Source organism: Balaenoptera musculus, chromosome 16, assembly GCF_009873245.2.
Source record: "Balaenoptera musculus isolate JJ_BM4_2016_0621 chromosome 16, mBalMus1.pri.v3, whole genome shotgun sequence".
Lineage (NCBI taxonomy): Eukaryota > Metazoa > Chordata > Mammalia > Artiodactyla > Balaenopteridae > Balaenoptera > Balaenoptera musculus.
Window position 1 is genome coordinate 19,561,270 of NC_045800.1, and position 72,089 is coordinate 19,633,358.

The window sequence follows — 72,089 nt, forward strand, 5'->3', positions numbered from 1 at the left end:
AGGGCTTCGACAATGAGAGACCTCAGAGGAAATCATCAGGGGGTAGAAGCAAGGTTTCAGGTGTTGAGATTGAGGCTGAATGTTCCAGAAGGCTTCGCGATATAAGAGGTTTCGGAGGAGGTGGGGCAGGTATGGAGGATGGCTGGCTGCAAGGACCTCGCCTCAGGCCCAGGGATCAAGGCAGCAGGAGGGCGGGAAGCCGTCTGCAAGGAAGCGGAGTCATAGTGAGGCCGGTGACAGACTGGGCAGGCCTGGGGCTTCTACCAGAGCAGGGCCTGGTGCACATCAGAGGTCAGAACTGCTCCTAGTGGGGACTCTGGGCAAAAGGCACTGGAGGTTTTCCTGGTGGTCTAGTGGTTAGGATTTGGGGCTTTCACTGCCGTGACCCGGGTTCAGTCCTTGGCCGGGGAACTGAGATCCTGCAAGCTGTGCGGTGTGTCCGAAAAAAAAAATGGGATTAAGAAAAGGGGGTTTTCCTCCCTGACTGGGCGAGAGGACACCCTGAGTTGGTCACACTCATCTCGGGTCGTGGCTCTTGGCTTTCAACAAAAGCTCCCCAGAAACCTCAGGTGTGCAAGGAAGGTATCAGGGCAGCAGGGAGCAGCTGTCAGGCCCTCTAGCTGCGTCCACTGCAGCACCAGGGCGGTGATTATCCCCCGAGGGTCACCCTTAGAACTGCTGGCAGCAGGCACGGACCCTCAGCTGGGAGCCTCCAGGCCCCTTCTATTGAGGAAGCCCGTGAGTCAAGCTGGTAAGTTTAAAATTACTCTCCCCTCAAGACAGGAATTAGTTTAAAGCACCCAAGTCCATTGGGGGAGGTGGAATGGTCCTGAGGCAGGTCGGGACGGCGGCGGCTCTGGTCTGCCAGTCGTAGGGCCCTCCCTCCCACCCACCCCCCTGCAGCCAGCTGCCACCCACTCTTTACCTCGGTTCAGATGAAAGTTTCATTTTCCTCTTTGGATGAAGCATAACCAAAAAAGTCTGCTGCTTTCCTTTGCATAGACGTCTTCAAAAGGATTTCTCCCAGGTCACTGGCCATTTTTTGTTCCAGAGGTCAAGGATTTCAACAGGCCGGAGCCCACTCTGTGAGGCCCATAGATTTCCCCAGTTAACAGGCAGGACCTGAGGCCTTCCTGCGCCCTGCCCCAGACCTGCTGATTTAGAATCTCCAGGGGGAAAGGCTGGAGAAACGGCATCTTCCAAAACCGCTCCAGGTGGGGAGTTCCCTGGTGGTCTAGTGGTTAGGATTTGGGGCTTTCACTGCCATGACCCAGGTTCAGTCCTCGCTTGGGGAACTGAGATCCTGCAAGCCATGCAGCATGGTCAAAAAAAAAAAAAGAAAAAGAAAAAGAAAAAAGGGGGGGTGGGATTAAAAAAAAACCACTCCAAGTGAATTTGATGATGAGGCAAGGCCTGGGTAATATAGGTTTCTGTTAGAACTCCACCAGGATATGGGGTATTCATACACTTCTCGTCAAACTTCTACTAAATTATTCCAGCTTCTTCCCCAGCCACCAGGTTCACCCCTAGGGTGGGGCAGAGTGGACCCCACAGAGCATAGCCTTGCCAAGCATCCACGCCCCCTTCTCCATGGGGGAGAACCCTGTCAAAGGGAACCAGGGCGATGATAGAAGTAGTCTGAGGGAGAAGTCGGAGGGGAGAAGCAGCCTGGGGTGTCCCAGGACACGGCCCGCAGGCAGGAGGAAGTCTCACTGACGGGGAGGCACCACGTGCCTGTGGACCTCAGAGGAGGACAGACCTGGGCTGGGGTCCGGCTGCCCCCATGTAGAGCTGCGTGACTGGGGTTCGGGGTGGGGAAATAGCCTCTTTGAGGCTTGGTCACCTTTGGAAAACGAGGACAGCAGTTCCTCTCTCAGGGTTGTTGTGAGGTTTGTCTGCCATAAAGAATATAAGTCACTGAGCACAGAGCCTGGCACATAGTAAGTGTTCAGTAAGTGCCAGCTGCTATTATCAATCGTTCATTCTACAAACGCTCTCTGCATAAAAACGGCAAAAACAAACAGCAAAACAAAAACTTAGACATGGCCCCAGTCCTCATAGTGCTTACAGGGTAGAGGGTTTTAAAGGGATTTTACTCTAAAGTAAGGCAAATAAAAGGATTTGTTTTTAAAGTGACAGAGGAAAAGAACTTTGGGGAAAAGCACAGGTTTGATTCAGATGAGAGTTCTGCCCTTGCTCCTGCTTTCAGATTCAATCTGTTGGAGCAAGAATAGATTGTGGAGGTCCCAGAAAGGGGGCCTGACTTCCTGAGACTGGAGAACCTTTTCAGCCTTGAAGAACAAATAAAACTGTTACCCCCGTGCCCTGCCCCTGCACTAGTGTGTCTAAAAGCTTGGTCACCGGGAACTATTCTTAGTTCTATCAACTTCCAAGTCTGCCTCTACCTCAAATGTCTAAAGTTACTGCTTTAAAACCTTCCTGTACCTGCAAACTACCAAGTGAAGACTAATTAAATGGATTTGAGAACCAAAAGAGAAAAGGGATGGTGTGGGAAGGGGCACAGAATCACACACAGTCCTGCTCTTCAGAACTGGAAGATAAGATGAATGAAGACTGAACCCAGGCTCTCCTCAGGGAAAACTGAGCTCTAAGAGGCTAGGGAAGAGGGGTGGCAGTGGTGGCAGTGCTCAGTGTGCAACCTTTGCCTTTTTCAAATTGGGAGCAGAGAATAGGGTTGGGGGACTTAAGAGGAGTTGATGGTTAACTGCTAGAGAATTCCAGAGTCAAAAGCACTCAGCCAGCATCCTCCTCTGCAAAGATGCTTGTGTGATACAGAGTGGGGGGAAAAGGGGGGCTCCTGGTTTTGGATTTGCAGTTCCTTCCCGGGAACCACCTAAAGCTAAGAGCTTGCAGAACGCAGGATGGTGTTTCAACAAGACCTTCTGCTTTTGTGGCCTTGCATCCCTGGGAGACGGGTTGGGGTGGGGGAACAAAGCTGCAGGAAAAAGCAAAGCTCCACAAATACACGTCAGATTTGCAGACGGGGCTCTGAAACCAACCGGTCCAGAGGTGCTTTCACGCTGCTCTGTGGCTGCTCAATCTGCAAGTGTTGGCACCAACTTTATTTTGAGTTTTAAAAAGGGTGTCAGAGAGGTCTAGTGAAGTAGGAGAGACCAGGGCTCTACTCTCAGCCCCACTACTTTCTAACAGGAATTTTTCAGCAAGTTACTCAACCTCATGGAAGCTTCATTTCCCTTTTCGCAGACTGGTTCACACCACCCACCTCAAAGTTGTTGCCCTTAAGTGAGATGATAGAAGGGTCTGTCTGGTACTTAATAGGTAATTAATTACTATTAACTCACACAAAGTTAAACTGTGTAAATCAATACCTGGCAAAGATGCTGTCTCTGAAGACTGTAATCCCCATGCTTCTGCCCCAAGGCATCAAGTTGACCACCTGAAATTGAACTTTTTTTTTTTTTTTTTCCGCACTGCGTGTCTTGCAGGATCTTAGTTCCCTGACCAGAGATCGAACCCAGTGCCTGGGCAGTGGGAGAGCAGAGTCCTAACCACTGGACTGCCAGGGAAGTCCCCAAACGTTTCTTTTTAATACCCAGCCAAGGGCAGAGGTTAAACAGACACCCCAGGAGCGTGTCCACAAGAAAAAGAAAAGAAAGCAAAGAGTCACTGGAAAGACCTCTTTGGCATGCAGCTTCAGTAATTTCTCTTTCTTGAAGGTTTCAGAGCTTTAATCTCACAATTGAGATGAAAGACAGACACTCTCACCTCAACACCATGTTGCTTATTTCTCTACTTGTACCTTAAACTCCAGTGCATCATAAGGCCACGCTTGGTGCCAGTATTTGCATCAGGGTCATGGATGGAGTGTTAGGGAGGACAAGATTTAGGCCACTGTGTGACTCCAGCTGAGGAACAGAGGCAGGGCCATGCATGTGCACAGGCAGGCACACATGCTCCTTCACACCTGCTCACTGAGAGGATGAACACTTTATTCTTCAGCAGTACAGAAACTGGACTTCTGGGAAAATCCTAAAGAGGATAATAGTGCTTTCTCCAAGGCTACAGCGGTGCTAACTAGGTTTCTAACAAGAAAACAAATCATTAAGTATTGTCATCACTCTGTGAGAGAATGTAAGAGATCCTAATTCTGACTCAGAGTAGTGTTGGGGAGATGATGCTGAAATGGTAAACTGAAAAGCAACATAATAGGTGAAGGTGTTTCCTTCCATTAAGGGATGCAAGGTGTGAGTCAGAAATAGGAAACAGGGAAAACGAAGACAATCTCTTCTGGGTCTACAGAAGGATTCAGAAGGCACCGGCAGAAAAAAATGCTGCTCTGAGGAGAAACAAGTAGGGCTGTTGGAAGAAAGTGTTGCCATTTTGTTAACAAGATCCTATTAAACAGCTGCTGTATCTCTTTCTAAATAGCAATACAACCTGTTGCCAGCACTAGGTACCTTGGCTGAAAGCATCTGCTTTATGACTGTTGCAAGCGGTTATAACACTTAGCTCATAAACTCCAGCAACAGGGCAATCTCAAGAATATCACACCTTGACCTTCTCATTGCTCCTGGAACTCTACTAATGAGGAACTAAAGCGGAAACTAGTTTGAAAACTAGACTGGAAAAATGGAGGGGTTGGCATGCGTCAAGGGCCCCCTCTAGCGGTTCTGGAAATAAACAAAGTAACTTGAGATTTAGAATATCAGGAGAAAAAAATAGCTGCATAGACAAAGCTGAAGCAAGCCTTTGCAGTCATCATTTCTAATTCTGAGGGCGTATGATAGATTCCTGTTTGAAAAACCTCTCCTAGCAAAGGCTTCTGCCTTAGAAGTGGCATGACCCTTTTACTATGTCACACATTAACTGCCTCTGTGACCTTAGTTCCAAATGATTTGGTCTCACATCCATGTCCATCAAATTCAACTTTCTACTGTTTGTTTTTTTCTCTCTCTCTCACTTATATGTACTTCTGTGTTACCAGTCTTTATAACTATCAATTTTAATGAAGGAAAAATTTCAGACTTATGAGGCTAAAGCAGGACTTGGTATCACTGCACACTTGACTGCTTGTGTATTATATAATCAACATGCCACGCACTGGTCTGAAGCACACAGAATACATAAAAGATGACATTCAAATGTTAATGTCCTCTTTGCAACAGACTTATACCAACCAATGTGATGACTCGAGAGAGTAAATATATCCACGTTCTCCTTGAAAACCTAATCTCTATGCTGCCTCCTATCCCTGTGCAGTTACTGGCTGCCACAAGGGCTCTTACACCCAGGAGACTCTCTGTCTCTAGGAAGGGGAGACTCGGTGCCACATGGTGGCAGATTTATGGAGCAACACTGACATCTTACATGCAGAAGTCTGGCAACCGGGCGTAACCCAATCCCCCTAGGACATTCAGGGACACAAGTGATCAGAGTGTACCTAAATGGGTGAGGGCGAAAGAAAAGGGGAGAAGGGTGGGGAGGGAAAAGGTAAAGAAAACTAAAGATGGTGGTAACTCGCCCTTAAAATCTGTTACTGGGTGTAACGAGGAGGACCAATCAACACTGTACAATTATGGTACAAAATATCTCTTACTTTCATAGTTAACCAGGGGGAACAAAGAGCTAACCATTCCATATTTTACATTTTTTAAAAAGGTGCAAAAATTATACAAACAACTTTCTATCTTGGGAAAATAATCCTAAATTTCCACAGTTCTGTGTAAAAATGCTCAGTGTAAGGGCGTTTGTTTTTGGCATTGTAGCCAAAAGGAAACAATCTAAGCACCCAATAGGAGGTATTTTAAGTAAATTAGGCTTCTATTTGACAGAATTTTGTGGCTATTAAAATTTTGTTTCTGAAGAGGTTAAACAGAGGAATATTTTATATTGTATTACTAAGTGAAAAATTCAGGATATAAAATAATATATGCACTTCAAATCTACTAATACTTGGTAACAATATTAACAAAATTTCAAAGTGGAAAAATCAGGACAGGACTATCCAGCCACAGAGAAGCACTTTTTAGATTTATGAATCACTGGCTAATTCCTTTGGTGAATTTCTGTCCTTCCTCTAAGTTTCTCAGTTAGCCAAGTATGTCCAGGATTGTCACATTTTTCTATTCATTTTCATTAAGAATTAATAATTTATAGGGAATTTCCTGGCAGTTCAGTGCTTAGGACTCTGCACATCCACTGCCGGGGCCCAGGTTCAATCCCTGGTCAAGGAGCTAAGATCCCATAAGCTGTGCAGCGTGGCGCAAAAATAAAAATAAAACAATAAATTTATGACTGAGATATAACAAGGAATATGGGTTTTATATTTATATTCTGTGTTTCATTATTTAGGTGCTTATTGTTACAAATTCACTGGAGTCTCATTTATACTGATATTCTTGGGGAGATGCTTAAGATTATTAGGAAGTTCTAGAATGATGGCATGCAGGTAACATCCCTTGCCAAATTCTTTATTATAGAGGGTGGGTCATATCAGGGCAAAGTTATAGATCATAAACTATATACCATTTCAATCTCCACAGGTAGTGACTCATAATGAATATTCTTGGGGAGATGCTTAAGAAACATTTTCGGAATATCACAAAGATACTGTGCTTACATAACCCTTTGAATGGGATCTTAGAATATTTCTTATACCAAATTCTCTGTTAGGGAAGATCAGTTATATTATGGCAAAACTATAAACAATATACTGAACATTTAAACTCTACAGAGATTCAGCTGGTCAAAATGAAAACTCAAAGTGAATGTACATTTTAAATGTAAAGTCACAATACTTTTTCCTCATTTTAGAAGTGCCTCTTTAGGGATTTCTGGCTCCCACCAATGGAGACTCCTAACAAACCAACCCTCTTGTAGATAACAACTATAAACTCTGAGGGAAAAAAAAAGTCAGCAAGAAAAAGAAATAAATGGTATATATATTAAAAAGGAAGAAATAAAACTGTCTCTATTTGCATATGACATGATTATGTAGAAAATCTCAAAGAATCTACAAAAAAGACCTAGTAGAATAAGGGAGATTTCCAAGGATACAAGAGTATTCAACCCAGTATAGGCTGTACTGGTGACTTGCTTCCAAAGGAGTGTCAAAGAGGGAAAAAAGTAACTATAGTGAAGAAACCTGACAATCTTGGGCAGGTGATCGAGGTAAACATCACCAGTGATAAAGCATGTTAATCACAGGCACTGCTGATGTGAGGTGATGAGGACATTTCACCTCTATGGTATTATATATTTAACTCCAGTTTAACCATGAGAAAAATACCAGACAAGCCCAAATTGAGGGACATTCTACAAAACATCTGAAAAGCAGTCCTCAAAACTGTCAAGGATGAAAAACAGACTAAGAAACTGTCACAGACCAGAGGAGACATAACAAGTAAAAGTAATGTAGTATCCTCTGTGGGATCTGAGAAAAAAAGGCATTAGTGGAAAAACTGGCAAAATCTGAAGTTTAGTTGAAAAACTAAATGTACCCACGTTGGGGGAAAAATGTACCACGGTAACTGTTATGGGCTGAATTGTACCCGCCCTCCAAATGCACATGATTAAGTCCCAAACCCACTACCTCCAAATATCACTACTGTTTTGGAGATAGGACCTTTTAAAGAGGTGATCAAGTTACAATAAGGCTGGAGAGTGGGCCCTAATCCAATCTGACTGGTGTCCTTAGGAGGAAATTTGGACAAACAAGCTTATTTCTTTTAAATGTTATGCTTCAAAAGATACCATTAAGAAAGTAAAAAGACAATCCAAGGGCTGGGGTATTTACAAGTCACACACCTGACAAGGGTCTTTCGCATCCAGAATACATAAAGAACTCTCACTTCTGTTATTAGTATTCTATAATAATGCAAACTATGATTCTATAATAAAAACACGAGTAACAGAATTTAAATATGGGCAAAAGATATGAATAGACATCTCACCGAAGAAGATATATAAATGACCAGTAAGCACATAAAAAGATGCTTAACATCATTAGTCATCAGGAAAATGCAAATTTAAACCACAATGAGGTACTATTTCACACAAGAATGGCTATACTAAAAAGACAGAAAAATAAGTGTTCGTGAGGATGTGGAAAAATCATAACCCTCATACATTACTAGTGGAAATGTAAAATGGTGCAGCTCCTTTGGAAAAGTCTGGCAGTTCCTCAAAATGTTAAACATACCATATGACCCAACAATTCCAATCCAGGGTAAATACCCAAGAAAAATGAAAACATATTCACACAAAAACTTGTTCATAAATAGCAGCATTATTTATAATAGCCAAAAGGTAGAAACAACCCAAATGTCCAACTAATGAATGGATAAACAAACCATGGTATACAGTTGACCCTTGAACAACATATAGGTTAGGGGTGCTGACTCCCCTTTGGAGTTGAAAATTCATGTACTGTTATCTCTGCCTCAAAAACAAAGGAATTGATAAATTACTCACCCAAGGGCAGGAAGCTAAAACAGTTTGGATAGAATAAAGCCTCAAACCCTAGATCTTTTGATGCCACATATTATGAACACAATCTTTATCCTCATACTTAAAGATCAATAAAATGACAGTACAGGTGCTATATTGAAAAAACCCAAGTATAAGTGGACCTGAGCAGTTCAAACCCACGTTGTTCAAGGGTCAAATTGTATATTCATACAATGGGATATTATTCAGCAATAAAAAGGAATCAAGTCCCGGTATGTGCTACAACATAAATGAACCTTGAAAACATGCTAAATAAAGGAAGTCAGTCACAAAAGGTCCCATACTGTATGATTCCATTTATATGAAATGTCCAGAATAGGCAAATCCATAGTATGAGACACAAATTAGATTTGTGGTTGCCAGAGGAATGATAAGGGGAGAGGGAGATGTAGAGTGACCGCTAATGGGTACAGTGTTACTTTTGGGGTAACTGAAATGTTCTAAAATTAGATGGTAGAGATAGTTGCACAGTGCTGTGAATAAACTAAAAAGCACTGAATTGCACCATTTTGATGGGTGAATGTTACGGTATGAATTACCTCAATAAAGCAATTTTAAAACACAATAAGCAGCAAAGCTCTAATCTGGGAAAAGACCAATGTTTCAATAACAAGGTTTTCCAAACTACTTATCCAGAAAAACAAGGAAATTTTATAGCTCAATTTCTTGGATACTCTTCCCAACTTCTATTAAACACACTGCCATTTTAAATTTAAAATACTTTTTAAAGGACTGTTACATTGAGTTAAAGCAGGGGTTCTAACCCTCTCTGAGGGTCAGAATCACCTTGCAGAACTTTAGAATTAACAATGAACAAGACCCTATCCCTTAAAGATTTCGATTCAAGTGGTCTAGGGAAAGATTTCAGCAATGTTATATTTTTAAAAGCTCCCTTATGGATTTAAAAATGCAGCCAGGATTGGGAATCACTGCTGTAATTCAACAGAATATTAAACTGTGTTTTAAAAATCTTCTTTTAGGTGAAGGCAGACCTTTTTTAAGCAAAACAAAAGGCAGATATTTAAGAAAAATTTGTTCCTAATCATAGAACCATAAATAAAAAGCCACATAAAACACAGTTAGTCATAAAACCAATTATTTAATTGAAGCTATAAAAAAGAGGCAATATAATTGATAAAATAATTAGGAAAGACTATTTAGCTCATTTTAAAAGATTTAAAATAGGAGGACACTTTACAAAAAGTTGTGTGGGAAATAAAATTCTTAAACTATAAGTAGAAATGTAACATTACAGAGCATGATATAAAATACAATGACAGAAATATAAAAGGGCTATGTATGCTCTAAGTCTGAAAACTATTAATAATGACCAGATATATAGGTTTAAATTTACAGTTCCTGGGTATGAGGATCATATTACTATACACATCTTCCAAACCAATGGGAAGTATTTTCCAATTAACCATGAGTGGTATCATCTTCTACAAAGTCTTTGGCCATCTCTGCTGTGATCACATCAATATGACTAACCTGAAGAATAAATGTTAAAAACAAAATCTGTTAAATCTTAAAGAAATATATCAGTGTTCCCCTGTATAGGGTAATATTTTAAAAATACACCCGATCACCCATAAATTTTACATACCAAGTCAAATGACTCTAAAACACTGACTGATAAAACCTTTATTTACAATGCTGTTTGTTCAATGCATGAGTTTAAAAAATATTCTGCATTTTAATGCTCTGAAGATATAGGTAAGTACTAACATCTAAATATTTGAACCACATTTTTGTTCAGTTTTTATTACTTCGCTATTTTAAAGAATCTTAAGGCTGAAAGCACCAGAAAGAGTTGTGTGGTCTAACCAAATATAAATGAATTTATGTAACTGTTTAAGACTGTGCATTAAGTAAGCACTAAACAGATAGACAGGAAGATAGTGTCTCTTAATGCCAATAAAAATAAAACCAGTGCAATGAATGCCACAAAAAAAACTGATAACCTTCATAGGCATTTTAAGTTTTTTTCAATAACTTTCTAAATTTTCTTTCATGACTTAAGTAACATAAAACAAGAATTCAACAGATATAATGGATTATATACTACATGAACTTAAACTTCATATAAAAAAATTACCTTATTTCTGAACTTTACACCATAGAATTTGTCAGCTGACTCAAGCAGTTCAGGCCTAAAAGTAGTTGTAATAAATTGAGCATGTACAGCAAGTTCCATAATCATATCTGTAAAAAGAAATAGTAATCTAATAAAACCCTTTTTTCAGTTGAAGTGAAAATTTGAAAAGCAACTATCTTTACTCTTACCTAAAACTTAAAACTGCCTGCATGCATACATCTACAAAAAATATCAACTTGTTTCTTAAACTAGGGATAAATCTTTAACACAAATAACTTAGTTACAGAATATAAAGAAGCAACACCTTCTAACACAGCATTAGAAATAATGTCAGAGCAAAGTAAATTTTCTCACACAAAAAACCAAAAGCAACCTTTTCCTGCTACCCACACCCCCAACCTGTATACTGGATTTGTTTGCATAAACTTACTAAAGATCACATATAGATTATTTAAACACAGAATCAACATTGTTTATGACAGGGACTATTCAAGCATTGAGAAGAAGTGTTAAGAGACGTTTGTATAAAAGTTTAACTGGAGTAGGATTTTCAATTATTACATCTATTTCTCACAGAACTAAACTTTGTAGTCTAATATTAGATTTTTGAAAACCTGTTCAAAGAGAAATTATTTTATTTATTGACTAATACCCTGTCCAGTCTCCCTGGATATCTCAGGCAACAAGAAATATACTATAAAAGAGGTAAGCTATTGGGGCTTCCCTGGTGGCGCAGTGATTAAGAATACGCCTGCCAATGCAGGGAACATGGGTTCGAGCCCTGGTCTGGGAAGATCCCACATGCCACGGAGCAACTAAGCCCGTGAGCCACAACTACTGAGCCTGCGCTCTAGAGCCCGCGAGCCACAACTACTGCTGCCCGTGTGCCACAACTACTGAAGCCTGCGGGCCTAGAGCCCATGCTCTGCAACAAAGCCACCTCAATGAGAAGCCCACGTACCACAACAAAGAGTAGCCCCCGCTCGCCACAAGTAAAGAAAGTCTGGCGCAGCAACAAAGACCCAATGCAGCCAAAAATAAATAAATAAATTTAAAAAGAAAAAAGGAAAGTGAGGGAATTTAGTGGAGTGGAGATAAAAAAAAAAAAAAAAAAAGAGGTAAGCTATCATTTCTACCAAGTTACTATGAAACCAAAACTGTACCTGACACAGCCTTTCTGTGCTGAGCATCCAGAGCCTGGTCAATCTCATCAAACAAGTAAAAAGGAGCTGGGTCACATTTCTGAATGGCAAAAATCAGAGCAAGAGCTACCAAGGATTTCTGTCCACCTGAAAGCTGTTGCATTTCTCTCATTTCACCTTGTTTTCCTGTAAATGACACCTAAGAAAATATTTAATGAGTTAATATCTCAAAGGGGTAAAATACATACAATGCACCAATTCAGATTTGCAAAATAGTCTACAAATTCTACTATGATAATGCTCTGGGGAAAATTGAATGTAAAGGTATTTTACCCTAATTCCAACTCCAGTGAACTGGTCAACTGATGGAACACTGCTCTGTGACCCAGAGCCCCTCTCACTTTCACCACTCCCTTCTCCTTCATCCTGAGACTGACTGCCTTCCACATCTCCTTTCTTCATCACCAAAGTAGCTTTGCCACCAGGTACCAACTTCTGGAATACTTCACTGAAGTTTTTGGATACCTTAAAATAAACAGATAGATAGATAGGGTGTCAACTGGAATATGTATTTTTTTTAAAAAAGATAAAAATTATTTAAAAGCAATCAAAAATAGTTTTATTTTTTTAATCTTAAGAACAAGAATAACAGATTGGATCTCCTTTAAGAGCTGTATAAAACATTCCAGTTACTATATTTGCAACCTATATACTGGATTTGTTTGCATGTTTTAGATACAATTATCAGTGGAAAAAAAGTTTTAATATCTTTACAAATTGAATAATAGACTGAATAATACCCGAAGATTTTAGCGTGTGTATTTACTAAAAATAGAAACATACCTGTTTGAAAGTTAACTGAATAGCTTCATATTTTCGAAGTTCAAGTACATTCATCAGTTCCATGATTGATTTGTACCCCCTATCCAACTCTTCTTGTCGCTTTATTAACTTTTCTTTCTGCTCAGAGAAATTTACAAACTGATCTAAAGCTTTTTTGTTAACATGGCTGTACTTCTTCAATTCTGTGTTGCACTGTTCAAGTTTTCGAAACAACTATAAAGAGGAAAAAAATGTATAAATAAATCTACATACAGGGAAATTTGCAACGAGATTTCAAATTTAAAACCAATTCGATTTACCTGTTTGAGGCTCAGTGTTTGGTATTTTTCAAATGCTTCCTGGGGAAGTGATCCAAGTTCTCGAATTTTCTTCATACACTCTTCTTTCTTCTTCAGTAGCATGCCTTGTCGATTTGTCATCTTTTCTAGTTCTTTAGTGTCATGATTTATAGCATCCATGTGTTCTTTTTCCATATTTTTCCAGCGCTCCATACTTTTCTGCAACTCCTTAATTCCAGCTTCTGTTTTATCAATGGAATTGTCCAAATCTAAAATGGGGGGAAAACCAAATTAGGCCATAACACCTATTTTATTATTTTTTTGACCGAGCCGCGTGGCCTGTGGAATCTTAGTTCCACGACCAGGGATTGAACCCCGGCCCTCAGCAGTGAAAGCACAGAGTCCTAACCGCCAGGGATTTCCCCATAACACCTGTTTTAAAGCCAGAGTGTTAGCTGACCAAAGATTTTAAAGGTCAAATCTATCAAAATAAATAGGTTTAAATTTTACTGTGAAAACTTATGAAAAACTTCAGAACAAAATTGGGAGTGTACATGAGTCAATGTATACAGTTTATATTTAATGTTTATGTTTATAAAAGCCTAAAATAATTTTCTTCTCAGCAACTAGTGATAAGAAACTTGATTCAGCTATTTCATACTTTTGTCAATGAAACTAATAATGTATGGTCTCTCATAAAATTGTCACAAACATTTCAACAAAACAAAGGTTACTATTTATAATCAACACCCTAAACTCTGTTCACTATAAACTGTTTATGATGATGGAAAACACATAAAACTATTGGTACATGCTTTTGCCTATTTGGATATTTAATTTTGTAGTCAACAATCCTATAAAACCAATAAGCTAAATTTAACTAAATACCAAAAATATTTTTACTAAATAAAAATTCACCTTCTGATCGTGCCATAGTATCTTTTACTCTTTTATTGATGGCTTCAAGTTCTGAGGTTGTAGCAGTGAGAACAGTACCCCCTTCTGTCTCTCTCAGTTCATTGAGTTCCTATAACACAAAAGGAACTTAAGAGCATTGAACCACAGAAATATGAATTTTGTTAGTTTCAAAATGTTGTAACTGCCAACGTTTATATAGCTGTTGATATGTCTGAATAAACACTTAAGAAAACCAAAACACATACTTCAAATAATTGTAAATACTTAATGTATCCATTAAAGGGGAAAAACTTACTAGAAAATTTCTCAGCATCTGACTACTGATGAGAAAATATTCATAACTAATATTTACTACCTAGAATGTGCCAGATAATCATACAAAACGGGTACTACTGCTATGCTTATTTTACACAAGAGGAAACTGGAGCTGAGAAATATTAAATGACTTGCCCAGTACTGTACACTAGGTGGCAGTGCTAGAAGTCCAAGCCAGGGCAGGTGGTCAGACTGCTAGGCTTTCTATCCCCAGAGCCCATACTCTAAATCAGAGTCTCTCATATAAGCATTATCAAAAGGTTATGCTTGTCAAGGAACCCCCAAAAAAGAACATACCTGTTCTACTTGGTCCAAGCGCTTTCTTAAATTCTCATTGAGGTAAGTCTCTACTCGAGTAATAATACCTTCTAACTTAATTCTTTCATTTAGCAACTGTCTATTTTCCTAGAAGAAAAAACAAAATTCTTTGTCTACACAGCCATGCACATTTCACATACAGGAATGCTATCAATCTGTTGTTTTCTCCATTATTTCTGTTCAAATGAGCTGAAATAGAGTTTTACACCTTTCCAAAAAGCCCTGTATTTTCTTCATTTTCCCTCTTACCTATTCAGAATGCTGTTTCTGTGCCTGGTTCTTTTTATAAGGCATGCTACCAAAAATATTTTTCTTTTCCTGCTTTTCATGTTTTGAACTTAGTATTAATTGCTTACATCTCTGTATTTAAAAATCAAATGTTGTTAAAATGCTTAATCAAAACAATATTATTAAATATGTAAAGGTGGTCAGGTCAATAAATACAGCAAAGCTAACAAGCTCCATCTTACTAATGACAAATGGGCATTAAGTAAGATGAAAGAAAATAAAGATTTCTTACACAATCCTAACATATGGTTTGGAAAAACTTATTAAAACCTCATTTACTTTTATGGATATTAGAAGTCTAATAAATCTTATATTTTCTCAATAATCTCTTTCACATTCCTTTATTAGCCAGAAAGACACTTTCACAACAGCCAATTGTCAACAAAAAATTTTTTTCCTGTCAACTGTACTTGCCTGCTGAAGTTGACGAATTTCATCATTCAGTGCATCTACTCTCTTCTGATCTTCCAGACTAAGTTGAGAAAGCAAATCAGTTCCAAGTTCTGCTTTCAGTGATTCTCTGGTGGACTCCATAGCGTGCAAACTTGCCTCCAAACTTTGTAAGCTACGTTGCTACATGACAGATTATCCATTTGTTAATAAACATACTAGTCAGTGTATCACTTATAATAGTGAAAAATTGGAAACTATATTTGATATTAAAGTGAGCTAAATAATCATACTAACTCAATTAAATATTAGATAGCCATTATATTTGATAATTAGAACTATGTAGCAACAAGAAAAATATTTATGATGCAGTATTTGCAGGATGTGTGTAACACATCATATTCCATGGTCAAACTATAAAAAGAAGTTGCTAGAATGTTAGGGTGGTATAATTGTGGGTATATATATATATTTTAAACTTTGTTGTTTTAGTACTATTGATGTACAAAATTAATAGTTTTTTGTCAAAACTGCTTCATGTTTATGATACCAATGTGTATTATCATTTGTAATAGGAGTAATAGTTTACTTTCTACTCATTTTAGCACAATCTGGACAGAATGCAATCAAATAAATCCATAAATGGTACTTTATAGACAAAAATGGATATTGGCTGACTACTCTCAGACAGTACTATTATGCCGTAGCTCAAAATGCCTGTTTGTTTAATAAAGTTGGAAAGTCTGAATGAGGCCTACAAAAGGAGACTCTGGGTACTCATGGGTAAAAGTGTGATAAAGATACATGTAGATTCCCAGAAGTATGGGCCTAAATGAAAATGCAACAGAATGTATATGTTATATAACCTATATAATATATGGTCCACCCCAAATCTTTATAATTAAAGCAAATCTATAAAAAAAAGCATACTTAACGAACCTTGGGCATAAAGGTTTTCTCTGACTGCTGCCTCTTCTCTTTTAACATCTTCATTTCTGATAATATGCTATCTCGAGATGCTTTAAATTTCCTTTGCTGAGTCTCTATCTGCTGCATTTGGTTCATGAGCTGATCAATTTCGTTATTAATCCATATACAAGGCTAAGGAAAATTCTCTTTGGTGCCTGTTAACAAAACATTGTGTATCCCCCTTCCTTTTATCTGTAAATAAAGCTATTTCCACAAATTTACGGACCATAACAATGCTGAATTAAATACTACACTGTGTTCAGTCATAAAAGAAGCTTAAAACATTTCACCCCACTTCTCTCTCAAAATAACACACATACTGTTTTACTAATTGCTATACAAAAAAATAAATAATAAATACAATCCTGGGAAGTCCTAAAGGAAGCTAAATGAAATATATATTTTTTCATTCAACAAATATTTACTATATAATCTATTATGCTTAAAGCACTATATAAGGGAGTCAGATATGAAGAGGAGGCCTTGCCCAATGTAGAAGAATAACTCCATCTAGCTGGATTATCAAATACAGGAAAGTAGTTGGTGCCTGCTGTCAACCTCTTTTTTATTAGTATTTCCCCATGCTTCATGCTCACATCTTGCCAAATTTGGGCAGTTCTCAAAGCATGCTATGCAGACCCCTGCAAAGTTAAAACTAAGATGTTTATTTACCTTTTTCTCTGTGCTTTTGCTTGCAACTGATGACAGAAAATCTATAAACTCACATTTTAAAAAATGCCAGTTCCAATAAAGAATATCCTAATGAAGCAGTAAAAGTAATTATTTTCGCTGCTTGAGTACCTGTATTTAATATTGTGTGACATAATGCAAAGTACACATAAAGCACTTCTGCCTTATACCATGGCTGTTTTAAGAAGATGCATGTGGAGGCGGGCGGCTGGGCGGCTGGCTCGGTGCGGGCCAACGAGAGGTATTCTGGGCACGGGGCACCGGGCCAGCCTGGCCACGCCTGGCGGCAGTAGTGGGAGGCCGCCCAAGGCCTCGCGTGGTGCCGCCCGTCGAGGGGCGGGCGGCGGCATACAGACCAGGCCGTCGAAAGGCTCAGAAGGCCGATGGGCCGGGCTGGGCCGCGCGGCGCAGCCATGCCTGGCTTTACGTGCTGCGTGCCAGGCTGCTACAACAACTCGCACCGGGACAAGGCGTTGCATTTCTATACGTTTCCCAAGGACGCTGAGCTGCGGCGCCTTTGGCTCAAGAATGTGTCCCGTGCTGGCGTCAGTGGGTGCTTCTCCACCTTCCAGCCCACCACGGGCCACCGTCTCTGCAGCGTTCACTTCCAGGGCGGCCGCAAAACCTACACGGTGTGGGTCCCCACCATCTTCCCGCTGTGTGGCGTCAACAAGCGCAAAGTACCGCGCAGACCCGCGGGGGCCGCAGCCGCCTGCTGCAGGCAGCAGCATCAGCAGCAGCAACAACAGCAGCAGCCGTCGCCGTCCGCCTCCACTGCCCAGACCGCCCAGCTGCAGCTGAACCTGGTATCTGCTTCTGCGGCTGTGCTCCTCACCCTTCAGGCTGCTGTGGACAGCAGCCAGGCTCCGGGATCCGTGCCTCCAGCGCCCACCACTCCCACGGGAGAAGATGTGAAGCCCATTGACCTGACGGTGCAAGTGGAGTTCGCGGCCGCAGAGGGCGCAGCCGCCGCAGCCGCTGCGTCGGAGCTTGAGGCTGCTACAGCAGGGCTGGAGGCCGCCGAGTGCCCCATGGGCCCCCAGTTGGTGGTGGTCGGGGAAGAGGGCTTCCCTGATACTGGCTCCGACCACTCGTACTCGTTGTTGTCAGGCACCACAGAGGAGGAGCTCTTGCGCAAGCTGAACGAGCAGCGGGACATCCTGGTGCTGATGGAGGTGAAGATGAAGGAGATGAAGGGCAGCATCTGTCACCAGCGTCTCACCGAGGCCAAACTCCATGAAGAACTATGTGAGAAGGATCGGCTGCTGGCCATGGCTGTCATCCGCAAGAAGCACGGAATATGAACGAGTCCCCTTTCGGCCTTCGGGACTCCCAGACTCCTGCCAGCTTAGAGGGACCTGAGGCCGCTGCTGTTGAACTCCCTCATACTCCTGGGGCACTGGTTGGCAGTACTGAGCCTTAGGGCAGCTGGACTCTTTTGCTGGTGACCAAGCACCCTCTCTTGTTTCCTCCTGAAGCAAGGTCCTGAAGTCTGGGATCTCAGATTCTGCACTGGTGACACCAGCAATTATGACTTTGTCTACCCCTCCCCACCTTCACTCCCCAACCCCAAGTTTATGTTGCAGGTTCTGGTTAAGCAGAGGCTTCAGAACCACTGAACTTGAAACATCCCCTAGGGATGCAGGCGAGATGCCCAAGGACTATGGCTTTGGGAAAACAACTAAACCTTAAGCTTGGCCGGCAATCAGAGACAACTCTTCTGTGTGTAGTGTTAAGAGATCCAAGTAACATCAGTTCTACTTTTTGTGCTTTTCCTTCCCAGGTGCAGCCTCTGATTCTGTTGGGGACTGGCAGATCTGTGCCTCTGCCTCCTAGGACCTCCCTCCCAGGAGGCCATCGACAAGGGGATCTAGGTGACCTGTTGATGGAGATCCAGCTTGCCAGGGACTTAGGTCTATCCTGTTATGTTTGCTACTGGTTACAAATTCTGTTTTCTGTACAATTAGTCAGACTAAAGTTTTCACTGTATTTGTCTGGCAAAACAGATTAAACAGAAAGTAAGGTTAAAAAAAAAAAAAAAAAAAAAAAGAAGATGCATGTGCACAAGTGTCTCACACTTGTGAATCGAACTAGTCACTCTTCACAGAACACCATTTTTATTTGAAAGAACTAAGAGAACTATGGTTACTAAGACTTGCATTTTGATGGACATTTCCTCCACTAATACTAAATCAAGATAATAACCTCTAATGGACATTTTTCAACCCTTATATATTTAACTTCTATGTAGTATGTGGCAGTCCTGATACTGTCCACCCTTCTTCCATTGAAATACTATCCTGCTTTTCCTCCTATAAAACTGTCTGACAAATACTCCTCAGTTCCCTCTATAACCTTAAATTTTTGTGTTCCTCAGGTTCTTTTCTCTCAGAAGTAGATTTATTGCTATTAGCTATTTAACAGCTAAGCAAAGGATGTTAAAATAGTTTTTAGTTTTCTCCCTGTCTTCAGAAGTTAAAGACATACTACATAAGCTCCTGTGCTTAAATAAAAGTCAAAGTAAAACACATGGGATATTTTCCCCCACTGCATATGAGAAAATACATCTAACATGCAAAAGATTCTATATTCCCAACCAAAACAGTTATTTCTCTACAGCAACACAAGACAAAAAGATATTTTCAATATTTCTGCGCAGATTTTCATTGAGCTTTGCTTCAAGCTCACCTAGTTCTTCTTCTGCTTTTCTAACATCTTTTTGTAATTCAAGTCTAGACTTCCTTGTATCATAATATCCTCCAGTTAAAGCACCCCGATGACTAACTTGGTCACCTATAAACAAAACATAAGAAAATTAGTAATTCTGTATAACAACTTCTTTATTCAACAATAAACTGATTAATAATCAAATGACTAATCTAAAGCCTTTACCTATTTAATAAGAATGTAAAAGTTAAGAGTTTACGTCACTCTGGAAAAAATTTTGCTTTACAATATTAACATTTGCATTCAAAAAAATATACCTTCTAGGTGAGCCTGAACATCTGCCAGAAAGGAAAGAAGTGTTAAAGACTAATAGGAACATATCAACAGGACACAGAACCTAGCTTGAAATTCTCACTAGCCACAACTGGGAAAATCTGAAAATCAAAAATAATGATGGCAATGTGATAACACATTGAATTAAAAGAAGAAGTCCATGAATCACAGCAATACATAAAAAAGAAAAAAGGAGGGGGCTCTTTACAGAAGAGTGACAGCTAATAAATATAGAAGCAATCACAGAATTTTAGAACCACCATTTAGAAACCCCCAATGTATTAACTTGAGTCAGGCAAGGGTCACCAAAGGATGCTAAACCACTGGTGAAGAAGTTTTGGGGGAACCTGATTTTCATGTATTCTTGAAGGATAATCCCACATATCACTTATTAATTACAAAGGGGATAAGGCATCTTTACAACCAAGATTTGCTAGTGGTCAAACCTGGCATCAGTAACAGTGGGACACATTGTGTGGTGCAATAAGAAGTACACATCACTCATGCCAAGAATGCTTAACCTAAACCTAATGTAGAGAAAGCAGTAAACTAATCCAGAACACAAGACTTTCTTTGAGAAAGTGAATTTCTTGGGGTGGGAGGAAAACAGGAGACCTGTCCTATACTGAAACTGAAAGAATCTAAAGAAAAGGCATTGAATGCATCCTTGATTGGATCCTGGATAGAAAAATATTTTTGGACAACTAAGAAAACTTGAGGACTTCCCTTGAGGCGCAGTTGTTAAGAATCCTCCTGCCAATGCAGGGGACACGGCTTTGAGCCCTGGTCTGGGAAGACCCCACATGCCACGGAGCAACTAAGCCCACGTGCCACAACTACTGAAGCCTGTGGGCCTAGAGCCCGTGCTCCACAACACGAGAAGCCACCGCAATGAGAAGCACGTGCACTGCAACGCAGAGTAGCCCCCGCTCACAGCAACTACAGAAAGCCCGTGCGCAGCAACGAAGACCCAATGAGGCCAAAAATAAATAAATAAAATATAACATTTTGAGAACGGGTCCAGAGGCTTCACCAAAGAACCAAAGGAAGTCCATGGTGCAAAAAAGGTTAAGAAACTCTACTATACATCAAATGATTATACTTGAGAGACATCAACTAAATATAAAGAGGTGACCCTTTTTACATTCTGACTTGAATAAACCAACTATTTTAAAAATGAGAAATAAATGGACATGAATTTTCAAACACTCTTAAAACTAAAATGGAATTTATTTGTTCAAGGCTAAGAATTATTATTACAAACCTTCCAGGGTAATGCAGTCCATAGTGAAAGCACGGGCCAACTGGGTTGAAACTTCCATACTACGACAAATAAGTGTTTTTCCAAACACATGTTTGAAAGCTTTGTCAAATCTGGGATTGTACCTCAATTTACTTATCATAGGAATAGCATCCTAAAAATGAATATTTTGCAAGCAAAGAGATCAAAACACAGTTAATTAAAATGTGTTAGCAGAATCATGAATTACATCTTCCTGAAATACAAATCAACAAAATACCTTTATATTTCAAAACTGTTGGTTTTTATACTGAAAAAGTTAGAAAAATCATTCTACTGAAATATACTGGAAATTGTGCTCATGTAAATCATCCAGGTTTTCAATACTAGAGCACAGTGATAAAGAGCTTAGTGGCTCTGGAGCCAGACTGCTCAAGTTCAAATCCCAGTTCTGCTATTCAGATGTGTGCTCTGGACAAGTTGCCTAACTTCTCTATATGACAGTTACTTCATCTATAAAACTGAAATAACAACAGTATCTTCCTGACAAAGTTGTTAAGTCTAGGCAAGTTATATATGTGAAACACTTAGGATAGCCTCTGTCACATAGAAGGGCCGAATGTAAACTAGTAGTATTTCCTCAAAATATTTTCATTTTATTTTATATCTATCTACAGATATATAACCTAAGTTAGATATTCAGAAAAAAAATTTTTCAGATAAAATTTATTTTCCCTTTTTTTTCTCTCCTCAACTGGCAGAACAGAATTTTTAGAATTTTTAAATTAAGAAATACATCCTACATACAGAAAAGCGCAATAATATGTTAAGCTTAAATTAATAATTACAAAGCAAACACCAATATAACCACCATGGCAGGACATGAAACAAAACACTACTGACACCCAGAAGCCATGAGTGTAACCCTTTCCTAATCATAGTGGTTACCTTCAATGGTTACCTGCTGGGGATGACCACTATTAAAAGTTCATTCGGGTTTTTCCATAACCTGTTATGGAAGAACCCGAACGAACTTCTTGGCCAACCCAATATAACTTTTGTGGTCACTACTTCCTTGCACTTCTAGTTCTATCATCTAAGCTTATTTTATTCAGGTAGTGTAAAGGGAACCATACTTACATGCATTCTTTTGTGTCTTGCTTCATTCACACATCACATTTATGACTCAATTTCTCCTCCCCAAAACTTCAAAGATAATTTGTAGATTTAAAAGAAGAAAAAGCTAACCACTTAAATAGCTTATAAGATTCTCACTGTTCCTCTTAAATTGTAGATCATTCTCATAGGGTTTTAGCTTTAACCTTAAAAAATAGTGAAATAGTTGCTACTACCATCAATATTCTGAAGCCAAACACCTCAAAGCAATTACATTTTTTTCAAGAATGATGTCTAGGGAATACTTTTAATCTGTTTAAAAATATACCAGCTAATAACAAAAGCAACAGTATGCTTTCTGAGCCTGTCATTTTGCTAGGTATTTTTAATCTAAGTTATAAGCCATTTAAAAAAAGTACATTCAGAAAACTTTAAAATATTTACTTTAAATGATAGTTCCTCAGGGAATTCTTCTCCAGCTATTTAATCTTAATCTTGTCTCCTTGAGATACACTCTCAAAGTACCCTGTGCTTATGTATGGTTTGGCCAAAAAGTTGGGGTTCTTCCATAACATCTTAAGGAAAAACCCTAATGAACTTTTTGGCCAACGCAATAGTTTAACACTTTGCACATTTTGCAATGGTTTATGTCCTGGCTGTGACCTCTGTCTCCCTTCCTTTCCTCATCCAGCACTATGCTCTTCGGTTAAGACAGGAATGTTTATCTCACAGACCACGTGAATCCCAATGTACAGTGCCTGTGCACTAGGATGTGCTAAACACAAGAAAAAACTTATTGAAAGAAAGACAGACCTTAACACACATCAACTCACATTGGTTTCAGGATAGGCAGTATCCCTTACATCTAATTTGTTAAGAGGCAGAAAAGTAACCTCTCCAGGTAGGTTCATTTTATTAAACTCCATCAAAATCTTCGTGCTGACTTCATCTGAATCAACAATGTGATAAAACAACCTACATGTAAAGAGAACAAGACACACCTGAAGTGCTATAAACATTTAAGCAAACAATTCACTTTTTTTCTATGCAATCCAATTTGTATGGAGAGGGCTACTTAGAAAATTTCAATGGAGGGAGAGGAAGTACAAAAAAGGGAAATTTCTAGCTTCTACAATTAGGAACAAACACTTAACATCTACATCTTTAATTAGAAAATTAAGTAATAACTGAGGATACAGGATGATCATGGGAGACATATTGTATTAAAACTACAAAAAGTTGTTTCTTAGGTTACTCTTATTCCCTCTTTCCTTTAAAAACTCAAAATATCAAGCCAAAAAATCTCACCTATTTCCAGCAGTGACTTCCACGCATGTGTAGAAAGCAGGCTCACATTCAAAGTTATTCATCACGATACCATGATAGCCATTTTGAACATGCTGGTTTATTCCCTTTCGACGAAAGTGGTCTAGCACTTTGTTTATACTATCTATTCCATTTAAAATGGCCTGTTTAGAAGTGAAAAATATTAAAATAGTGCCAATGGCACTCCTGCTGGTAAGAAATGAACCCATTACTCTAAACGTTAAAAAATATACCAAATTGGGAGAATGGGATTGACATATACACAAAATAGATAACTAATAAGGACATACTGTATAGCACAGGGAACTCTACTCAATACTCTGCAATGGCCTATATGGGAGAAGAATCTAAAAAAAGAGTGGATATATGTATATATATAACTGACTCACTGTGCTGTACACCTGAAACTAACACAACACTGTAAATCAACTATACTCCAATAAAAATTTAAAAAGATAAAAAAATTAAAAATATACCAGAGATTAAACACTCTCCAAAAACAGGTCACTCCCTTGAAATATGCCAACTACGTGCAATACTTTATATCATGGATTCTGTTCTATGACATCAGCATTAAAAATGGACTCGCCATCTAAAAATCAAAAGTGCTATCTTTAATAGTATGGGTGCTTAAATGATACCCATTGTTTCGTATTTATAAGACAAGTAATTTGCACTCTACTCTTGAAAGCTAATAAATTCTTGTGCAATAATAACTGACAATGCAAACTGAGGTAATGAAAGAACCTGCCCACCTTTCCTGTTGCAGCTCTAAGAAGTTGCTGTTTCTTTTCAAGATCTTCTCTTTTAGCAGCAAGTGCTTGCTGTTCTGCATTCTCCTCTCTCCATAAGTAACTAATCAATAAAAATTAGACTGTCTTTAATTCTAAAAATATTAATACTCTAATAGTATACAATTTTGAATAAATACTGAAATTAAACTTCAATACTTAATTTATAACTTAAAGACTGTTTAACAGCCAGTAATTACATTACTCAAAAATATTAAGACATATTTTAGGCTATACTAACTTTCTTTCACTTTGTAATTCATCTTTCTTATTTTTTACTTCATAGTATTTTCTGTCCAGTTCTTCAACTCGAGCTTTGACTTCATTAAGATCCTGATCCAGTTTCTATGGAAACAAAAATAATTCAAATTTAAAATCCAATTTCATACAAACTAATCCATAGTGACAGAAAGCAGATCAGTTGTTACCAGGGGATGGAGGAGGAGGACAGGAAAGGAGGGAGGAAGGAATTACCAAGGGGTATGGGAAACATTTTGGGGTGATGAACAGGCTTGTTATCTTAATTGTGGTGATGGTTTAACAGGCATATACATATATCAAAACAATTAATTTGTTCATTAATGTCCTTACTACTTCTATAATACACACCCTAGAATTTTAGAAGAAAAATACATTAATAAATTCTCAAAACACTGCAGTGCATACTTTTCGTACTTCCCCCTCTAAGCACATACACTAGAACATAAGAGATGTAGGAATATACTAAGAAGCAAAAAGGCTGTTTTGTACAATTAATTAGCACTGTAAAATCATCTCTATCCATTATAAAGCACAGAGTTCACCCTCACAAGTGGTCATTTTGATACACTTAAGTGTGACTAAAATATTGAAAAATAACTTCAAGCTTGAGAAAAAATGAATAAAACCTCTCACTGGAAAATCTTGGTTTATCACTAAACTTTTTCAAAAAGGGCATCTGTTGAGGTTGATATTTCCATGAACTCAAGACAAAATGCCTTTTCTTTATTTCAAGACAGGACTGTAGCTATCGCAGCTGAAACTATACTAACAAATTCCCAAATAACTGACTACCTCGATCAACCTGTGTTTTCCATTCCTTCCATAAAATATCCTGACCAAAGCCCAAAGTACGCTGGACTCTCAAGGCCAGTAGGCTGTCTATTACTCCTGGTCACTTTTCCCATCAGTTGAGTTGTTTATGGTTACAGAGTCAGTTCTGTTTGCTCCCTAGTATGTTTTTGTTTTTGGGTAACTGATTACATTAAATATTAGATAAACTGATGATATGAGTACAAGGAAGAGTTGTTTATTTAAAAAAATTGATTTAGTTTTGGACAAACTCAAAGGTGACTCACTAAAAACTGGATTAAATGGGCAAATCAACTCTAAAAGACTAGGGAAAATAATTATTTAATATATAATACGTAAGTTAATAGATACTGTGCACTTTATAACAGTAATTCAAAATGTCAAGTCGCAAAGTCAAGGAAAGACTGAGGACCTGATCCAGAATAAAGGAGATGACAGAAACATGACAACTAAATGCAATATATGATCTTATATTGAAACCTGAATTCTGTTCTCATCCAACTTTAAGGAGAACTGTATTTACATGTGTGGTTCATAACATGAAAGTCCCCTAGGAACTCCAATCACTACTCATATTCATAAGAAATATCTTGGGCTCTACATCAAAAGATTGGTACACACTCTGCTGGAGGATGTTGATAAAGAGGCTGTGCATGTGTGGGGGCAGGGGGCATATGAGAAATCTCTATACCTTCCTCTCAATTTTGCTGTCAACCCAAAGCTACTCTTAAAAAAAAAGTCTAAAAAATAAAGACTGGTACATAAGCATATATTTATCTATTTAAAATTAAATACTTATGTTTATATATGTGTAAAAAATACATATAAATATACATAAAATATACATAAGTATACACATTTAAGATTTTATGCTTTTAGTGGCTTTTTTTGATAAACCAACCATACCAACTGGTACAGATCTCATGGGGTAAGAAGGTTCCTTCTGGGCATGTATATATATATTCTCCTCACCCTACACCTGTCCTACACACTCCCTTCTCATCACTTCCAATCACCTATATATATCCACACATATCACTTAAAGAATTTTTCTCCCTAATTTTAAATAATGTAAGATCTTTCTTGCTCTGAAAGTAATGATTTTATCTTCTACTTCACTTTTTAAGAAAATGCTAACTAAACATGCATAGTAAATGTTTAATTCATTTAGAAAATGTTATAAAATCACCAATGCTTTAACAAAATATATATACATTCTGCAGTAAGTTATTACTTTGACAGAAAATTACATTAGAATATAAAAATGGAAAAATTTTAAGTTACTAAAAAGTCACGTTTTAGTTAAGGGTAGAGTTCAGGTACATATTACCAAGTCATAAAAATATATTTTAAAATATATTCAATCTATATGGACACTCACTGACATGCAAGAACTCTTCTTTGAAAAAGAGAACTACCATATGTATCATATTAAATTGTGCTGGTCTTGCCTAATTAAGTATCTAGTCTTGTATATTTTAAGATAAACCATTTACAAATAAAACTTAAAGAAATAGATAAAACTGCACATGTTCACACTCTTCTGAAAGATTTCACAAAGCAGCTATGAAAGTTCTTACATTATACTGCTCCAGATTTTTCTCTTTATTTGCCTCAGTGTCCTCCAAATCCTTATGTATAGCAGCAATCTGTCTTTTCTTGTCATTAATAGCCTGATCTAAAGACTTGAGTTCCTTTTTAATCCACTTATCCCTTTCTTCTTTTGATGTAAACTGGCTTCCTCGACCCTGCTTTGCATAAAGATCCGTTCTTTCCTGCGTAGCTTGGGCCAATCTACACAAGATAGAAGAGAATGGTTTGAAAAGGACAACAGGAAATAACCAAGTTTAATTGCAATCGATACCTCAAGAGTAAACAGAGACAATAACCATTTCTATAATTCCATAAAAGAAGGAATTAAAGGGAATTCCCTGGCAGTCCAATGGTTAGGACTTTGCTCTCTCACTGCTGAGGGCCTGGGTTTGATACCTGGTCAGGGAATTAAGATCCCACAAGCCGCACGGTGTGGTAAAAAAGAAAAAAAAAAAAAAAAAAAGAAGGAATTAAGTATAAATAAAGCAACTGTTATCTAACAGAGTTCCTGGGACTAGTTCTATATAACATTAATTTAACTGCAAAATCACAGTTACAGTCAGGTAAAACAGCCCATCCCCTAAGGATTTAAGGTCATTCCAGGTCTGGGTTAATCAGTAAACCTACACAAATCTAGTATCCCATATCTCAGCAATTTTCAAAAATGCTCCAACTATATTTAACTTTGAACATTTTCAACTCCTTACAATAAAAGACACTATAAAGGTTAAAAGGCAAGAGAAAACACTTACAACATACAGAACAAATACTAATGCCCAGATAACATAGAACAACCCTATAGAACGTAAGAAAAAAAATCAAGGGGCTTCCCTGGTGGTGCAGTGGTTAAGAATCCACCTGCCAATGCAGGGGACACGGGTTCGAGCCCTGGTCTGGGAAGATCCCACATGCCGCGGAGCAACTAGGCCCGTGAGCCACAACTACTGAGCCTGCGCGCCTGGAGCCTGTGCTCTGCAACAAGAGAGGCCACAATAGTGAGAGGCCTGCGCACTGCGATGAAGAGTGGCCCCCGCTTGCCCAACTAGAGAAAGCCCTCACACAGAAACGAAGACCCAACACAGCCAAAAATAAATATAAAAATAAAAATCAGAAAAAATGGGCTTCCCCAGTGGCGCAGTGGTTAAGAATCCGCCTGCCAATGCACGGGACACGGGTTCAAGCTCTGGTCTGGGAAGATTCCACATGCCACGGAGCAACTAAGCCCATGCACAACTACTGAGCCTGTGCTCTAGAGCCCATGAGCCACAACTACTCAGCCCGCGCACCTAGAGCCCGTGCTCCACAACAAGAGAAGCTACCACAATGAGAAGCCTGCGCACCGCAACGAAGAGTAGCCCCCGCTCACCACAACTAGAGAAAGCCCGCGCAGAGCAACAAAGACGCAACACAGCCAAAAATAAGTAGGATAAAATAAATAAATTTTTTTAAAAAGCGGAAAAAAAAATCAGAAAAAAATGGACAAAAGATATCAACAGGCAATTCATTAAAATGAACATAAGTGGCATAAAAACATGACAATGTACTAAATTGTGAAATCAGTAAACGTTGGCAAGTCCAATCTACGGATACTAAAATGTCTAGATGTTAAAATGACATAAAGTGGGAGAGTGAACACACAGCAGGATACAATTTGGGTAAAAAAAGAACAATCATCATGCATGTTTTTAAATGCCCAGCATTTAGCTATGTTATCTTGGGCAAGTTATTGAACCCCCCCAGAGCCTCAAGTTTGTCAAATTTACAGTGGTGATACTGTGGATCTCCTAGGGCTTTTCAATAGGCAATAAGCATACAATAATGCCTGGCCGACACTGCCTATTACTTTGAAATGGGCATTTAACTTTTGCCCTTATTTACTGTACCTTCTTAACCCATAACTATTTAATAAGGTTCTATAGAGGAACAATGTAGAAAATTAGAATTGTTGGTAAAAAAAATCCCAGACCTAGCAATTCCTCGCTCTTCTTTTTCTTTTACACTGTTGAATTTAGGTTCTGTTTCTGCCAGTTCTTTCTGCTTTTCTTCTATTTTTTCAAGCAGCTTCTGCCTTTCTTTTAATAAGCGTTTCTGTAAATGAAGATAAGTAAAAATGCAATCTGTTTAAAAACTTTTGTTTAATTTATAAGTCTAGCATAAAATATTTTCTCATGAAAAAAAATTCATGAGACTGATTGTGCAACACAAAACTAATTTTTAAACTGATCCTGCAACACAAAACTAATTTTTAAATGTAAGTAACAAAGATAGTACTCAGTTGCAACTTGAATGCAAATTATTTTAATGTGCCAAATCTTTTACAAAAATTCCAGCACCCGTGCCACAGAAAGGACTGTCCTCTGCAGTTTCCACTCACCTGAACATTTATATCTTTCATTTTTAGCACTTTAACTCACCCTCTGTTCACTATTGCCTGCCAATTCATCTTGTAAATCCTTGGCTTTAAGCTCCAACTTAGTCCTCTGCTTAATCTGTTCTTGTCTTTCAGCACTGAGCTGCTCCTTTTCTTCTTTCATAGCTGAAATTTTTGTTTTCAGTTCTCTAACTTGGCGCTCAATATCCTACTCAAAAAGTATCAAATAGAAACAAGTTAGACAACTAGATATACAACAGCAAAATCAGGACACCATTGATTTGTCTCTTCTTTTTCTTTCATTTAAACTTTCAGTACTACTGTCTTTCCAATACTCAATCTCAGTGACACCCCACTTGAAGTTACCATTCTATAATTCTGGTACAGGGCTTCCCTGGTGGCGCAGTGGTTGAGAATCTGCCTGCTAATGCAGGGAACACGGGTTCGAGCCCTGGTCTGGGAGGATCCCACATGCCGCGGAGCGGCTGGGCCCGTGAGCCACAATTACTGAGCCTGCGTGTCTGGAGCCTGTGCTCCGCAACAAGAGAGGCCGCGATAGTGAGAGGCCCGCGCACAGCGATGAAGAGTGGCCCCCACTTGCCACAACTAGTGAAAGCCCTCGCACAGAAACGAAGACCCAACATAGCCATAAACTAAAAATAAATAAAAAAAAAAAAAAAAAAAAAAAAGTTTATAATTCTGGTACAAAAAGTTTACTGTGGTCAAAAATATGACTTAACCTAAACCTGGTTTATAACCTTACCTCCATTTTATCTCTTGCATCCTGCTGGGCGTCTCTTAATTGTCTGGATTTTTCTCCGCTAGTCTCTCGCTTAGCAGAAAGCTGGAAAAAAAACCAAGCTATGATTTCTAACTCATTTCGAATTTGTTCAGTATTTAAAATTTTTAAATATCTGCTAAATTTTAAAATATCTGCTAAATATTTTTAGCAAAATTTTTAAATATCTGCTAAAATAAGCATTCACTTAAAAAATTTTTCCCAAAAGTAATTGTAGTGGTTTTAAATAGAAAACGCCTGTAGTTTTCAGCATTACCTAAGACAAATTTTTGTACAAAATGTCAGCAATACTAATTACAAATTACACCTTAAAAAGCCAGGAAAAAAATCCATGAAACTTTAAAGGTGGCTTCCTCTCATCCTGGTCTGCCTGACACCACCACCTAATTATATTTCAGATACAACTACAGCAAGGACTATGTGGGTCTAGGCATTTTCCTTGGAGTAAACTGATAGTGTAAATTTGCTGAGTAATGAATTCACTAAGAGGTTTTAAAATTTTGAAGTTTGTGTTTAAAAATCATTGAAAAGTATAAGTATAGAATGAGTTTAATATATTCATAAAAATAAAATTAAACTGAAGTGGCAAAGTATTTTACCTCATCAAGTTTTGCACGAGTCTCGTTAAGTTCCTGATTGTAAATGGTGTATTCCAGGGCTCGTCTCATCTTATCCCACTTCTGATACTGAGCTAGTTCTTCCTTTTCTTCTTCTAAGGTATGTAATCTCTCTTCAATGTATTTTAACAACTCATTGATTTTTTCCCGTTTGCCCTCTTAAAAATAAATGGGAGAGGGGTGAAGGAGTTGAATAAAATTTTTATGTAACATCAATTCTCAAATATACCATGAGTTAAACTTAATCTTAAGAATGTTAGCATTATTTCTTTGATATTATGTGGTAACCAAATCCAAGATGCTAAAATGGATGGCAATTAAAATGCTTTATTATGAAAAGCATCAGAGAATAAACACATGGTGACACTGATTCTTTTATTACATGTGGTAAAGGCCTCTGTTTAAACTTCCTTTAAAAGCCAGTGTGCCTTCCCATGAAAAAAAAAAAAAAAAAAAAACCGTACTTAACATCACTGGTGTCACTGATTCTCAATTCTTACAACAGCATTATCTATAGCTGCCATATATTGAATACCAACTATATTCCAATCATGGTGCTACTTTGCTCCTCTACTCACCACTACAAACTATAAAGAAGGATTTCACAGATGGGAAAGTTATGGACCAGAGAGGTCAAGTCTAAAGTCACAATATCAGGTAATTATTAGTCAGATTTTGAACCCAAAACTGTCTGACTCTAAGCCATGAGAGGGCACAGCACTTGAAAAGCAAAGTAGGGTTTCCACAATAAATGTACTAAGGAAGACTGGAAGTTCAAAATTTCACATTTACTTGCTCCTGAACAACTTAAAGCCTAATGCCAACTGATATTCCAGCAATTTTTTTTTTTTTGAGGAATACATACATTATTATCCTCACTAATAATAAAAAGGACATTAGAGGCACAAAGTAGGTGACCTAGAAAAGCACTATTATCTCACAGTAACAACTCTTTATTCAAAGAGACAAATTATTGGAACTCTCAAACCTTAAACCTCCTGAAACTAATTTTTTCTCCATTCAGTATATAGGCAAATTATCATACAATATACTTCTGAGAATAGACAACTCCTCTCAAGTATCATAACACAACGAAAAAGTAATTCACAACAAAAAGAATAAGGTAGAATCACATTTATTTTACCTGTTTCCTTCATTAAAGAGATGCTTTCTTCTTTTCGTTCATCATACACTCTAGTACCAGCTACTTCTCTTAATAGTTTTAGTCTCTGAGAATCTGGTGCTGTTGCCATCTGGTTGATCTAAAAGTTTTAGAAAAATAATTATTTACAGAGCTACAGACTGCTCTTTAAGAGCTCTACCCTGAAAGTTATTCACATGTTAAGTTTTAAGTATGAGTTTGCACTGGGAAAACAGCAATGAACAGAAAAGGTCTTGCCCTCAAGGAACCTACTTTCCAGTGGAAAAAAACAGGAAGTATGCATACCATTACATTATAATTGTTATGAGGAAAAACAAAACAAAATAAGAAAATATAGCATAAAGAGTTGGAGTGACAGTAATGTTCTTGTAAAAGAGGCAGACACAGATGGCTTATATGAAATGACATATGAGCAAAAATTGAAATGATGTAAAGGGACCTATGTTGCATGTGTGCAGGAAGACTCAGATAACTGCTTTAAAATCAGCCTCCTTTTATTTTATTTTTTAAAGTTTTTTTTTTTTTGATGTGGACCATTTTTAAAGTCTTTATTGAATTTGTTACAATATTGCTTCTGTTTTCTGTTTTGCTTTTTGGCCCCAAGGCATGTGGGATCTTAGTTCCCCGACCAGGGATCGAACCTGCACCTCCTGAGTTGGAAGGTGAAGTCTTAACCACTGGAAAGCCAGGGAAGTCCCCAGCCTCCTTTTAAAGAAATTTCTCTTATAAAGACAGTCTTTTCAAAATCTTGCTCTTAAAGTGAAACTCCATATTCTTTCTAATCACTTCTTCTGAATGCTAACTTTCCAACACATACCTAAAAGTCTCCAACATGAAATAAGAAGTGGACATTTTAAAAGGATTTTCCCCTAGTTCAATATAGCACAACAGAAAACTATCAGGACACTGCAGGTATGTTCTAAGAAAAAGAAATTCTTTTAGATATATATAGTTAAAACATACGAGGAAACAGTAGAACAATCAGATAAAGTATATAACTCCTAAAAACTATAAAGAATATAAATTGTATTAAGGGAAAACAATATGTAGCACTATGGTAGATTTCTGGTAATATAAGCTTTCTAGCATTTTAACTCTGTGATATGCTAACAGAGAGAGTATTAATTTCAGAAAGTAACTTTTTTCAAATGTGATTTTTATAAAATTTCTACAACATTCTTTAATATGATTGTAACTTCTACAAACCAAAAATGTCTTCCAGTACAGTGCACCTTGGTAAATGATACAGATCACCAAGAAAACAAGATCCACTTAAATAATTTTACTGAAATACTTTTACCCCACTATGCAATGGATCTATTTTGTACATAAATTTATGGCCACAAAAAAGGTAATACAAACTTCAGTGCAAAATGAAATCAAGCTCATCATTCAATGAATATACTCAGAAAACAAATTCCACTTAAAAAGATACATATTTCTTACCTTTCCTTGTTTAACGATATAATAAGGATTGCTTCGAGAAAAACCAGCACTTTCAAGGAGATTCATCACATCATTTTTCCTGTTGATAAACAATTTAAAAAATTTTTCAAATACGTAACAATCCAACTATAAGCAAAAAGAGTACACTAACTCCTAAGTTAAGGTGCATGAAGGAGTACAGAACAGTCATTTAACCCTTCTGTTCTATCAGTCTCAGAGAATCTTCTGATTCTTATATTTATGCTCTAAATTGTGATTTGTTGAACATGAGGCAAAAGTACCTCATATATGAGGCAAGTAAAATACTTTTACTCTTTTGTATAGAAATTACAAACATAAAGAAAAATGCGTACGTGACCATTTTCTTGTCTAAGAAATACTGATCCTTTTTGGCACCAATAACTCTTCGAAGTGAAACTTCCTCTTTGTCGATCTAAGAAAAAAAAGGAAAAGCCCAAAGGTAAATCTAATAGTAAAAGTGGAAACTTTATAGTTAATAAGGTCATTTCAGAGTCCCTCATCATAGCAATTATTTTGAAACTTCAATCATCTCACTAAAGATATGCCACGAATACTCAATTCTATGACAAAGACATTTTTTCACAACAGCTTACACATTCCCATTTGTTTACCAGAATATTCATTACAACTTTAAGACAAAATTAGTATGTAAGCTGTAGTTATTTTAGTATGAACTAAATTATAAAAGCCGAAGTACAACTATAAATAAGTGTTTCAAAGCATGAAAAAAGTCAGTTGCATCAATAAAATTCTCAATGTTACTACTGAAAAGAAAAAGCAGTTACTCACTGGCAACCTGTTGTCTGAATTGTCAAAAATAATCTCCACAAAAGCAGAAATAACACGAGGTCCTGTACCCTCCTAAAACATGAGAAAAATTAATGTGTTGCATAAGTGGTATTTTCATATTCTTTAAATACTTTTAAAGTTTCGTGCATGGTAACAAGCCTGATTCAATGGAGAAAAATTTCTATCAGACTAATATATATCCCTCTTGCCAAAGCAGCAAACATTGGATTAGGATAACAAAACTCAACCAAACAGCTTTTGATTCTGAATTTTAAAAATGGGAATTATACAAGAGATGTCAAAGTTAGATTTACATAGGTCTTGTTCTGCATATCACTTCATTAGAGCATAAGACCCCACAGCCACCCAATTTTACCTATTTGCTAAAATATAAAACACTTTGAGGCTTCTCTCTTACAGATTCATCTTAATGCTAGAAAGGAACCCTAACAAGTCACATGATAAAAACTGTCTTTTTAAACATTTGAGATATTCTATATAGTTTAAAATCTGCTATGAAAACATATGCATTTAACATATGGGTCACATTTAGACCGATTTGTGACCCAACTACTTACATACCCAGCCCAGATAATTTCTAGATTGTGAAAACTGCTATTATGTAGTAGTTCAATACAATGAAGAATGATACCTAAAGAAATTATTCTTTTAATGCTAATCTGAGCAACCTAGAGAGAAATTTTTCTATAGGGAATCAATCCTGATTACTGGACTAAAAATTCAAATGTAAGAGTTGGGGGAGGGAATTCCCTGGCAGTCCAGTGGTTAGCACTTGGCTCTTTCACTATGTGGCCCTGGTTCAATCTCTGGTTGGGGAACTAAGATCCTGCAAGTCATACGGCGCAGCCAAAAAAAAAAAAAAAATAGTGAGGGGGAGAAAAAGAACTTTAAGTCTGAGAGATACTGTGGAGATATATTGAGGAATCTCGCTTTCTGGTCTTAAAATTAATTATAAGCCATATTTAAACGAGACAGGGACTTCCCTGGTGGTCCAGTAGCTAAGGCTCTGCGGGGGCCCAGGTTCGACACATGGTCAGGGAACTAGATCCCGCGTGCTGCAATGAAGATCCTGCATGCCGCAACAAAGACCCAGTGTAAGTAAGTACGTAAGTACGTAAGTAAATAAATAAAGTTACATCATTTTATCATAGCCTTTTATATTTTATCCTAAAATTAGTTTTTATTCATAATTATCTAAAGAAAAATTCTAACAATTTTCATTACTATAAATATACTGTCTTTCATATTGGATGTTAACCATTGTTACCAAATGATGTTACCATTTAAGTATAAATATGGCTAAAAATAACTTTATGTTGTTTAGTTTGTAATGGTTGCTTTTCTATGCTCCCAATTAACTTATTTATTTATTTACTATTTATGTAGGCTGCACTGGGTCTTGGTTGCGGCACATGGGCTCTAGAGTGCGTGGGCTCAGTTGCTGTGGCACGCGGGCCTAGCTGCGGTTTGTGGGATCTTAGTTCCCTGACTAGGGATCAAACCTGGGCCTCCTTCATTGGGAGTATGGAGTCTTAACCACTGGACCACCAGGGAAGTCCCCACAATTAACTTCTGATTCTGAGTCTCAAAGTTTCTAATCCCCAACCTAACTTTCTCAGCAAACCTGCTTCCAGACCGTTACCAGGCCATACTCCTAATAAAGAATTTATATGGAAGGCATATCCATCCATAGGGAACTCGCACAATTTTCTTACCATTATATAAAATTTAAGCCTTTATCCTGCATTAATATAGTAAGCTAAATTTCACAGCAGAACAACATACATAAGAGATACACTGTGTCATGTTCACAAAGGATCTGAAACTTGAAAAAATAATTTTGTTTACCAGAATTGACAATGTATTTTTAGAAGTATTTAATATCCATAAAGCAGTCTCACTCACATGTAACAAAGCCAATCTCTGTTCCGGACGAAGATGACTAAACTCATCACTGAGAACAAACTGAATTGCTAGAAATACAAAAACAACTATTAGTAGGATCTAAAAAAGGATTTATGCCTTAGTCATAATTTCCCATACCTTCGCAGAATACAGTATATCAGGTAATGAACAATGCAGATAAAGTAGATTACCTGTTTCATATAGACAAAAGGAATGCAGAAAATATGCCTGTACTTCAGATTAATCAGCTAGGAAATGATGATATTAGAAAAACATTAAGTTTTCACTGAAACATTTAAGGTAAGAAAATAAAAACACTGAAATACACGAACAGACAAGTAGAACTAAGGTGTACCTCTTGATCAAAGTATACATGGTTAGGTTTCACGCTATAGTTGCTTTTATCCACTAGATATAAATAATATAAATTAAAATATTTAACAAAATAGGATATACTCCTATAATATCCTTAATTGCATACTTTGTCAAAATAAATAGCACTAAGTAGGAAATGTTTCAGATTTCCACTTTCTACTGCAGTACTTACTTACCCTTTGTCTTCTGTAAGAAGAAGCCATTCCTGCTTCCATAGAATGCCTAACTGGACCACCCTCTCCTAGAAATGGAACTCTTTACTCAACTGTTCTATTCCCAGTCCACCCAAGAGAGCTCTGACACTCTGAAAGAGGGAGTATGTATATACGAATGTGTATGCTGGGGGTGGAGGTGGGGATTGGTTTTCTTTTATAATCACCTTGGAGGGGACAGATTCAAACTGCCCTCATCCCCCCTGGAGATCATGAAATATTAATACTTCCACTCCAATCCTACTCTTCCCACCATCCCCAAATTACAACCACTGATGGGGTACAGAGTACCCCTTAGATTTATAAGCAAAGGGATAGAACCTTTGCTATTACTACACCATCCTTTTCCTCAAGCACTACTCAACTAAGAGGTTCAAAATTTTTTCAATCTACTCCTTGTACAGTCCAAATCTGTTAAAATATTTTTTCTCCCCAAAGAATTTAACAGAGGCATTACTATTCTTAAACGCATTTTATCTTTAGAGATAGTTTTCAAAGCTCTACTTACTATCTTCTGACAACCAACAACTGTCTTTGTTGAGTCTAGTTTTTTACACCCCTCCATCTTTTATTAAAATAATTGATTTGGATGAAACAGATAAGCCATTTTCCATAACAATATTAACTATTCTACTGCACTTACATTCTTTGAATCTCTCTCTCTCTCTCTGCATTTACAACATTTATATACAGCACTCAAGTTTAGAAAGCACTTCCATACATATTATCTCATTTGATTCTCACAACCCATCTAAGCTAGGCAGGGCAAATATCTCTGTTTTTAAAGTGAAAGAGTACTTTGAGAAGTTAAGTGTTTTGCCCAGTCTCACATGGCTAATCACTAGAGTAGAGCTCAGATTCTTATACTCTAAACCCTCTACATTAAATTGCAACCTCGTTTGAAGAAGTATTTCTTGTGTTTCATGCAGACATAACCTCACATAAACTACCGTAAGATACCTAGGTCTTACTATGTTTAGAATTCAAAAAATAATACCTACCATAAAAAAAGTTACTTTTTCCAGATCCATTTCTGCCCACTACAAAATTTCAAAAAGTCCATGTTATTTTGTATAAAAAACATTAAAACTTTACAGAAAGTATTCAAAAAATATAAAATCCAATTTTCTAACATAACATCTTAAAAACTGAAATTAAGTACAACAGAACAGTGAACAACAAATCAATAAACAAAACAGCTTTAATTACCAGATGAGTGCAATTTTTGTATAGTCTTCAGATAATCTTCTTCTTAAAGAAATTTATTTCATTGTTTATTTTTTTGCTCTTTCCCAATAGTTTAAAATTAACAGGAATAACTAAATATACTACCTGGTTTTCATGATTTATAATCATTACAATGGACATGTAATTCTATTTTAATTGTATATAATAAAATAATATTTAACAATTTAAAGATTCACATAATGCTAAAAATTTAAAATACTTAAACAATCATTTAAAATTTTCAAACTATTTCCATGTTAAACAGTTTCTGATCAGCCCTATACATCATGTATAGTTATTAGAATCACAAAAATACAGACAACTATAAGGCACTTTTTTTTAATACCTGAATTCAGAAATAAGCAATTCTATACATAAAAGGATATCAAATGTTTTAGATTTAATAAATTCATTTGAACTTTTGTTTAACAAAATTTTAATTGTTAAGAGTCATGAATAACTATGCCACTCTCTCTCAATCTTGACCAATATCCTGAACAAATTAGCCCCAAAGTCATCACCTTTAATCCAAGATAAATTCTAAAGAAATCAGAAAGTAATGAAGTGCTTTAAAAAAAAAAAAAAAAGGCATATAACAGACACAGAGGCCAGCATGATGGGGGCTTCTATTAGCTAAATCTAGGACAATTTGAGCACCAAAATAATTAGATGAATTATAAATTACTGCTGGGGAGGGGTAGGCGGGAATAATCCATGAGTCCATACTGATAATAAAAAGATAAATAAATAGCTAAGGAGTGAAGACGTTTGATTACAGTAGAATACCAAGTGGTAAATGTGAAAGGAGTGCTGGAAATGGAACATCATCATCCTGTAACCATCAGAATAAAGGCAAGAATTATCAATGAATGCTAAATCTGAGGGGGAATTTTGATAAGGAGCACAATATGTGCATGGTCCATAAGTCTCTCCCCATCTCCATATTATTTATTAGTTGCAAGGGAGAAAACACTAACTATACAGTGGAAAAATTGGACAGAATCTCTACTCAGTGATCAAAACTATCATCATCAATAAGTAGATGGATATCATGTGCCTCCAGGTGGAATACCCTGAAAAGGACACATCATTTATGTAATATTTTTCAAAAATAACACTGTAAAAGACAAAGGAAGGATGTGGAAATGATCCAGATCAAATGAGACTAAAGAGGCATGACTGCTAAATACAACGCCTGATCCTAAATTAAATCTTGTACTAGGGGGGAAAAATGCTACAAAGAAAATCTCTGGGTCAGTCAACATAGCTAGAAAATAAAATATTATTGTATTGATGTTAAATTTACTGACATTGATAACTACACTGTGATTATATGAGGTAATACCCCTATTCTTAGAAAGCACACATTGAAGTCACAGGTAAAGAACCATGATGTACATAACTTACTCTAAGAAAAAATAAGTGTGAGAGTGAGTGCAAATGACAGAGCAAGTGGGGAAATGTTAACAGTAGATTTGGGGGACTTCCCTGGTGGCACAGTGGTTAAGAATCCGCCTGCCAATGCAGGGGACATGGGTTTGAGCCCTGGTCTGGGAAGATCCCACATGCCGCGGAGCAACTAAGCCCGCGCGCCTAGAGCCCAAAGACCCAATGCAGGCAAAAATTAATTAATTAATTAAAAAAAAACCCAAAACAGTAGATTTGGGTAAAGGATACACAAGTAGTGTCTCTGTACTGTTCTTATTTATGCAACTTTTCTGTCAATTTAAAATTATCACTAAATAAAAGTTTTAAAAGGTAATTTATCATTAAAAAATTACAGAAAATTATGGTTCAAACCATAATCCATTCATAAATAACTGAAAAATTTATAATTTCCCTAAGAATTACTCCTACCCACACAGTGGAATGCTACATAGCAATTTTAAGGATGTTGAATACTTAATGATAGGGAAAGATATTTCAGTTTATTCTGAAGGAGAAAAAAACAGATTACCAACAGATTACTACAAACCAATTTTTATTTAAAAAGGCGTACTTATATATATGTACACGAAAACTGAAGGGGTATTGAGATAGACCCAGTTTATGTGTGTCCCCAGATTCACCTGCCCTAACCCAGGCCTTGGTTGCCTGTCAATAGAGAGGCTAGTCTCCCAACACCTCAGGTTGTTTCAGCCTACCCTGGGGGTGCATTCAGATCTGTGAAAACCCAAAGGAGGTTACAGTTCCCCAACCACTCCAGGGGGGTTAGTCCCCAGAGTAACACAATCCAAAAGCACAGTGGGGGGGGGGGGAGGTGGGGAATCAATGCCCTATGTGGTAAACTTTGACCAAAGAGAGACAGAAGCTAGCACATAAAACCTTCTCCATACCTCTCCCACCTGAGCTTTCCAAGGTGTGGTGGGTTTACAAAGTCTGTCAGTAAGTTATCCAATGTGACTGCAAACCAGGTGTATCTTCTTTATAAAGCTATGACCACTACCCCCCCCACCCCTTGCCCTCAGACTGCACCCTCCCATTAACGCCTTAGCAGCTAAGCAGGCCTCGGGCTCTGTTCTCCAGGAAACCACAAGCTAGCTCGGGGGAGAAGGATTACAGTTTAAATTTGTTCCTTTTAGCTTTTATGCTCTTTATGTTCTATAACTTCACGTATATTTCTTTTGTTAGAAAGCCAGAAAAAAGGTAAACTTAAAAAGGTTTATGGTTCTTGCACTTAAACATCAAACATTCAAGTATCAGCACATGAGGTATCTGCCTTCAAATCTTGTGTTTTTTTTAAGGGTCAAAATCATTAAACAATCAAAGTGGTAAGCTTTCAAAAGACATTTTTAGGAACAATCTCACTGTATACTATTTTTGGTCTTTCTTATACAATTAAGGGACCTATTTTTAAAATATGTTAAACAAAATCATATTGTGTTTTTTCAGTTAAAAGGAAAGAACATTTAGATAATGTCCTTTGTAACTGTGACTATTAACAATCTTAATGTTGCAACCAAAGTAGTAAAACAGCTGTCTGATAATAGCTAAAACAAAAATACTTGATAGGCCCTAAAGATATAATTTAATCATTCTAGGTAATAACGGCCATCATTTTACAGTTCATTTATAAAATTACAGTCAGTCCTCTGAATCCCACATCCCTGTGTTTCACACTTGGGGATTTAATCAACTGCGGACTGAAAATATTCCGGGGGGGGGGGGGGGGAGGTAGGGGAACTTTCCAGAAAGTTCCAAAAAACAAAACTGGAATTTGCCACAAGCTGGCAACTATTTACACAGCAGGTATATTTACAACTATTTATATAGCATTTACATTGTATTATAAGTAATCTAGAGATATGCTTAGGTTATATGCAAAAACACTAAGATTTTATAACAAGTTTTATACAAGCATTCAGGATACCAAGGGACAACTGTATACAACTGACATATTAAGATATTTATCGACTTTTAATTTGTAAGTTAAGGAAATAATATAAATCTAGTAATTATTCATTTTTCTCCGTTTCTAAAGATTTTTTTATTGATGAAAATCAGAAGGCACTTATAATCAAAATGTAAGTAAAACTCTAGTACAATCAAGCTACCCTTATGGCACACCAATTCAATTAACGATTCTCCAGTAGGCAAGGCAGAGGGAAAAGTATGTTTTCTTTATTCCCAACTACAAAGTTGCAATTGATGTACCAAGGGCAGGTTTTTTCCTTGCCCTCAATTTTAAAATTTTATTATTTATTTATTTCAAAATAAAGTATGATTCTCCAAGTTTCTCTGGGAACATCAGTATTCACTGTTCACCCTTTACTGATTTCTCTATGAATCTCACCTCACCCATGCTATGGACTGAATTGTGTCCCCGCCCCACCCAATTCATATGCTGAAGCCCTAACCTAACCCCCCTATGTGAAGCTTTTTGCAGATGCGGGTCTTTGGAAGGTAATTAATGTGAGGTTAGGAGATGCGGGTCTTTGGAAGGTAATTAATGTGAGGTTAGGAGTGTGGGGCCTTTATGGTGGGATCAGTGCTCTTGTAAGAGGGTGAGGGAGAGGCTCAAACAAAGAAGGTCCTGTGAGCATGATGGAGAGGGAGGCCTCCAGAGCAGTGAAAAAATAAATCCCTGTTGTTTGAGCCACCTAGTCTACGATATTTTGTTATGGTAGACCAAGCCGACTAGCATGCCAACAAACTCTGTAAGGACACTGTAGCAGAAATCTATGTCAATAGCAATTCTTTGCTTTTCTGGTGTCTAGAAGCACTCATTTCACCTACCCTTTAAAAACTGAGCAGAGTGTCAGAAAACACTTTTGCTGTCTGTACCAGCAAAATGAAACCTTATCATCTGAAGAATCTATAGATTAACTATTACACTGCAATAACCATTAGCCCCTTGTCCTCACACAACTGCCTTCTCATTTAATCTTCCCAACAGCCCCATGAGATGTATATCATTATTTCCACTTTGCAAATGAGAAAACTAAGCAGCTCAGGAAGTCAAGTTTGAAGAATACATGGCAGAATTGGGATTTGAACCCCATTCTGTTACAATTCAGTTTATGCTCTTCCCACCAACCTGTGTAGTCTGTCCTTAGACATTATAATAGGAAATTTAAAAAAAATCTGAGAACAATCTAATTTGTGCAAAAAGAATGGTCACCTTTGAAATAAGGCAATAGTGTCCATTTTAACTAGAAAATGACATACCAAGAAGAGCTGAAACGCTAAATTTAGTCATTCACTATAAACTTAAATCTGTCAAAACATACACATACAAGGCTACCAAATAAAAACGAGTAATTTATGATTGTCTTATTCAAGTATTTTAACCGTATAAAGGAAGCAATTTCATCAGTGCAGATAAAAAAACAGAAAAGTAATTTCATATAGAAAAAAATACACATAAATTTATGTAATATTCAGAGACAATTCCTGTCTCCTTAAGCCTAAACACAGGCAGGATTTAAATGGCTGTAGAGACATAAATCTGGTCTAGTAAACCATGAACACTTACCAATAACATTATGTTTTGAACTGAAGGGATCTACAATTGTTTGATCTCTGTAACTTCGAAAACCCTGGATAATAACCTAAAAAATAAAAGAGAGATTTTTTTCAGAACACACCCCAAAAGAAATAACTTCTAAGCTAACATTTTCCTTTTGCACTCCGTCCCGTTCTGGTTTCTCATTTAACGCAAGTCAGAAAAGCTTCCATGTCCTAGAAGAAAAACTCATTTTGCAAAGTGATTTTAAAAAACTTATTAAAACAGCCCGTTTATCAGTAACCATTGCCACTGTTGCTTTTTTAGGAGTTATAATTAGTAACCTGTTAGGGAACTCTCAAAATCAAGCACCCTGTATACGGTTCGTTGGCACACTAAGCCTTAGAGGGCCGTACAAAAGTCTATCAAGTATGCAGACTGGCCCGGCTTTCCTGGGCGCCCCTGTCAGTCACACACTCGGGCCAAAAAGAGCCGCCGTTCCAGGACAGGACTGCCTGGAGTCCAACACCTGCAGCAGAGACACTTCTCGTGAAGAGTGGGAAGGGGCTCATCTTTGGGGTGGACTCCAGCGCGGGAAGACCATCCTGACAGAAGTAACAACGGAATGAGGAGACGCTACACATTCTGCAGGAACGAGGAGCCCTTTTATTTCTCCGGTTAAGTCGGGAGACACCCCAGCTTGGGCCTCAGGGGCGTCCCCGGGGCCGGGGAGACCCTCTCTCCACACACCCCACGCCAAAGGCCCGCGGGGGGCTAGCCGGTCCCGCAGGACAGGGCCGCTTCTCGCCCTCCCGGGAAGGCCCGGTTCCCTCCAAAGGGCCCGCCCCGCCGGCCCCTCCACCCCTCTCTCCGAGAGCCCGCCTCCCTCAGGGGAGGCCCGGGCTGCAAAGGGGCGCCCCAATTCCCCGCGGCCCCCCGCGCTTGCGGGCCGGGGCCGCACCTCTCCCACACAGTCCCAGTCCAGCCCCGCGCCCACCCTGCGGGGAGAAGCGACACCCCCGCCTCAAGAAGCGGTCCTCACGGGCCCGTGAAGGGTGCGAGGGACGCACAGGCCTCACCTGCTTTATGTACATGGTTCCTCGCCCCGAGCCGGGGAGAAGGCCTCCCGCGCAAGAAGCAACAACTCGCCAGCGGGCTCAGGTGAGGCGCCTAGGAGACCCCTCCCCCCAAAGCGCCGCTCTCTCCCCTCTAGCCAAACAAAATGGCGGCGCCCATGGAGGCGGAGTCCCCGCCTCGGACGGAACCACCCTCGCAGCCCCCAAGGAGAGTAGGGGGAATCAGGGTCAGATCTGCTCTTTCTTTTTGGCAAAAGGAGCCCTTCTTCGATGTCTTTAGGTGAATTTCATTTGATTCCTCAATTTTTAGATGAGTTTTTCCTGAGAATTAGTCGGAAGCTTCACTCGGACAAGAGCCTTGATCGTGATGTTGGCCCGTATTCCCTCCGAGCGTGGAGCCAATGGTTTCGACCACAGGGAGGAAAGCTTCGGCGCCAAAGCTAAGACTGGGAGTCTAAGGGCCAGTAGCGGTGCGTGCAGGTGGCCACGTGGTCTCGGACTGTTTGGAAATGCGGTGCTAGCGCAGGTCCCCGAACACGCAACGTACTGGACGTGGGTGGGATTCAGTGTGCAGAATCCCTGCTGCTCCAGTATTCTCTCGCTCTGGGAACTTTTATAAATTTAGAATTGCCCCCACTGGGTCTTGACCACCCACTCGCAGGACACCCCAAATGGACTTGACGGTCGAAAATTAGTTTTAATAATGTCATAATTATTAATACCCCGGGCGATTTTTACTGCTCTGCCATCTGCTATAAATCTAGGCAGATTGGACAACTGCAACAAAAAGAGATTTAGGTAAGATTAAAAGCTACCCCCCCCTCCCTTTTTATAACAGCCTAAAAGATACGAGGTGCTAGTGGCAACCCTGGGTGTATCTGATCTGTTATCAATCGTAGCGGAAAAACATATTGTTAGAAATTGGATCTCTGGGTCGCTGTAAAATTACCTGCCACTCAGCAGCCACTCAGGTTGGTCGGTCCTCGCCATCCCTCCCGCTGCGGCTGGTAGTTCTAGCCCTTATTCTTTCTAGATTGAACTATTACTAGTAGCCTCTTAACTTCATCCCTGTCAGCGCCTCTTAGTGCTGGCAGAATTCTTTATATACCGTTTTAATAGATGAGGGGAGACGGACACTTCAGGGAAAACAAATGACTTATTTGAAGGTGAAAAGGGGGAGAGAAAGAGCACATTAAGGGAAAACAAATGACTTTTATGAAAGTCAAATGGGCCCTTAGGAGAACAGATGGGAGACCTGCTAGTTTTTGTGACTTTGTCTGTTTGGGTGTTACTCAGTGATAAGAGTCAGACTTCTCTGTGAGTTCCCAGAGAGAGGATTTATAACAGTTGAGTTACTTTGAGCTCTTTTGGGAGGCAGATAAGAGATTTCAGGAACTCAAGTACTTTCAGCTCAAAATAATTTTTATGCTACAGTAGTGGATTCTGGAGCACTTCAAGAGGGTATTCAGAGTATACTTGCCACTTCTTCCCTCCCAGGTCTGAGGAACATGGTGTCAGTGTAGTGGACCAGCATGATAATCTGTTCAATGATGAAAGAATTAAGGACTCTAGACTATATTATGACGGAGAGCAAAGAAGTAATGTGGCATTGAATGTGAATTGCTGCAGGCACCGTGGGAATGCTCCACTCCTTCCAGATGAAGATGAAAAAGAATACATTTTGCCAGATAATAACTGCCAGTCTGTGTTGATCTCTTCTAGTAAGGATTCTACCTCCAGCCTACAGCTGAGTTACCTCTCGCTTAAGTTCTGTTAGTCCACTGTCTGTCAGGATCAATCTGGTTTTTGCAAGGACCTAACTGGTGAATTAAATGGAGATTTAATGGGGACCACCACCCCTCATCCTTTAAACTTTTGAGAGTGGCACTCATTTCCACCATTCTGTCCAAGATGTGGTACTGCTTCTAATTTATTATCTTGGCTGGCCTTAAGGCAGTTTTAGGGAGTCTGACTTTTAGATGAAAACATAGGAGTAAATCTTTGTGACTATGGATTAGGCAGTGGTTTCTTAAATATGATACTAAAAGCACAATGATGAAAGAAAAAAAATTATACTTTATAAAAACTTTTGTGCCTCAGAGGAAGTAAAACAACAAGAAAATGTGAGTTATATATTTGACAAGGGACTTGGATCCGAAATATATAAAGAACTCTTACAATAACTTAACAACTTAATAACTTAACAATAATAAGACAAATAACTCTGTTTAAAAATAAGCAAAGGATTTGAATACACATTTTCCCAAATGGTCAGTAAACTTATGAAAAGATGCTCACCATCATTAGCCAGTCAGATACCATTTCACACCCAATAGGATAGCTAAAATAAAAAAGACAGACAATAACAGGTGTCAGCTTGGATATGGAGAAATTGGAACAGTCTTATATTATTGCTGCTAGGAATGTAAAATGGTGCAGCCACTTTAGCTATTCCTCAAAAAGTTAGACATAGGATTACTATATGACCCAGCAATGTCATTCCTAGGTATATGCCCAAGAGAAATGAAAACTTCCACACAAAAATTTGTGTATGAATGTCCATAGCAGCATTATTCATAGTAGCTAAAAAGTAGAAATAACCTAAATGTCCATCAACTGTTGGATGAGTAAAATGTGCTCTATCCATACAATGAAATATGAGTCAGCAATAAAAAAATAATACCAAATCATGCTGAAGACTGTACTGCCACATACACTCACTGCTATGGTCCGGGTTCTATCCCTGGTCCAGGAACTCACGTGGCACAGCCAAAAAAACCCCACAAATAAACATGGATGAATCTTGCAAATGTTAAGCTAAGTGGAAGAATCCAGTCACAAAAGAGCACATATTGTATGATTCCATTTATATGAAAAGTCCAAAATAGACAAATTCATGGACACATAAAATAGATTAGTAGTTGCCTGGGGCTACAGATTGGGTGGGAAGGTTGGGAAACGGGTTTTGGGGAAGGGTTTTGGGAAGGGTTTTCAAAATATTCTAAAATTAGATTGTAATGATGGTTGTACAACTTTTTAAATATAGTAAAAACCACTGACAGCATTGTAATTCAACTATACTTCAATAAAAAAAATTTAAAAACTGTACACTTTAAACGGGTGAATTTTATTATATGTGAAATATATCCCAATAAAGGTAAAAAAAAAAACCTAGAAAAATTTTCCATTATGGATCTTTAAACCATACCCAGGTCTTCTCTCGTGGCACAGTGGTTAAGAATCCGCCTGCCAATGCAGGGGACACGGGTTCGAGCCCTGGTCTGGGAAGATCCCACATGCCACGGAGCAACTAAGCCTGTGCGCCACAACTATTGGGCCTGCGCTCTAGAGACCGCAAGCCACAACTACTGAACCCACGTGCCACAACTACTGAAGCCCTCACACCTAGAGCCCGTGCTCCGCAACAAGAGAAGCCACCGCAATGAGAAGCCTGCGCACCTCAATGAAGAGTAGCCCCCCGTCTCTGCAACTAGAGAAAGCCCATGCGCAACAAAGACCCAACGCAGCCAAAAATAAATAAATAAAATAAATTAATTAAAAAAAAACAAACAACCATACCCAGATTTAGGTCATGTGCAGATTTATATAATGTACAGATTATCTGAGTCATTCTAGAACCATTCTGTAAAAGTCACCAGTGATATATATATATATATATAAATATAAAATTATATATGTATATATAATTAAAATACATTATAATTTCAAATATGCTCTTGAAATCTCATGTTTATATCATCTTTACTCAAAACTTTAGCTATTTAGGTTAGTGCAGAAATTCAAATTCTGGCTTGGAATCAAATATGCCATATTCCAAATTCTCGATTTTGCATTCTGTAATAAATATCACTACAGAGTTAAGCACAAAATTACATTCTTTAACAAATAAGGTAAGATGATAAATCTTCCAATTTAATTGATATTTTTAAATGTTCTACAATTTGAAAGTTATTTAATGCAAAATCGCCAAATTTAGTATAAGGGTTTTTGGTGGGGGGAGGAAGCAACACAATGCAAAAATGAGTTATTTACTAAGAAGAGGGAGGTTTACCTCCTCCCTGCACCTTTTCTAGAACCAGAGTTTTTGCTATAGGCAAGATTTAAAGACCCTAACCTCAGGACAAAGATTTTTTCCCCAATTTTTTGGCCTGTAGCCCAAAGTTAAATTTCTTTTTCCAGGTTGAAAGTCAGCTGGAAAAAAAGAATTATTGATTTAAAAATCACTTAATGCAGACATTGTATCATCTGTTTTTCTGGCTAAAGAACAAACAAAACCTCATTCAATCAATTTTCTCAAAAGCAACTTCATATTTTATAGTTTTCAACATACAGACTTCAGCTGTTTGGCACCTTTCCAAAGAGACAATTCTCAAGACCCTGAAATCTCTGATCATTTTAAAATTCAGCACACTTAAGATTTGTTTTTATACCATTATACACGCATCAGAATGACTAAAATTAAAAATACTGGTAACACTAAAGGTCTTAGAGCGAGGTCTTAGAGGAACTGAAACTCATTCATTCATGATAGAAATGTAAAGTAAGTGGAAGAACCAGTTTGCAAAAAGTTTCTCTTTCTTTTTTTTTTTTTTTTGAGGCAAGTCAGTTGACAGCTTTATTGCATTGGGGAAGGGGATAGATCGCTCAGGAGCTCTTCGTGGGGCGGGTCCGCTTTCTCTTCACCATCACAGGCTTCTGGCTGCGCAGGATGGCGCTGGCTCTGCGGATGAGGGCCATACGCAAATCCGTATGTCCTTTCGGATCATGTGCGGGATTCTGCGGAGGGTGGCCCGGGCGTTCTTGTTGATGGTGGTCCGCACGAAGGAAGCGGCTGCCTTTCGCTGGCCGGATCCCCGCTTCATGACCACCACGACCCCTTTGCTGTCCGCCGCCGGCTCCACGCCCACAGTCTTGCGGTGAATGAGCCCGTTGTAGCGAAAAGGAGTTGCGGGCCTTCAGGTTATTGGGTTCGGTGCTGTACGTCTGCTGTTCCTCTTGATCAAGAAGCTGGAGCAGTTCCTCACGACCATCCGTTGCAGATGCGCGGACACGACGGCACCTTCTCTCGTGGCAGCGGCCGGATACGGAGTTTCTTTCTTATGAAACTAGACATACATCTACCCTAGGACCTAGCAAGTCCATCCATAGGTATTTGCCTAAGATGAAAACGAATGTCCAACATGATTTGTATAAAAATGTTCATAGCAGCTTTATTCATAATGGCCCCAAATTGCAAACGACCCCAATATATATCAACAGATGACTCAATCAATAAATTGAGGTATATACATTGACAGCAAAAAGAAATGAATTACTGATACGTGCAATGACCCTTGATGAATCCCAACAATATTATACTGAGTGAAAGAAGTCTTATCTACATGAATACATACTGTATACCTCTATGTATAGGAGGTTCTAGAACAGGTGAAGAAAATCCATGGTGGGAAAAAAAATCAAAAAAGTGATTACTTAGGGGAGGTTCCAGGGGAAATGAGAAGGAACATAAGGGAATTTGGGGGGAGGTTATGGTAATTATATCTTTATAGGAATTTTGGTTCCAAGGTTTCTGCGTGTATCAAAACTCCATGACTATTCACTTAAGAATTTTGCATTTAATTGTATTTTCATTTTACATCAGAAGAAAGAACATACTAAATATAGAATTCTAGGTAATGATAATGAATGCTGAAGTATTTAGGGGGAGGTGTATTGTTGTCTGCAACTTACTTGGAAATTTATCCCCCCAAAATTAGCTGTGTAGACAGATGGACAGATGTGATGAAATAAGTGTAGTTAAAACATTAATGGGAAAGTTGAGTGGAAGGTATACGGGTTTCATTGTAAAAATTTTTAAACTTTTTTGTATTTGAAAATTTTCGTTAAAACATTCTGGGGGGATAAAAGTCCTAGAAGTTTCCCAAAAAAACTAGCCCATTTTTGCCTCTCTGATCTCATCTCCTGCTACCTCCCCTCTCTGTTCTAGCCGCATTTAAGTGTGCCAGATATCCCCTACCTCAGGACTTTTGCACTTGCCCTTCCTGATGCCTGCAATTCTCTTCCCTCACATATCTATTTGACTTTCTCCCTCACCTTCAGGCAGATGTATAAGATTTCTGTCCCCTGGTGTACATGCCCTGTATAATCTCCTCCCCTTGGGTGTGGATGGGACTTGTGGATATGATGGGACATCACTCCTGAGATTAAGTTACCATATATGGCAAAGGGACTTAAGGGGATTTTGAAGATGTAATTCAGATCCCTAATCAGGCAATTTTGAGTTAATTTTTAAAAAAAGATGATCTTGGATGGGCCTGACCTAATCAGGTGAGCCCTTCAAAAGAGGGCATCAGAAAGGAAGTCAAGTCAGAGAGATTCCAAGCCAGAGATGCTCCCCTGCTGGTCTTTTAAGCTGTGGAGAAGGCCATATGGCAGAGAATAACAAGTAGCCTCTGGGAACTGAGGGCCTCAGTCCTGCAACTGCAAGGAACTGAATTATGCCCCAAACCAGTGAGCTTGGAAGAGGCCCCTGAGGTTGAGATGAAATTGGAACCTGGCTGACACCTTGATTTCAGCATGATGAGACCCAAAGAGAGGACCCAGTTGCATTGTAAGAGTTCTTTATATATCCTGGATACTAGACCCTCATCAAATACATGATTTACAAGTACTTTCTCCCGTTTCTGTGCATTGTCTTTTTACTTTCCTGATAATGTCCTTTGAAGTACAGAAGTCTTAAACTTTAATGTCACCTGATATATCTATTTTTTCTTTGGTTGCTTGTGGTTTTGTTGCCATATCTAAGAAACTATTGCCTAACTTTTAGTCCAGTTTTTTGGGTTTGGTTTGTTTGTTTGTTTTTGTTTTTGGCCATGCTGCATGGCTTGTGGGATCTTAATTCCCCAACCAGGGATCAAACCTGAGCCCTCAGCAGTGAAAGCACGTAGTCCTAACCACTGGATGGCCAGGGAATTCCCTAGTCCAATTTTTATAATTGATATCTGTGAAAGGAGTCACCTGACCACTTCACACTACCTGGAAAACACTTCTACCAGACATCCCCAAGACTTACCCCCCACTTCATTTAGGCCTTTACACAATTGTCACCTTATCAGGAAAGTCTTCTTTGATCACGTTATCTAAAGTAACAGTACCCTTTTGTCACTTACCATACTTTACACTGCTTTATTTTTCTTTAGAGGACTCCTTATATGACACACACTCTTTCTCTGTCCCTCTCTGTTTCTCTTTTCTTCTCTTTTCCATTTTCATTTACTGTATGTATACCCCTGTGCCCATATTGGAATGTATGCTCCTGGAAAGAAGGAATTTTTGTTTACTTTGTTAACTGCTGATTACTCAGTGTCCAACATAGACTCATAATAGGTGATCAATAATAATTTGATAAGTTAATGATTCCCCCAATCCAAGTGTTATCAAACTTTTTCATCTTTGCCAATCTGAAATATGTAAAATGATATTTTAATGTCTTTTTATTTGCATTTTCATTTCTGTGAGTAAGGTTTAGCACCTTCTCATACATTAAAAAAAATATTTCTTTCTCTGTTAGCATCATTGTTTTCAATAGATGCTATTGTAATAAATGAAATATACACATCCCTTCAAAAGGATTATAAATGTTATAGTAGTTTTTGGTCATTCTATTCTCTATCAGGGTTTGAAATAATGCCTTTTGTTGAATGCATGAAGAATGAACAGCTAGAAGGTGAAGACAGGCCCCATGAAACTTTTTGATGTTTAAAATGAGTCCTCATAATTGAAGGGTATCCTGTAGGCTAAAATATGGAGAAGACACATTTAGCTGTGGCAAAATGCACATAACATAAATTTTACATATCTTGACCATATTTAAGTGTACAGTTCAGTGATATTAAGTACACTCACCTTGTTGTGCAACCATCACCACCATCCATCTCCGGAACTCTTTCCTCTTGCAAAACTGAAACTTTACCCATTAAACAATAACTCTCCATTTCCCTCTCCCCCAGCCCCTGGCAACCACTCTACTTTCTTTCTCTATGAATTTCACCACTCTAGACATCTCATACAAGTGGAATCATACAGTGTTTGTCTTTTTGTGACTGGCTTATTTCACTTAGAATAAAGACTCCAAGGTTCATCCATGTTGGAGCATGTTGCAGAATTTTCTTCTCCATTGTGTGTGTGTGCATTTCTCTGCAACTGGCCTTTTTTTTTTTCAGTTGAAGTATAATTGACCTACAACACTATGTTAGTTCCAGCTGTACAACATAGTGATCCGATATTTCTATGCATTTCAAAATGATCACCACTCTTCTGTTGCCTTTGAATGTTTCCCCATGCTTTTGGCCCACCTGCATTTCACACTCCTTAAAGGTCAGACTATTGGCTGCTTCAAGGTGTATCATGCAGTCGCTTGGAATTACATTGTGACTTATATATTCAGGTGTTTATTGTTTTTCACTCATTCATTCATTAACTACAAAATGTGACAATCATGGTTCTGCAAAAAAGTAAGGAAGATATGCTTAAGCACTTTGAAGTTTATACCTAGCTGACCTTGCCTCTTGTTGCCCAGGGCACTGGGTTTGCCTTCATCCCATATTTTTATGCATCCCAGAGAAGGAAACTAATCAAGTGCTACCAGTCCTGGACCAGATATCCAAGTAAACATCAACTACAGGTATGTATTGGGCTAAAGAATCGGAAGTCACAAAATAAAATCTCTGCTCTTTGCAGATCATGTCTGAAGTCACAGTTACCTTCTGTTGATTTGTGAAAGGAGTAAAGGACGGTCATTGGGATCCTGATTATACTATGTTATCTAAGCTGGTTTTATACTCACCACGATGACTTCCCTGGGAGGAAAGCTGGTGAATCTATTACCTGGAAGAAGACTGTGTCCCAGTACCAAGGCTTGGTCCTGGCTGTTCTAGACAATGCCACCAAGTACAACCATGTATACCGCACTGCACAGCTCCTGGGGACACCATTCCTAGGCTTGTGTCATATGGAGAACTGAAGATAAAGATCTCAAATGGAAGCTCCTTCTCAAACAGGAAAGGACTGGGAAAGAGAGCATTGGTGGGTATCTGTGCTGATTGAATGGTGCCAATGAACTGACCCCTCCCCGCATGACTTTGTCCTGAGGAAGAAAGTTAGGGTTAGGAATCTGGTTGGTGAGATACCAGTCTCGCTCACACAGTGAGTTGATAATCATAGTCATAGCATCTACTCTCCTACAGACTCTGTGCAGACACTTCATGGATAACTCTCATCCAATCCTCTCAAAAACCATTTAATGGATGAAGAAATTGTTCATTTCCTTAGAGAAGGAAATGAAGAGGGCATTAGACTAGGAGAAAGGTGGTTCACTACTTACTCACCAGTGGACTTTGGGCAACTCACTTAGGTCTTCTGGTCAATACTCAGTTCCCTGCAGCCCACGAACTGCTTGTTGCAGCGCACGAGGAGAGCAGTACAGGATGAAGAGTAGGTGTTTAGAAACTTTCATGCAATTTGACATCCAGTGCACGATCAGGGAACTTGTTTCATTGAACAAGGGATAGAAAAGGTACTGTCCATGAGTTATGTGTATTGAGAGCTGTATGTACAGTAGGACAATGTTACCATGTGTGATATTTTAAGGGTTAGTTGGTCAACTGTAAACCAAATGTATATAAAAATCTGAGAAAATAAAAGCATTTAGGTCTTTTTATAATTTGTTATTTTTTACTTATTAAATATAACTTTTTTGTAAAAGTTTTTGTAAAAGTGTGTCTAAAATTTGTAGATATTAGCTAAATTAGGAAGGCAAATTTTCAAAGTAATATTTAACTATAACTTACAGTTGTCAAAACGCTCTTCACTTCACTTCTTTTAATCAAGAAAAAACATACTTTTCCTAACACGCAACAGCAGCAGTAATAAAACAAATGATGACTGTGAAAGTGATTCTGAAGAAATTAAAACCAAAAGAATTTGTATTAGTTTTACTTGAAAGTATAAGTCTTCATGTATTAAGCTCACTTTTGTGGACATAACTGATACTAAACCACTAAAACTGTGGTATGTTATCTGCAGAGATGTACTAGCAAATGAAGCTAATAAAGAAAGTCATCCATATAGATCAGGGGAACAGGATAGAGAGCCCAGAAGTAAACTCATGCACTTATGGTAAATTAATCTACAACAAAGGAAGCAAGAATTTACAATGGAGAAAAGGCAGTCTCTTCAATAAGTAGTGCCAGGAAAACTGGACAGCTACATGTAAAAGAATGAAATTAGAAATTCTCCAACACTGTATACAATAATAAACTCAAAATAGATTAAAGACCTAAATGTAAGACCAGGTACTATAAAACTCCTAGAGGAAAACATAGGCAGGACACTCTTTGACATAAATCACAGCAATATTCTTTTTTTGATCCATCTCCTAAAGTAAGGGGAAAAAAAGCAGAAATAAGTAGGACCTAATTTAACTTAAAAGCTTTTGCACAGCAAAGGAAACCATCGACAAAATGAAAAGACAACCTACTGAACGGGAGAAAATATTTGCAAATTGTATGACCAATAAGGGATTAATATCCAACATATATAAACAGCTCATACAACACAATATCAAAATACAAACAACCTGATTAAAAACTGAGCAGAAGAACTGAATAGACATTTTTCCAAAGAGGAAATGCAGATGGCCAACAGGCACATGAAAAGATGCTCAACATCACTAATCAGGGAAATGCAAATCAAAGCCACAATGAGATATCACATCACACCTGTCAGAATGGCTATCATCAAAAAGAACACAAATAACAAATGTTGGCAAGGATGCAGAGAAAAGGGAACCCTCCAACAATGTTGGTGGGAATGTAAATTGGTGCAGCCACTGTGGAAAACAGTATGGAGGTTTCTCAGAAAACTAAAAATAGAACTACCATATGACCCAGCAATTCCACTCCTGGCTATATAGCCAAAACAAACAAACAAACAAAAAAACCCACCAAAAACACTAATTCAAAAAGATTCATGCACCCCCAACGTTCATAGCAGCATTATTTACAATAGCCAAGACTGAGAAGCAATCTAAGTGTGCATAAACAGATGAATGGCTAAAGATGTATTTTATATATATATAAATGTATGTAAAATGGAGTACTACTCAGCCATAAAAAAGAATGAAATTTTACCATTTGCAGCCATGTGCATGGACTTGGAGGACATTATGCTAAGTGAAATGTCAGACAGACAAAGACAAATAATGCATGATATAACTTATGTGTGGAATCTAAAAAATACAACAAACTAGTGAATATAACAAAAAAGAAGAAGACGGAGAGAACAAACTAGTGGTTACCATCGGGGAAATGGGGAAGGGGCAATATAGGGGTGGGGTGGTGGGAGGTATTGGGTGTAAGATAAGCTACAAGGGTGTATCATACAACAGGGGGACTATAGCCAATATTTTGTAATAATATAAATAGAGTGTAACCTTTAAAAATTGTATAAATAAATAAGTAAAAAGTCATCAAATTTAGGTAGCATTTACAAAGAAAACAAAATAAGTTTAAAACTTAAAGAACACTTTGCAAGACTATTGAATTTTTAAAAATTGATAGAAGCAGGGGTTCAAAATTTCCCATATAAACATTGTTAATTGTGTTTAATAAAGTAGGACTTTGGGATGCTAAAATTAAAAAAAAATAGTGCAAAACTGTATCAAAAATCTTGCAAATTATGGGTGAATTTGTGGCAAAGAAGGTAGGTCAAATATCATTCTTCATAGCTGGACAAATTCAGCAACTAGCTAATGACATGGCAGATTAACTCACAAAACAAATACAGGTAGCAAAGTATTTTTCCTTCTTTTCATTGCAAATTGTCGAATGCACACATACTGCTAACATGACAATTAATTTGAAATATGTATATGCAATTTGAACATGGTAGAGATATGAGGAAGAATTTTTTTTCAGCCTCATTGATGACAACACAACTAGCTCTGAACTACATAAAACTGTGAAGGATTACACTGTTAAGGAATGTGGTTTGAGTTTAAATTTGTGTAGGAATATGCTCTAATGGTGCAGCTGCATTGACAGAAAAACATTCTGAAGTTATTACCCAAGTTAAAGAGCTTGCATGAGTATGTAAATCAACACACGGCTTCCCTCATCAAGAAAGCTTTGCAATGAAAAAAATTTAGCTTATCTAAACAGTGTCTAGTTACGTAGTAAAAAAATGTGAATTATGCAAAAGCTGATGTATTAAGTTTGAGATTTTTTTCTCTTGATTATGTGATAACAAGGAAGCTGATAACATGGAAACACCTATTATTGCATACGATATGAGGCAGAAGATTTCATGCTTACTGAAGGGGAAAGTTCTATTAACAATGTCTGAATATGAAATAAACTTTCAGTGTTCCTAGCAAGTGAAAAACACACCTACATAAGGTCCCCACCTTTTAAATATGTGGTTTGGACGACAGACTAGTTTATTTGTGTAATATTTTTGGCATTTTTGATGATCTTACTACTTCTAAGCAACGAAAGACTGCAATATGATTTTCAATGGCAGATAGGATCGAAGAGCAAAAATAAAATTGAGAAGCTTGGAAGAACAGAGTTTCCATAGACTGTTATAACATGCTCCATAATTTAACAACAATTATCAGTAAAGTAGGTGATGATCTTGATATTGCACATCTGGGAAGTGTTATGGCCAAATGCTTTACAAATTTGACAGAATTGTTTAAATTTTATTTCCATCAAAAGAAGATCCAGGGCTTCCCTGGTGGCGCAGTGGTTGAGAATCTGCCTGCCAATGCAGAGAATACGGGTTCGAGCCCTGGTCTGGGAGGATCCCACATGCCGCGGAGCAACTGGGCCCGTGAGCCACAATTACTGAGCCTGCGCGTCTGGAGCCTGTGCTCCGCAACAAGAGAGGCCGCGATGGTGAGAGGCCCGCGCACCGCGATGAAGAATGGTCCCCACTTGCCACAACTGGAGAAGGCCCTCGCACAGAAACAAAGACCCAACACAGCCATAAAAATAAATAAATAAACCCAAAGTTAAAAAAAAAAAAAAAAAAAAAAGAAGATCCATGATGGGAAATTTACAGATCCAGAAACCTTTGCTTTAATCGAAAGATAATTTGATTCAACTTTATAACTTTACAGGATAAATTGGTGGAAATGGCAATGGATTGAGAATTGAAGATGGATTTTGAAAATCAGAATCATTTGCTTCACTTTGGGTAAAAGTGAAAGATGGAAATCTTGAGCTTCCTGGAATGGCTTTAAAATTTCTTCTTCCATTCCCATTAACAAACCTCTGTAATACTGGTTTCTCCACTAGAGCTCTTATTAAAACAAAATTTAGAAACAGTTTCAACAGACATTGTACCTTGTGAATAGCATTATATTCCATTCTGCCTGCATTAGATAGACTAACAAGCCATAAGCATGTGTATTTGTCCATTAAAAACACAATATTGATATAAATAGTGTTCATTCGAAGTGGGGAAACATATTTTCTTATAATTTTTGTTTAGTTATGACTGAAGAATGACAAAAAAGTTATTAGCATAATAGCAATTGTCTATATTAATCAGTTATAACGTGCACGGTCAATGAACAACACATACAGATTTTGCAATTGTTTTACTTTTTCCTTTGTTATGTTTGTTCTGATTATGTTTATTGAAATGTAATATTGTCTGTTGAATCTGATAATAACAATTAGGTTTTTAATTTGTATGTCTTTGTTTTTAAATGTAATTTATCTGGTTTTTTATTTTTTATTGAATTTTACAAATGGAATAATTTGCAACAGATTAAAAAAATATATAAAAACTGGTCTTTCACCACATTTAGTTTGAGGAGCCCCATTCTACGCGTCAGCTTCATCTGTAACATGAGGATAAACTGCTAACTTTGTTTTTTTTTTTTAATTATTATTTTATTTATTTATGTTTGGCTGTGCCGGGTCTTAGTTGCAGCATGCGGGATCTTCGTTGTGGCATGAGGGATCTTTAGTTGAGGCATGCATGCAGGATCTAGTTCCCCGACCAGGGATCAAATCCAGACTCCCTGCACTGGGAGGTGGAGTCTTACCCACTGGACAACCAGGGAAGTCCCTAAACTACTAACTTTGGATAGATCACACTTTGCTTTTCCTTTTGGCTTAAGCATGGAGAAGAATTTATTGGCTCTTGTAAGTCAAGCAATTCAAAGACATACCAGCTTCAGATATGACTTAACCCACGGCTGAAATCATGTCTCCAAAATTCAGTTTTTCTCTATACATTTCTCAGCTGTGTTGCCTTGGTGTTGTCTCCATTCTTCGTGGCTCCCTTCGTACGGAGCATGAGAGCTGCAAGCTTCCATGTTGAAATTCAGTGAAAAATAGTGAGTGTCTTTATCCTAGTATTTCCAGGAAACTTTCTGAGGTTCATTCTGATTGGACTAGGTCAGTCCATGAGTTCATCTTTTTTTTTAAATTTTAATTAATTAATTAATTAATTAATTAATTAATTAATGGCTGTGTTGGGTCTTCGTTTCTGTGCGAGGGCTTTCTCTAGTTGTGGCAAGCAGGGGCCACTCTTCATCGCGGAGCGCGGGCCTCTCACTATCGCGGCCTCTCTTGTTGCGGAGCACAGGCTCCAGATGCGCAAGCTCAGTAATTGTGGCTAACGGGCCCAGCTGCTCCGCGGCATATGGGATCTTCCCAGACCAGGGCTCGAACCCGTGTCCCCTGCATTGGCAGGCAGATTCTCAACCACTGTGCCACCAGGGAAGCCCCTGAGTTCATCTTTGATTTGATTACTGGTGCCATCAGGATGCTGGACTTTGGCCAGGTCTGAATCATTTATCCCATTATTATTTTTTTATTAAAGTATTGTTGATTTACAGTATTGTGTTAGTTTCAGGTGTACAGCAAAGTGATTCAGTTATAAATAAATAAACAAATAAACATATTTCAGATTCTTTTCCATTATAGATTATTACAAGATATTGAATATAGTGCCCTGTGCTATACAGTAAATCCTTGTTGTTTGTCTATTTTTTATATATGGTGGTGTGTAGGATTGATTACAATTTTGAGTGATGTGAAGTCCAGTAAGTTAGGAAAAAAGGGCCAGTTTTATTCCAGTAGGAAAGATGAACATTGTTCTGAGTTTCACTTTTTCATCTTTCCCGCTAGAGGGCAGTCAGGAAGTACTTATAATTGTTGGGCGTATCATAAAGCCAAAATTGTTCTTTAACTAAGAGATTGAAGTACGGAGAAAAAATAAAACAGAGCAAGATCAATTACCCAGCGAACGTTTATTGGTACCAATACTGTACTGTAATACACTGACTCGATGAAGAGCTCGAAACCCAGTGTCTATGTATTTATAGCTAAAATCCAAGATAGCAGGTAAAAATGAGACAACACAAGGCTAAAGAGAGAGTTTTGCAAGATGTTGTTTTATATTATGCGTATTTTAGACTGCATGCACGTGCAAGAGAGAGAGAGAGAGAGAGGTTGATTCATTCCTCAGGCCTGAAGCCTGGGTGGGCTGAAACCATCTATACTGACAGCTCCAGTTCATAAGATGTGGAGGAGAAGTAGAGGGACACAGGCTGCACATCACAGGCGTTATTGAGCTGTTGCTCTGGGGCATACACACATACATACACTTACTTTTATTCTGATTGTCACTACAAATCTTAGCCCATCTCTCTATTCCAGTTTTCTAGCTGACTTCTTTAGGGAACTGCTTTCAGTAATTAGTTCATTCAACATTTGCTGAGTACCACCTTGTTCCCAGCACCTTGTAAGGCTCCGGGTACAGCTGTGAATGAGCTTCTACTCTCAAGGTGTTTAGAGAATATAGCTTTTTCTGTTTGGGGCCTTGAAGGTCCTGGGAACTGTTTTTATTTCAAGTCAGCAACTCCTTCAATCAGTGACAAGTGGGCCACTTGGAGCTGCTGTCTCTCAAGTGTTCTCTTGCAAAGGTGGGAAGACAAGAAAGAAAAAGAGAGAATAACTATAGGACCATAGAGTGATCCAGAGTTGCCTTGATAACAAGATTAGAGAAAACAGCCAAGCCTTTGAGGTGCCAGGGCTGGATTCAGCCTTGGCCAACTGTCCATGGAAGCATGTCACCTTTTGACTTTAACAGAACTTCACTGAAGTGAGTCTTTGAAATCCAAAGGAAAAGGGGCCCACGCATTGAGGAACTCATCCCACGCCTACTCCAGCCTCGTTCCGTTTCTGTAGGAACACACGATGTTCTCACTTTAAAGACTGTCTGGGGCTGCTGGAGGCAGTATAGTGGATGGGTAAGAGTTTGACTTAATAATCAGACAAGCTTCAGTTAGAACTCAGGCTGGACCTCGTGGTAGCTGTGTAACTTCAGGCATTATGTCTGAGCCCTAGTTTCCCCTCTTGAAAGTGGAAATAATAATAATAGTAGCACCTCAGAAGGTGTCGTGAGGATGAAATCACGTAAGTGAAGTTCGTAGCACACTGCCTGGCATAGGATAAGCACACAGTGAATGCTGGCTTTAAAAAATAAGCTGAGCTGGAGCTCAGAGATCATCTCATCCAACTCCATTCTACAGATGAGAGAACTGAGGCCCAGCAGCCTAGTGATAGTGGAAAGATCATGAATTTTGGAGTTAGACAGACCTGGTTTTGAATCCTGGCTCTACCAGTGGACTTGAGGAAGGTCACTTAATTTCTCTAAGCTTCAGTTTCCTTATCTGTGAAATGGGACAATAAGGTTGCTCTGAGGACTAAATGGTATATATTATGTAAAGCACCTGGCACAAGAGCCTGGCACATAATAGTTGCCCAATAAAATGTTCCTTTGCTTCCTTCCTTCTCTTCCGTTGTCCAGAGTCATACTAGGTCCTAACTTTAAAAATGTAGGCCTCAGGGAGTTCATGCTGACCTTCATGATGCAAATGTGGAAGTCAAGCTGGTCTCAAGTCAAATCCAGTTGCTGACCTTGGGCAAGTGACTTACCCTCTTTCTGTTGCATTTAACTTGTCTGTAAAATGACATTAATAACACTACCTACCACCCAAAGCTGGTGTGAGGATCATGCTCTCTTTTGAAGTGTCCCATAAATGTTTATTTTCATGTCCTTCAAACATGGCTCTGATCTGTAGGAGACTCTCAGGTAGATAAGGAGTCACAGCCGTATTCATTCATTCAATCAATTGTTTTTGTTGTTGTTGTTCATTTGTGTGCCAGTTGTTATGAGAGCTGGGAGTCACAGAATTAGACAAGGCTCCTCCTCTTGAGTTGCTCACAGTGTAGAAGACTTAAACAATGGCTACATGACTGTGGGTCAAGGGCTTTGGGAGGCTGGGTCATCAGTGGTTAAGAGTACAGAATCTACAGTCAGACAGCCGAGGTTTGACCTCAGCCTGCCACTCTGTGATCTTGTGCAAGTTACTTAACTTCTCTGTGCCTCTATAAAATAGGGATTACCACTCCACTTCGTTCATGGTGTTGTTATGAAGGTTAAATGGTTTCATAGCTGCAAAGTGCTTAGAACAGAGGCTGGAACATAGTAAACACACTATGTGGGCTTTTTCAATCAATAGGAGCATAAGCAAAAATGACATCAGTAGCATTTAGAGGAGAGGAAGAAATAGGGAAACCCAGGAGAAATTCAGTGCAGTTTCTATACCTCAGCCACCCTACATTTCACATTTCAAAATATTCCCAGCAGCCAAACCTGGAAGGAATCTGGAGAGCTTTTCGTCAAAGACTCACAGTTTGCAGATGAGAAAACTCAGGCCAGAGAGAGAAAATGGCTTGCCCAGGTGAGGTAGACAGAATAATGACCCCCAAATACATCCAAGTCCTGATCCCAGAACCTATGATTATATAGCCTTACATGGCAAAAGGAACTTTGCTGATGTGATTAAATTAAGGATTTTGAGTTGGGAGATTATCCCGGTGGGTAGGTCCAGGGTAATCACAAGAGTCCCTAAGGGAAAGAAGGAGGCAGAGTCAGAGGGGCAGACGTGGCATCAGAAGAAGCGTTTGGATTGATGTGGGCCAACAAGCCAAGGACAGTGTGTGAACCGGGACCTCTGCTTCCCCCACGCCCCTCCCCCACGGAGGCCCTTCCATTGATCTGAGCCTTCACTTCCTGTTATTTGTCCCAGGAACCAAATTTGCTACTTTCAGCTTTGATAAAATGCCTGCCTCCCCAACTCTTGGCTTTAGAGAGAAAGCCAGAGCCTCACTCTCAGAAGTGTCCACAGAAAATGAGTGATATTAGCTATCTGTGGAAAACTTAAGGAAAGAACTCACCCTAGATGAGATTTGTGAACAAGGCTGATGAGATTTGGGAAATGTAGTCAATAGCAGGTAAGCAGTCATCTAACTAATTATCAGGGGTCCTTTGTGAAGCAAGACTTGGTGGCTGGGATGGAAAACTGGCAGGAGAGAATAGTCAGAGCTTGTGTCTCCAGAACTAGACAGGGTAGAAGAAGCCTTGTGAGGCTGGGAGACCAAATTTATGTATTTGGACAGAAAAATCCTTAGAACGGAGAAGAGAAAGTGATCAGGCTACCGCTGCTGGAGAGAAAAGAAGGGTTGTTGACAATCAAGATAGGGGACACTGCTGGACTTGGTAGATGGGAACATAAACTGACATGAAGTTTTTGGAAGGCTGTTTGTCAGTATGGACCAACAATTCTCCTTTAGGAAATTCATCATAGGGGAGTAATAAAGATGTTCAACTGCTAAGATGTTCATTTCAGCATTGTTTATAATGGTGAAAATACTCAACAATATGGGATTGGTTGAATAAATGACGATATGGCTATCTGGTAGGACACTATGCCAGACATTTTTTTTTAAATGATGCTGTAGAAGACCAGTTAAAGACATGAGATGATGTTAATACACACTCATAAGTGAAAAGAGCAGGTTGGAAGATGGCATGGGCATAGGATCTCATCTTTGTTTTAAACAAATTATAATACACAAAAAGCCTGGAAGGACAAATACTAAAATACTACCAACAGTTCCCTCTCGATGATGGAGAGGTTTTGATTTTTTCCTTTTGGCTTGTTGAATATTTTCCATATTCAATAATTAGCATGTGTTACCTTTGCAAATGAAAGTTATCTCTAAAAAATAATTAAAAGAAAGTGACCATTGGGTGATATCTAGTTTGTACCTGGATCTTCCTGTATGTTATCTCATTTACACTTTAAAGCAGTATGAGTTAGGTGTTATTGTGCCCATTTTACTTACAGAGAAACTGACACAGAGACTTTAAGTAACTTGCTCAAGATCATACAGTTCATAAGTGTTGGACCTATGATTTCAAACCAATTGCTTCAGACTCTAAGGCCACCCTCTTTCAACGACATCACTTGCTTCCTTGTAAAGAGTTACCAGATCCCTCTGTGCTCTTTCTATGTTCTGAGAAACCTTCTGCTTATATAGTAGCCTCAGCTTGCCTTATCCCATAGCAAAGAACAATACTGCTGCTGGACTCAGGAATGGCCTGATAAACTAATACATTAGTTTCCTGTTTCATTATTCCCACTCTTGTTATTACTTAGAATAAATTGGTCCCTCCAGAGCTGATTAGGGCTGGGGGAACATGTGGGTCAAGTCCCAGGGTCCACGCTGGCAGGCTCTGGCTACTCTGGCTGGTTTCCTGCCCAGCCGCCTTCAGTCTAATTCCCAGGGGGTCATTTGAAATAAGCTGTGACTTCTGTAGAGACTAGAAGCTGGGTGATCCCCCCAGCATATGTTAACCCAAGGGCATTGAGATAAATGCTCAGTTTCCATCATGCGAGTTGACCAAGGAGAGGGTTGTGCCTAAATTGATTGTGCCACACCACGTGCTTGGCAGGAAGAAGTCACTTGGTCGATACAGAATGTATCCATGGCCACAGGAAACAACCGAGGTCACTCTCCGTGCCAGCAGCTGCCTTTCCTCTCCCCTTGGGTCAAACATTGCCCAAGTGGTCGAGAACTGGTCAAGCAGTTAGTATTTTCTGGAAACCTGCACTGTGTCCTATTATCTGAAATGACTAAAGGGAAGGTGACAGGAACAAACAACAATTGAGCACCTGCCTGCCATCAGCATTCTGCTCTTTCCAATATTCATTCATTCGACAAATATACAACTTGTTGAATGTGTACTGTGAGCTAGACCTTGCACTGGATGCCAGAGAGAATAAACAGGTAAAAAGGATGCCATGTAAGGAGCGTCTTACTTAAAGCATAGGATTAAAAAATTTTTTTTGTTTTAAAATTATTGTTCAGTAAAGTTGATTCTGCTGATATACAGTTCTATGCATTTTATTTCTTTTATTTTTTATAAATTTATTTATTGATTGATTTATGGCTGTGTTGGGCCTTTGTTGCTGAGTGCAGGCTTTCTCTAGTTGCAGTGAGCTGGGGCTCCTCTTTGTTGCGGTGTGCAGGCTTCTCATTGCGGTGGCTTCTCTTGTTGCGGAGCACAGGCTCTAGGCGCACAGGCTTCAGTAGTTGTGGCACGCGGGCTCAGTAGTTGTGGCTTGACGGCTCTAGAGCACAGGCTCAGTAGTTGTGGCGCACGGGCTTAGTTGCTCCACAGCACGTGGGATCTTCCCGAACCAGGGCTCGAACCTGGGTCCTCTGCATTGGCAGGTGGATTCTTAACCACTGCGCCACCAGGGAAGTCCAGTTCTATGCATTTTAAACATGTATAGATTCATGCTGTTAGCATCACAATCAGAACACAGAACAGAGTATAGGAATTTTAATTTCCAGTTGGCTGTTGTGGAATTGAGTCCCAGAGAGTTTGAGCAATTCTCCAAGGTCAAGGTGTCCAGTGTTTACACAGATGATGGAAGGAAATGCGGGTTTCACCTTGGAGTCAGCAGGAGGTCAAGGAAGGGCTCTGTGGCCCAGCATTGGTCCTTGAAGTGGAAATCCCCTCTTTTTCATGGATGGTTGCAAACTTCTTGGTGTCAATGAAATCTACTCTGTAGCTTGTCTGGAATAACTGATTTAACAAAGAAGTATTTTGACTCACTTTCTTTAAAAACAACATGACTGCAAGGTAATCTTTTGCCAGTAACTCTTGGTCATCTTGGTGACTGTCATTTGAGGTACCTTATTCTGACTCCTCTCTTGGGGAAAGTGTGCTTGCTGCCCTCACCACAAGCCCGCCTTTAACCCGATGTGTTTAATGAGCTCTATCCTGGACAATAAACACTTCAGTGTGGTGAAAACTGTAAACTGAAAGTCAATAAAGTTGAGTAAAAGTCGAGAGCCCCTTCTAGGGAGTGTCACGCACTTGCGAAATCCAGTACTTCCGTTCCACCTCTTAAATCACCTGCTGTCGTTGCTGAAAGCACTTTGGAAAATTTTTAAGCCAGTGTTTTTATGTTAGTTTATGTAAGTAATAAATGCACATGATAAAAATGACACTAAGTGACCGAGAGTCTCCCTCCTACCTCCAGACCTCGTCCCTTGGTCTCTCTCCCCTTCCAGGGGCAAATGCCATGGCCAGTTTTCTGTGTATCCTTTTGGAAAGTCACTAAACAATCAGAAAGCATTCTATTTATTGTCTATAGAATGTGCATTTATGTACTGCCTAAAAGAAATATGCCACCCCACTTCTCCTGACTCTATTCGTTCAATTAATTTAACTGGGAGCTGGTACCAGGTATACAAGGACCCATAAGGCAGCTGTGACTTTCAAGGAGCTCTTATCAAGCAGAGGAGCTGGGGGCAGCATTTGTGTAAACAGGACTAAACACACACTGCTTGGGTTAGTGGCCCAGATGCCCCTTAGTCCCGCCCATTTGGTCCTGACCCATCCACCACTGGCACCATCTTGTGGCAGTGGCTGGTTTTCCAGATGTACCTGCAGGGCTGGTCCCAAAGCCTCCAAGGTGGGGCTAAGCTTGCCTTCCCTGGGGGAAGGGAAATTCTTCTCCCCAAAATCCCCAACAGGACCCCAGAGGCCGTCCCCACAGCTGGTGACCCCTAGCCTGGAGCAGGCCTGAGGAACGCTTTCCTTCCAAAGTGCTTGGAATTCCCACCCCTGCATCACCGGACTGGAAGGGACTTGAGAGGATGAGCCACCCCCTTTCCTGACTCCCGTTCCCACACAACACATCCCCATCCTGGGGACTTCTGACCTCGTGGGGGTGGGAACACACCAAGGATCTTGCACTCCTTCCCGGGGCAGCCCACTCAGTGGTCACACAACACAAATGGTGAGAAAGATCTTCCCTATATTAGACAACACATGTGGCCCAGTGACACCCATCCAACAGGCAGACCAAACCGGGCTGACAGGATCAGCAAAGTGGAGGCATCCGAAAGCACAAACATATTTTCAAGGGACATTGATATTTGATACTATTTTAAAAAAGAAAACAAAAGAAACGAAAGCACTAAAGTGGTCATTGTGAGAAAAATCAGAACCTTATTGGACTTCCTTATACTTGTCTTTAGGAATTAAATTGCTTAATTTTATATTACCTCTGGGAGGAGGGTGGGCAAGAAATATGATCTTTAGAGGCTTAAGACTTCGAAAGATCTTAAACAATATTCCTGGATTCTGCTCTCTGCATTTACCCAGAGGAAGTGTCCCCCAACAGACAGCCTTTCAAATATCTGATGACTTCTTCCGCTCTCACACTCAACATCCCTTGCACTTTGTCAACCTCCAGGAAGCCCTTTCTGAGGAACTGGGAGAGGATTGGGGTTTCCCCCAGGGCACACAACCCCGTTTGTGTTTGTCTTTCCACTCAGAGTCCTGACCCCTGTGCTTGGAGACAACAATATCCCCTGAGTGGGTGCCCAGGAGGCGCCCACAGGGTCAGTGACTACTCCTTACTTCATGGCTGAGGCTTGAACATCCGCCTACCTGTCCCCATCAGCCTTACATCACAGGTCTGGAGGGATGAGGTCCTCGTTCTTTTCCCTCCTTACCCAGTCCCAGGACACCCAGGGTCTCCCGCCAGGCTTTCCATAGCAGGGTTGTGGAATAGGGCTGAAGTCGAGAGCTGGTGCCTCTCAACCTGGTAGGATAAGGGCACAGGAAGGGGTGACTAAGCCTCCCTGGCAGCTGGGGGTCATACGTATCATGGCTCTTATTACTAAACAGGGTATGGCAGAGTGAGGGCTCTGGAGCACAGGGGACCCTGAATGAAACAGGAAGTGGTCACTGTGATTCAACCACAGAGCCTTTTCCTGAATGTCATCTGCTGGGAGTGGCACAGCTTTTGGGGAAAGTCAGTGCTGAGGTGGGGGTGGGGGTGGGTGGTGGGATGTTCAAGTTATGGGCCGGTGCTGCCGCAGAAACTGGGCAGTGAGACCGGGAAGGAGGGCAGACTCCTTCCTGTAGCATCGGTGTCTCCAGGGAGTCACAGCCAGCACCAGTCCCAGCCATGTGGGAAAATGCTTCTCCGTAGAGGGGACAGCTCCCAGGAGGCAGCATCTCTCTGCTTTCCTGGAGTCAGAGACCCTATTTACTAAAGCTACCATTTGTACAGGTTACTTTACTTCTCTCAGCCTCTATTTCCTTATCAATATAATGGGAATAATAATGGAGTCCACTAACAGCTTTTTTGTGAAAATCAAATGAGATGTTATGTTTATTACTTAGAAAAATGATTGGTATATGGTAGGTGGTAATAAACAATAGCTGTTATTATTTTGTATTTATTATAATCAGGGACTCTCAGAGGTAGAAATCTTAACCTGAATAATCCATTTTAAAGAAAAGAAATCTGAGGTGTCAAGAGGGCCAGTGATGTACCCAAAGTCTCACACTGCTAACCAGAGGCACAGGTGTGCCTAGAACCGAGGTCTCCTGCTTCTCAGCCTCTTTCCCTCGTTCTCTCCCCACCCCCGTTCATCATCCACCACTAACTGGGTTCTTGTTACATGCCAACCATTTAATGTATATGATATCAGTTAATTCTCAGAGAAGGTAGGCAAAATTGTTCCATCTTTCAGATGCCATGTCATTCAGCATGCTTCCAGCCATCTTCTCATCAATTCCTTTAAAACTCTCTGCCCAGCGACCCCCTCCAGGAAGTCCTCTTGGATTAAACCTTCCCCAGGATTCTAGTCCCTCCCAAACACCCTGCCCTCTCAGCTATTAGCCGACAGCCTGATCTAGCAGATACATCTTGCAACCATTAACAATCAACATAAACATGAGGAAGGACAAACATATGAAGGACAACATCCTTCAAACATGGGTCTTTCAAATCATAACTTTAAAAATTGTTTAAAATACTTTTATAATAAACATAAAGTAACAACCATCATTTTTTGAGTATTTATTTTATGCCAGGCTCTCTTCTGATTCACATGGAATATCTTTAAATATGCATTTCTAATATTCTCAGCAAGTGAGGAGAATTCCATGGCAGCTCCCATTCTTCCAAGGTGTTCCCTGGATTCTAGCAGCTCACTCGAGGCAGTAGCAGCTTGTGGGCATCTTCTGCCCTTAGGAGAGGTCCAGGCACAGATGAGGCCACAGAGCCCCAGGATGGCAGACAAGGACTAGAGCGGGGGCAAATACCCCAGGTACATCTAGGGACAGCCAGCCAAACATATTCATTGTGGTGTGAACGTATTTCTGAGGGAAGATCTGCCCCCTCTGGTTTGTGTCTTGTTCTCCTGTTTCAGTGTCAGCCTGAGCGTTGTTTGCCAGCCTGTGATATAAAGTCCAAAATCCTTAGAGGACGTTCTCAGCCTGGTGGGCCCTGCGTTGCTCTGTCCTCTCCTTAATCTCTGAGACCTGCTCACCTACCACTCCTTCCCCTGCCTCCTGACCTTGTCTCTCCTACACCAAAGAACTTTGCTGTCATTTCCCCTAATAACCCCAGCTGTAATACAGCTAGACTTCTGCACATTTCCTTCCCTGCCCCGGCACTCCCCCTCACCTCTTGCTTGCTTCCTGAGGACATTCATGGAGAAGTAAATAAATACTCCATTTGGGCTTCTCTCCCCTGATGAAACTGGTGGGCTCCTCAAAACAGGGACTGGGATTTAATCTTAACAAAACTTTATTTACAAAAATAGGCTGAAGGCCTATGGGCCTTAGTTTGCCATGTGATTTTTTTTTTTTAATATTGCATTAAAATATTATTTTTTGGCACTCCACCCCTCGCTTAGGTTTTTGTACTCAAAGCAAGTACTCAACTCTTCTCACACTATTCCCCGGCCTGTTTGTATCCTCAGCCCAGCACAGTATCTGGAGGTGTGTCAGCTCAGTTCTCACAGTTGGATGAATGAATGGATGAATGGATGAATGAAGTGGAAAGGACACCAGAGTGGGGATTGAGAACTCTGAGGTGGCTCTGCCACTAATTATGTGACCCAGGCATATTTGTTAATGCTGCAGACCTCAGTTTTCTCATCTGTAAAATGCACAGACTGTGTTAGGATTCTTTCTGCAAACACTCAACAAACATTCATAGATAAAGTTATGGCTCAGACATAGAAAGAGGGACATGACCCAGTTCGTTGCCCTGGAGGTCCTCACAGTTGAATGAATTTAGTAAATCTCTGAGCCTTAGGTTTTTCCTCTGGAAAATGGGATGATGTTTGCCTAGGGCTGTCGGTGAGGCTCAGATGAGAGAAGGCAGGCATTCTGCACTGTATTACTCCGAGCCCTCTCAAATCTTGAGCCCCAGGACTTGTTTCATGCTTTTCTATAAACCAGTCAACAAAAATACTAACATCACACCCTTGTACTGGCTATGGGGAGCAGCTGAGTGCCAGGATTTCAACTCTGTCTGGGTACTTACTGTGTGTCCTTGGGCAAGTTACTGAACTCCTCAGGGCCTCCATTTGCTCATCTAATGAATGGGAATGACAGTTAAGTGTTCTCCCACCTCACAGCATTGTTGCGAAGGTGACTGGAAATTGCCATTGCAAGTGTATTGAAAACTGAAAACACCATATTTGGGAAGTCATCAGAGGACTCCTCTTGGCACAATGAAGTTTTATGTCCGTCCCTCCCCCATCACACCCGCTCTCAGAAAAGGAACAGAAACTACTGCTTACTGACATGGGAAGTGATCCCCGCCAGGGGAAGCTTAACTTTTATTGGGCATCAAAGCCTTACAGAAGTGAAGTGGAATTTCAGGTGTTGGGGAGTAGGAGGAGAGTTTGGGGGGTCGGAAAGCCTTTCTGAGTCACTGAAATCGCATGCAATAAACAATGTCGTGGACAGCGCTTCCGAAAGCTCCTGTCACTCTCATTTGGTCATTTCTTATCGAAACTTCAAGTAGACCAATTCACTTCTGCTTGGGCCTCAGTTTCCAACTGCATGAAAGGAGAGAGTTGGGCAAGGACACCTCTTAGCCCCCTGCTTCTCTTAGGTTTTAATGGTGTTTCAGAAGGCCGGAGGTGTGGTTGGGAGGGGGAAGGACGATTCCATTTCCCTTTGCCCTCCTCAGTTACCCTTTCCGGTCACTTCATTCCCACAACGGTAACCAGGACATTGCCAGGGCGTATTTGCGCCCAGGTAGGCTGGGGCGCATCCTCTGCCCGCCCGCGGCACCCTTGGATTCCCTGCCGGCTGGGCGCGGGTGCCCATTGCGCAAGCGCTGCCGGGGAATGTGGCCGGGGCAGTTCCCACGGAGCTCCCAGCTCAGGGTGGGACCCTGTCCTCGGCCGGGCAATCAGAATCACACTCTGCAAAATATTAATTATTGTTGCTTCCAGAGCCCCACGGCTGGCCGTTGCCAGGCCCTGCCCAGGAAGTCCAAATAATCAGCACCTATGGCATTTTAGTCACCCCTGGTGGGGAGCCGGGTCACGTGATCCCTGGGTGCTCCGTAGGCGGGAGCCACTTCCTGGAGCCCAGCCTGGGACCGGCAGGTGCCGGGAGGATGGAAGGGGCTGGGGCCGAGTCGGGGTGTGTGTTCGTGGGGAATGTAAGGTGAGGAAGGGAAGAATATGAAACTCTCCAGGAAGAAGGAAGAAACACTAAGTGAATTTATACACGATTCTCTTCATTTTCCAGAAGAGGTTGAGAGATGTTAAGAAAATCGCCCCAAGTCTCAAGCTGCCAAAAGGGAGAGCCAGGGCACTTCCTACTACACTAAAGGCAGGTAATTTCACAGGCAGGATAAACCACCCCAGTCTAATCAGTGGTTGAGCATATTGGGAACGTGAGAAAGCAGTGGGCAGGCCTGCCCTGTCCAGGTGACTGTGGGGCTGTGGGACTCATACTCTTGGTGGCAGTGAAAATGCCCTGTCAAAATTCAATGAAGGGGACTTCCCTGATGGCGCAGTGGTTGGGAGTCCGCCTACCAATGCAGGGGACAAGGGTTCGAGCCCTGGTCCAGGAAGATCCCACATGCCATGGAGCAATTAAGCTTGTGAGCCACAACTATGGAGCCTGTGAGCCACAACTACTGAGCCCACGTGCCACAACTAGTGAAGCCCGTGCGCCTAGAGCCCGTGCTCCGCAACAAGAGAAGCCACCGCAATGAGAAGCCCACGCACCACAACGAAGAGTAGCGCCCCCTCACCGCAACTAGAGAAAGCCCGTGCACAGCAATGAAGACCCAACACAGCCAAAAAAAAAAAAAAAAAAAAAATTCAGTGATGTGGTACGCATCCAGTAGGGTCCTGTCCCTTGACCTGCATCAGATTTGTGGGAATTTTAGGAAACAGTCTCTTGAAAGTTTCTTGGAACAAATTGCTTAATTGATGTCAATTAAGCATCAGTTGGTATTCCAAAGAAGCATTCCAGAATCAGAAACACTCATAATTTGTAAATGCATACCACCCCTCTTTGCCGCCATTCCTCCAAACAGTGGAAACAATACTCGGGGAATGAGTCTATCCACTCCACAGGATATTTTGCAGCTCCTAAGAATGATGGTTACAAAGAGTCTTTAATAACATGAGGAAATGCAGAGGCTGTAAGGTAGGATACACAACTGTACACACAGGATGATCACAGCTGTTTGAAAGAAAAAAAGAACGAAAGAACCCAAACCAATATATAGAAAACAGGTTGGCAGGAAACACCAAAATGTTGACAGTGGTTTTCTGTGGGTGGTAGGAGATTTCATTTTCTTCTTTCAACTTTTCAGTATTTTTTAACTTTTCTATCTATGGCATATATTACTTTATAGTGAAAACTATCCATGTTTTACTTTAAAAGAGAGAAAGTGGATTATAATAGTAATAATAATAATACTAATAATTGCAACA

The 72,089-nt window shown here is 39.4% G+C and overlaps 2 protein-coding genes and 1 pseudogene across 2 annotated transcripts; 1 reads left to right on the top strand and 2 right to left on the bottom strand.

Moving 5' to 3' along the window:
- Positions 1–9,569: 9,569 nt before the first annotated feature.
- SMC3 (structural maintenance of chromosomes 3) lies at positions 9,570–44,017 on the bottom strand. The gene is made up of 29 exons (XM_036828876.1): positions 43,846–44,017; positions 42,797–42,872; positions 37,596–37,634; positions 36,008–36,075; positions 34,082–34,153; positions 33,625–33,704; positions 33,272–33,350; positions 31,808–31,925; positions 30,646–30,821; positions 30,011–30,091; positions 29,291–29,455; positions 28,843–28,964; positions 26,864–27,077; positions 24,454–24,557; positions 24,177–24,276; positions 23,404–23,564; positions 22,929–23,070; positions 21,004–21,154; positions 19,380–19,532; positions 16,020–16,171; positions 15,105–15,263; positions 14,382–14,489; positions 13,770–13,878; positions 12,873–13,120; positions 12,574–12,786; positions 12,064–12,255; positions 11,752–11,929; positions 10,589–10,695; positions 9,570–9,981 (listed from the first exon to the last, which is right to left on the bottom strand). Exons 1-29 carry the CDS (start codon positions 43,858–43,860, stop codon positions 9,910–9,912), a joined length of 3,654 nt encoding a protein of 1,217 aa, XP_036684771.1. The 5' UTR covers positions 43,861–44,017; the 3' UTR covers positions 9,570–9,909.
- Positions 17,128–18,765, top strand: LOC118882703 (THAP domain-containing protein 11-like). The gene has a single exon (XM_036828877.1). The coding sequence runs from the start codon at positions 17,153–17,155 to the stop codon at positions 18,041–18,043; it is 891 nt and encodes a 296-aa protein (XP_036684772.1). The 5' UTR covers positions 17,128–17,152; the 3' UTR covers positions 18,044–18,765.
- Positions 44,018–48,460: 4,443 nt separating the features above from the next.
- Positions 48,461–52,271, bottom strand: LOC118882904 (annotated as a pseudogene).
- Between the last annotated feature and the right edge of the window lie 19,818 nt (positions 52,272–72,089).

Coding starts and splice junctions, on each gene's coding strand:
- LOC118882703 (XM_036828877.1), top strand. CDS start 17,153: ATGCCTGGCTTTACGTGCTGCGTGCCAGGCTGCTACAACAACTCGCAC.
- SMC3 (XM_036828876.1), bottom strand. Junction 23,565..24,176: donor TTAGAGCTGCAACAGGAAAG/GTGGGCAGGTTC, acceptor ACTTCTAAACAG/GCCATTTTAAATGGAATAGA. Junction 10,696..11,751: donor GCACAGAAAGGCTGTGTCAG/GTACAGTTTTGG, acceptor TTCTTTTTACAG/ATATGATTATGGAACTTGCT.